Genomic DNA, 71,084 nt, shown 5'->3' with positions numbered 1-71,084 from the left:
TGGCTCCTCCACCTCCAGCCCCGCGCCTCTCCTGCCCCGCCTGCCTCCACCGCCTCCCCGCCCCTCCAACCCGCTCCCGCGGGGCCCCCGCGTTTCTGCGCCTAATTCCAGCCGGCACTCGAGCTCCCGGGATCCGGGATCCCGCGGCACTTCAGAACCTGCTGGTCTCCAGGTGAGGAGGCGGCGGCAACTTCGCGGCCTTTCCCGGGGGTGGGGCTGGCTTCCCCCGCAGCTGCCTGCGCCGCGCGCCTGCGGGCCTCCGGGGACCCCGCCGAGGGGCCGCTGCGCGCGCGGGCTGTCATGCCTGGGTGCTCAGGTTAGGGCTGCGTGGTTCAGACCCCACGGCGTTGCTTTTGCTCGTCTGTCGCGATCTTCTGAAGAAGCCGGCTTTGTCACACACAAAAATGGAATTGGTTTAGAGCCGGTTGCTTTCTTTGTGGCAGCAGGGGTCTTTCAAGTTGTACCTGTGGATGGTGAAAGGATTAGCGGTGCAGAAGGATGTGGAGCCATATTTTCCCGCTCCGCTGGGCGTTCAGCGAGGCTCTCACCGCCTGGGTGGCCAGTGCCTTCCTGGGAAGGCTGGGATGCTTTGTAGGCTTTCAAAAAGTAAAAATCAGGAGAGATGTGGAATTAGATCCGTGCGAATGGGGAAGCGTGGGGTGGATGGCCACGGGGGCCCCAAGAGGGCTTCCCAACTTGGGGACATTTGTTGCTGTTTGCCGAGGGCCCCCGGGTGAACCCGAGTGTGAAGCAGACCGTGCCCAGCCCAGCCTTACAAACGTGACGTGCCTGCAAACGGGGCTTGGCAACAACTCCTTCTCCTTAGAGGTGTTGGTGTTCAGTTCTGGACATCTGTGGGAAGAGAGTTTAAAGCAGATGGTTTGAAAAGCCTCGTGGTCCCTAGAGAGAGGTGGAGATGTATTGGTTACGGCCTGGAAGCCAGTGCTTGAATCTGCCCCATCCCTTCTCCTGGCCTTCATTAAGTCTTCACTTAAATTAATTGCCTATTTCAGAAAAAGGACATGTAGGGGATACTTCTCTTTCAGGGATTAGTTCCTGGCCAGCCCACCCTCACTCATGCTTGGGAGGCTGCTTTGGGGCACCAGGGACAGGATGGGCCACTTGGCCTCTGAAGCACAACACTCTGAGCATTTGTGAAACTGCAGGATCAGTAACTTTTTTTTTTCTATTGATTGGCCCGAATAGTAATTAGCTCAATATTCTTTCAGCATTGAAGAGTGAATTAATAAGTAATTAGCCCAAGGGCACACGGGGGCTCAGTGGGCTCCCTCTGAGTGCCCATAGATTGCTGCGGGCATCTGCTCAGTCCTCACCATACTGCTGGGTGCTGAGTTGTTGGCTGTCAGATGCCCCACTAGCTAGAGGGCCTCAGCACCCAGCCTGGCACCCTCTAAGTGATAGGTACTCAGTGTTTATCTAGGAAAGAAATAGATCCCCCTCTTCAATCTAGTCCGAGTCCATAACTTACGTTTTCCATTGTGCTTCACTGTTTTCAAAATATTATCCTTAAATTCATCAATTTTTTAAAAGTACGTAATGTCACTGGAGACAAACTTTTTTTTTTTTTTTTTTTTTAAGAGAGAGAAACTCATTTTCATGTTTATTTGGGGCAGAGAGCTCAGTTTGTGGGTCAGGCTCTGATAGCTGTGTCTCTGACCTCCGTGGGGACTCCAGAATTTCCACGAAGGAAATCAGTTGTCCTCATCCTAGAATTGGAGTGAGGAAATGCTGGGCACTCTGGGGAGCTAAGGCTGTTGGCTGAGGGAACGAGTCCTGCACAGCTTATCCTATAGGGCCCTGAGCTGTGGCTGCATCCCCCCACCTCAGGCATCCCTCATCCCTGTGTGTGATGGGATGAAGCCCTCAGGGAGACTGAGTGCCATTGGCGGAGCCCTGCCGGCTGCTTCAGGGGGCACCATCTTCGGTCTGGTGGTTGCTGTTCACTCCAGATCACTTGCCCATGGAGAGTGGGGAGTACCGCCTCTTAGACATTTCTGGCAATATGGTTTGCAGCTCTGGAGTGGGGGAGGGAGGCTGGTGTTTTATGAGGATGTTTCTGTCTGTTGGAGGTGGCTATGACCCACTGACAGACTGAGCAAAGGCCAGCTTTTCTGCCTCTGTCAAAGGCCAGCCCTGAAGAACATCCAGAGGCTGAGGGAGTGGGCATGCCTCACAGCACTTTTTTCCAGGAATCCGGGAAGGGCTGGTATTCAGAATGTCACCTGGGTGTGGGAATTCCCAGCACTGCCCACAGGTCCAGGGTTGTCATGGGCTTATCTTTCTTACACAGACTTTCTCTGTCTTCGGGTCTGGCTCTTACCCAGAATTCCTGCAGCTGGTGAAAATCTGTTTTCTAGAAGTTTAATTATTGCCTGCAGTCTGTGAGTGAGACAGAGAGGGAGAGACTGGGAGGGGTGGTGGTGCCTGCTATCTCAAGGTGGGTAGGGAAAAGGATGGGAGACTCTCCAGGGTTCTGGAAAAACAGAAGGGGTAGACTTCAGCCCCAGGATTTGCCCTGGGTCAAGGCTTTTGGTTGGTGGATGAGGACATGTGCCCACATTCTGGTCCAGGGGTTACCATGAGGAGCAGAGTCACTGAGAGGAAGAATAGCCCCATGGTAACCTGAAATATGGTTTGCTGGGCTCACTGTTCTGGTTTCTAGAAGGCCTTGAAGAACAACCGAGAGCTGGCCTTAGCAAAGTGGGAGAGTCCAGAGCTCTTTTACGTTTTTGAGGGAGGGTTGTGCTCCTTTGGAGATGGCTTGAGTGATGTTGGTCTGGGATCTGGCCCTGGGGAGTCACCTCACACCTGAGATGCTGAGGGGAGAGCACAAAGGGGAGCAGAAAAGATGAAGCAACTGGCAGAGTCTGTGCACCCCCACTAGGGGGGAAGAAGAGGCAACAGCTGCTTGTTGGTAGGATGGTGGGCCTTTGGACAGAAGCAGCCTTCCGGGGACCCTTCTTGAACCTGCTGGGCAGCCTGGCAGGTGGATTAGGGCCCTCTGAAGCCCCTCAACCTTGCAGATCCTGCAGGGCAGCCGGGAGGAGGCACCTGTGAATGAATCGCAGCGTCTGCCCTGAGTTCAAAAGGCAGGAGGGTCAGGGTTATCCAACCGAGCCACAGACTCTGGCCTGCTAGCTTCCACCTCCAGAACCAGTAGGCTGTTCTGAACGTTTGGGGCCTCTGTTGGGGAAACCCCTGGTTTTTGGAAAGGAACCGCTCAATCAGTAATGAAGAGGAGAGCAGTCCCAGGAACATGGAGGAAGATAAATGATTAAAAAGATAAAATGATTGAAAAAGGAACTTAGAGGGGCCTCGTGGAGGAGTTCCTGCACCAGGAGGCAGCCTTCACTGCGTGTTCTTGGCTGGGTCATCCAGGTACCCTCCCTCCCTTCCTTTGCCCCTCCCTCCTCTGTCCCGTCCCCAGTCCCCAGTCTGTCCTTCCGCACTACACACAGCAGTGGAGCTGCCTCATGTGCTGGTACCCTGGGGTGGACAAGAATTTGGGGAACTCAAACATCTGTAGGAACTTGAAAATTCTGTTGCTATTTGCCCAGTCACTTCCGCAACATACACATTCATGTTTCCATATTATGGGGTATCCTTTTGTCATGTGCTTACCACTGTGTGCCTCTGCGTATAACCGACTTCCTTAGAGAGAGCTGTAATCAATAGCATGGAAACCCGAGCTTTAAAAAACAAACTAAGGTGAAAATTATTGCACCTGGTTTTGACACACCCCTCCCTTTCTCTGCTCATTTGTGGTTGGAGTCATAATTTACACCAAATTTACAAATAGTTTGAATACTATCTGTCCTACCCCTCAATTAGAGGGAGACATGTGTCTTTCCAACTAACAAAACCACAGCTTATTTTCCTAGACCCACCTCATTCTTGGATGCAGTACCCAACATTAGGCCTTCAGAGATACAGCCATATCATCTTGAGCTTTGAAATTATAAAATAAAATGAAGCTCTTGCTTGCTAATTTTGTCAACTAATATAGAAGAATCTGAAGTTAGAATAAAACATTTACTGCCTTGTTAACTCTTTATGCTTCTCAAATGAAAGAAGCAAGTAGATTAAGGTGGAAGAACATTATTATAGTAGAAATGTCTGGAAGGTCAAAAATAATAATGGAGGGACACAGTTATTAAGGTTTAAACATTGTTATTAAAATGTGCAGAGATATAAACAGGAACTTCCATAGAAGTGTAGGCAGGTATAGAATTTTGGTGAGTATAGACTGGTGAGTATAGAAATTTTAATAGGTCATTTTGTTGAAATATATTAATATGATCATACATTATGCTTATGCAATACCTTACCATTATAAATGGGCAACTGAGTCCATGATCTCGTTCAATCCTTCCAGCAAGTCTGGGATCTTAGAGATGGAGACGGGACCCCTGGGGGTTTCAGAGGCTTCTAGAGCTCAGAACTCTTGAGCAGGGAAATACTGTGTAAACCTAGATATTCCTGCTACAGTTGCTTGATAACCAAATGTGGCTACATAGTTATTTGAAAATTATAGGTAGTCTTCTGCTTAGGGGTAAAAGTAGGCTTTCTTTAAAATGTTCTGCAGGTCAAACAGACAAAAACTGTATGATTAGCACCACCAGAAACCACCTGGAAGGATTTCTAAGGGTTTGTGGATTTCAGAGGTTCTCTGCTGATGACTTCCTAATACTAGAGTACCTGAGTTTGTATATTCAGCATAGTACAGTAGTGAAGAGTGTAGACTCTGAAACCAGGCTAGCTTTGAATCCTGGATCTGCCGTTACTGGTCTTGTACACTTGGGCAAGCGACTTAACCTCTCTGTGCCTCGGTTTCTTCACCTGTAAAATTGAGATGATGATGATGATAAAAATGAGATGCTATTATTGTAAGGCTGAAGTGAGATATCATGATGAGGACTTAGAACGGTGCCTAGCACATGGTATGCTTTAAAAATATTAGCTGTTGGGGTGCCTGGATGGCGCAGTCGTTAAGCGTCTGCCTTCGGTTCAGGTCATGATCCCAGGGTCCTGGGATCAAGCCCCACATCGGGCTCCCTGCTCCACGGGAAGCCTGCTTCTCCCTCTCCCACTCCCCCTGCTTGTGTTCCCTCTCTCGCTGTGTCTCTCTCTGTCAAATAAATAAATAAAATCTTTAAAAAAATAAAAATGTTAGCTGTTATTGCTATTCATTCATTCCTTAAAAATACATTTTTGGTGCCAGCCAGCTGCACGGAGTTGATAGATATAGGAGAGTGGCTAAGACACACGTAGTCTCTGTCCCTCTGGCACAGAGGACACTTATACTTAAGTTCACGGCGAAGGACACGAAGGGTAGTACAGACGTTGCCCAGGCATTCACCTGGCTCTCGGCCACCTATTGCGGTCATGAGAGCCTAGGGTGGGCCTATAAAGGGTTGACCATGGTAGGAGGGGGAGCTGGTGATCTTCAGCAGGTGCACACTGGTGTGATTTGGCCTTGCCAGCTGTTTAAGGTAGGCACTCAATTGATTGGTCTGCGTCCGACCGGTGCTGGTTGTTAATGTTTTCACTATAACTCTTGGCCTCAGGTTGTTAGTGGGAAGTGTGATAAGAGACCGTAAACTCAGTATTTACTCACCTGGTTTGCCAGCACTGCTCCTGGTCCTGGTGGACAGCATACTGCCCTGGCCACTGCTTTGGACTGGTCTTTTAGCAGCCCTAGAAGCCTGCAATACCAGGAGGGACCCAGTTCTGAGTGAGGACTGGCACAGCTGCTCCCAAGGGTGGGTAGGAGACTTGCCAGAGGCAGAAGGCCAGACTCCCGTGCTGCCCGAGTCTGCCATAGCCAGAACCTTCTGGACGTGGAAGATCTCTGGGAAACTGTGTTGATAGGCTTGGGTTAATAACTCGTTCTTGGAGAAGGGAGGTCCTCACTTGCTCTGTGTGACTTACAAAGAAACTCCCACTGGAAGCCTGCTGACTAGCCCCTGCCATCAGGGCCTGGAGAGGGGCCCTAGCTGTGGGCCGTGGACCAGGGAGCCTGGGATCACTGCCTCAGGAACATGAGCGCCTCTCTGGCTTGTGTGAGTGTGATTGGTACGCCCTTGGCTCTATGCTGGAGCACTTACGTTAATAAGTTGGCAGGCAGGCTGGAAACCTGATAGATCTCTTAATGAGGAGCCTGCTTATTTTTATTCATTTTTAAACTACTGGAATTTGAAGTAAATGAAGTTTTGTTGTATTGTTGGGTTTTTTGCCCCATGCTTGGAAGATAAAGACATGGCAAATAATGTCATTCATTTTTTTAAAAACCATTATTTGTATGTAGGCAGAACTGAGTTAAACAGAGTGCTCTAAGTTTTCTGGCCTCGGGTGCCTCTCGATTTCCCAGATGGGGTCATCTTTTGTCGACAATTTGTCTGTCTCCATCACAGTTCCTAATGGAAACACAGACCTGGAAATCAAAGCTTGGACATTTCTGGTTGAAGGTCATGGCACAGACAGTTGATTCTGTTTTGGCTCTGTCTTCAAGGTGAAAAATCACTGGGTCTTTTTTGAGAAAGAGAAGGTGTATTTCAGGAGATGACTAACATCAGCAGGCGGGAAGATGTCGGCAAGGCTGCCTCGTTCTTGGTTCCTCTCATTTACAGCATCTCTAAGTTAGTGGCATATGATACTTTTATTTTCTCCTCTTGTGCATCTTGCTTTCATGACTGCTGATTATCTTGGAACAGCTGCATTAATTGATGGTGTTTAACAACTCAGCGTACAGTAAGTAATTGCAGTTGGCTTGGCTGAGCATAGCTCATTCTTTTTACTTGCTTTTGAGCTTGAGGAGTGTTTTCTCAGTGTGCTGAATGCCAGAAAGGGAGTTGGGAACTCCTTGCCCCAGTGCCCGCCCGCCACTCCATGCTCACACTCCCTTGGGACACCGTGTACCATCATAGCATCTGTTCCTGCTGCGTGCGGGCTGTCTGCTCATGGGCCCATCTCCCCGGCTTGCCGGGGGGCTCCTGGAGGCCAGGGGGCCACATCCAGCTTGTCTCTGACTCTTCACCCCTTAGCACAAGGACTGGCAAGAAATACGCCTCAGTAAAGGCTGCATGAATGAATGCATGGGCGGTTGCAAAGCAGTCAGGTTGGCTTTTGACTGCAAGTAACAGAAAGCCCTACTTTAGGGGCTTAGGCAAATAATGGTTTATTTTTCTCCTGTAACAAGATGTCCAAAGGTAGGTGGTTGCTAGCATTAGTTTCAGCAGCTGATGTCCGTCTGGACTGAGCCTTCTCTTCTTTTCTTGGCCTGTCCTTCATGATGGCAAGATGACTGGGGCAGGAAGGAGGCACCAGCAACATCCGTACTTTTTATCAGGAAAGCAGATATTTTCTTTTCTTTTTAAAATTTTTTTAAAGACTTTATTCATTTATTTAAGAGAGTGAGAGAGAGCAGGGGCAGAGGGAGAGAGAGAAGCAGGCTTCCCACTGAGCAGGGAGCCCCATGCAGGGCTCGATCCCAGGACCCTGGGATCATGACCTCAGCCGAAGGCAGACGCTTAACCGACTGAGCCACCCAGGCGCCCCAGGAAAGCAGACATTTTCCCCAAAACACCTAGCAGACCACTCCCAGTTTAAAGGGCCATGTGAGTATCTGGCAGGGCACATTGTTGCCAAGAATAGTTAGGTGGGCTTACTGCTAAACAAACAACCCAAATAGGCTTAATGACCCAAGTATGGTAGACATTTACTTTTTGTTCACACACAGAAATCCCAAAATGGCTGTTCCTAATTCGTGGGGAGTTCTCCTTCAAGAGGTGATTAAGGGACCCAGGCTCTTAAGACTGCCATGCTTGTTTATATCAATCAGAAGAAAAAGGAGCAGGGAGGATGGTGTGTGGGAGAATTTTATGGGCCAAGCTTGGAGGTGGTGAATTAATTCTGGCGGTGGGGTGGGAGGGGAAGTTGCTCAGACACATGGCCACACCTCCTGCAAGAGAGGCTGGGGAACATGGTCCAGTGCCTAGAAGGAAGAGGAGTTGGGTTTCATGATTAGCTGGCAATCTCTACCACACTTCCCCCCCCCCCCGACCCCCCCCCCCCGCCAAAATCAGAATTCTCTTAGCAAGGAAGAAGGAATGAATATTGTGGGACAGCTGGGGGTGTCTGTCTTACAAGGAAATGCTGTGCTAAGAAGGCTCCAACCAAAAATAGTCTTTTATTTCTGGATCATCTGTCTTAAATCCCTGCTTCTGTCCCTACCTTTGGGAACTGGGCTAGCAGGACAATAGCAGGTCCTCATTATCCCTCTTTCTTGACCCAGGGCATGTTCTTAACAGCTTTATGAGAATGAATCACAATTGATCCCACTCAGCAGTTGAAGATTACCCCCAGAAGAAATGGCCCTCAGCACCCCTGGGCCAGAGGAGCTCTGAGCCTGTGAGCCTTTCAAGTGTCCCCACTCACCTAGCCTTCCAAAGTTTTTCTTCCTCTTCAGCCCCCACCCCAGCCCACATCCGGAAGGGAGAAGATGCGGGAAAGAGTGACCTCTGCTTCCCACTCCAATGATTTGAGAAATATTTTTCCCAACCACTTCCTGCTATTTTTTCTCAGTCTGATGAATGATCCATTGATCTACTGGGTGTTAGTGTTCTTGTTCAGTTTGTTGTAGATTTCTGTGACAAGTGCCTCTCCATCCGCAGCGTCTTCCTTGGTGCCCTTCTTCCTTCCCTCCCTCCCTTCCTTTCTTCCCACACACACCTACTGAGCACCTGCTGTTACTCAGCTCCGTGTCCACCTAGCCCTGGGGGTAGACAGGCAAGGAAGCTGAAGTGAGCCCGTGTGTTGATGAGTATTATGGGAAGGCTGTGGTTGCCCAGTATTGGGGGGAGGCTCACCTAGCGTTGGGATCAGGGGGAGCTTCCAGGAGGAGCCGGCTTTTGAGCTGAATTTAAGGATGAGCAGGAGATGGGGCACCTGGGTGGCTCAGTCGTTAAGCATCTGCCTTCTGCTCAGGTCATGATCCCAGGGTCCTGGGATCGAGCCCTGCATCAGGCTCCTTGCTCAACGGGGAACATGCTTCTCCCCCTGCTTGTGCTCTCTCTCTCTCTGACAGATAAATAAAATCTTTAAAAAGAAAAAGGTTGAGCAGGAGTTAAGCAGGTCAAGAAGGCACATGGGCCGAGAGAGTGAAAGGGGTGCAGCCGCTGAGTTCTGAGAAGGGGCATGTGGGGCTTCAGGGGGAACGGTGAGTAGGTCCAATGTGCCAGACTTGCGGTAGGGCAGTGTGGTCATTCGCTCATTTAATACAGCGGTGAACGAAGCAGATAAGGTCCTAGCCCCAGGGGAGCGCAGGGTCTGAGCACAGGGTCTGGGCCAGAAGAGGGAATGAGGCTGTTGGGGAGGGTGGGCAGGAATCTGAGGAAGGCTTGGCTGCTGACGGTGGAGTAGGATATGGGCCCATTACTTGCGCCGTCACTTCTCCTGCCCCACCCCTCTGTTTCTGATTCTTTTTTTTTTTTTTTAAAGATTTTATTTATTTGACAGAGAGAGACACAGCGAGAGAGGGAACACAAGCGGGGGGAGCGGGAGAGGGAGAAGCAGGCCCCCCGCGGAGCAGGGAGCCCGATGCGGGGCTCAATCCCAAGACCTGGAATTATGACCTGAGCCGAAGGCAGACACTTAAGGACTGAGCCACCCAGGCGCCCCTCTGTTTCCGATTCTTGTCTGGTCCTTTGCCCGGGCATTACTCAGGCTGTAAAAATAGAGGCTGGCACCAGGTCACCGACATGTAGTTGGTGAGGAAAGTTGAAACTGTCATTACATATCAAGATACGTGCCAGCTAGATTTTTGATGAAACACTTTCCTGGAGCCCTGAGGATGAGGTTCTGAAGTTGGTTTACAATTTTTTCCCTCTCCTTTCAACTCCTACCGATACTTCTGGCCACTTGGCTCAGAACCTGGCCTGGTTGTGCCTATTACCCATCCCGTGAGCACATTGAAATCCACCATGTGAGGTTTGGCCTTGCCCTGGGCTGGCCTGTTGGGAGAGGCCGGGTCATCTCTGTGGTCTCACCATGAGGTGCTGCCCCCCAGTCCATGAGGAGTTCCGTCCAGGCGAGGAAGATGTGAGCACTGCCCGGGAAGGGACCTGCTCTCACCAGCCCGCAGGTTTGCTCGGCTCCTGAGGAAATGAGGACTTTGCCCGGGTGTAGCAGAGCTGTCAGCTGCCTTCCGGTGATGAATGGCCCCAGGGTGGTTCCCTTCTTTCTCCGTCCCCAGCCCTGTTTGTTAAGGTGGAATTGACAGTGCTGGGGGGTGGGGTGCAGAGAGGAACCTTCCTACTCGTCTAAGCCCAGGGCTGAATGGATAGCGCTTTGTTTCCAGGTAAGGAAATTTCAATCCGTAGACGGGAACTCGGACCAGTCCCCTGGTGTTTACCGGGTGCCTTCTTAGTGCTAAGGGCTGTAGGGAATGTGCATAATAACAAAATGGGACAAGGAGGATCCTTAGAACCTCTACTGTGATTTATAATAAGAAATAGAGATGTCGGGGCGCCTGGGTGGCTCAGTCATTAAGTGTCTGCCTTCGGCTCAGGTCATGATCCCGGGGTCCTGGGATCGAGCCCCGCATCGGGCTCCCTGCTCCGCGGGAAGCCTGCTTCTACCTCTCTCACTTCTCCTGCTTGTGCTCCCAATCTCACTGTGTCTCTCTCTGTCAAATAAATAAATAAAAAATCTTTAAAAAAAAAAAAAAAAAGAAAAGAAAGAAAGAAATAGAGATGTGTTCGTCCCTGTTTCTGGCACAGACCCCCCTAAAATCTTTGGAATTTCCTGTGATGGGACCAAAGGAGATGTCTTTTGTTATGTTAATGAGGCGATGTTCTTGAAAGCCCCCAGGTAACCTGAGGAGGGGGGCTGGTTGACAGGAGAACCAGCCAGGCCTTTAGAAGGTTGGGACTCTCAGTCCCATCCCCAGACCTCCAGGGAGGGGAGAGGGGTTGGAGGTCAAATCAGTTGTCAGTGGCCAACGATTTAATCAGTCATGCGTATGTAATGAAGCCTCCATGAAAACACAAAAGGATGGGTTCGAAGAGTTTCCAGGGCGAACCAATGGTGATGTGGGAGACTGGCACCCTGGGAGAGGACGTGAAAGCTGGGTGACCTTTCCCACATGCGTGACTTGCCCTGTGCACCTCTTCCATCTGGCTATTCCTGAATTCCATCCTTTTATAATAAACCACTGATCTAGTAAGTAAAATGTTTCTCTGAGTTCTGTGGGCCACCCTCGCAACTCAGTTGAACCCAAGAAGGGGTCGTTGGAACCTCCAGTCTGCCAGTTGGTCAGAAGCACGGGCGACAAGCTGGATTTGCAATTGGCCTCTGAAGTGGTGGGGGCTGGAGGGGCAGTCTTGTGGGACCGAGCCCTTAACCTGTGGAATCTGAGGTTGTGTCCAGGTAGGTGGGGTGGGATTGAGTTGAATTGTGAGACACCCAGCCCGTGTCCGAGAACTGCTGGGTGGTGTAGGGGGAAAACCCATACACACATTGGAATTAGGTACAGGATCCTTAATACCCTAAATGCTTTCCAGGGAGTACCTAATCCCTTCCACAACCCCATGAAATGGGTAATTTTACATTCCATGAGAATATAAATTCCATGAGGGAAGAGTTTTGGACAGACTTGGTCACTACCGATCCCCAGCTTCTAGAACTGTGCCCTTGTAGCTTTAGCAATTTCTGCCTCTTCCCTGAAGCCACCCCCCCAGCCCCCCGACCAGCTAGCACTCTGGCCCCTCCCCGATCCCCTGCAGCTTCCGTCTGTCTGTACAGTGCATTTCCTAATGGTGTTCCCAGAGTCCTGGTTTTGGCGCCTGTGATGGGACTTCTGCTGAGTGGGGGACCCTACCCCTCCCAGTAAACTCTGATTTTATCTTTCTTACACATCAGGTTTCATGTTGCATTAGTTTTGAAAGGAGGTGCTGGTCTCTTTAGAACTTACCACAAGAAGTCTTGTGACTTCTTGCTTAACTGCATTGTTGGGGTTTTTTGTTATTTTAAAGATTTTATTTATTTATGAGAGAGAGAGCATGCCATGGGAGATGGAGAGCACGAAGTGGGGGAGGGGCAGAGGGAGAGGGAGAAACAGGCTCCTCACTGAGCAGGGAGCCCAACCATAGGGGCCCAGATCCCAGGACCCTGGGATCATGACCTGAGCCAATGGCAGACCCAACCAACTGAGCCACCCAGGCGCGCCATGGACTGCATTGTTTAAAAAATAATTTAAGGATGTTCTGCGACTTTCTTTTTTTCTAATTTTGAAAGTAATAAATGTTTGTTTAAGAAAGTTTGGAAAATACAGAAAACTATAAATGAGAGAAGTCTTCCAGGACCTCACCACCTACTTAAAAGAGTTGTAAACCAGTCTTTCACCCTTGCAATTTGTTTCAAAGAAAGTAGGATTACTTGTAAATCCCAGTCATAACCACTCATAACATCAAGGGTCCATTTTATTTTTTCAGCATTCCTTTAAAAATTGTCTTTTAATGATTTTAAAAAATAGCAATAGGTTCAAAATTCTAAAGAGTATAACAGTAAAAAGTACCACTCCCAGCCCTGTTTCAAACCCCTCGCTCCAGTTTTGTAATCTATCTTCTTTATAACGTAATTGAGCTCAAACTGTATATGCTGTATCATAGCTTACTTTTTTGACTTAAGAACATCACATTTTCTGCTGTCATTACTAATATTGTTATTTGTACATAATGCATTGTAAAAACAAAGCATTAAAATATATGAGTAAATTTTGAAAAGTCCACAATAGAGATGACCACTATCAATTTGGTGGTCGTCATAAGCACGCTATGAAGGCACACACATGATTGTGTCTTTCCACGATGTCAGCTTTATTCAATCATAAAGCAAAGTTAAATCACAATTCTAAAGCAGGTTCAGGATTCCAAACTCAATGGCAATTCACCGTGTGATTAAACCTGGCTTCTTACACAGCATACGGAGCAGGGCAGAAGACAAGCCACACAACAAACAAGATAACAGAGGGTGCAGGACGTTAACAAACCAAACGCGAAGTCGGTCTTGGGGCGCACAGTTGAGATAAGGCCTGGGTCTGGTCCAGGTCAGCTCGGTGCTGACTGCTTCTGATGTTCCAGCAGGGAAGGAACTCGGTTCTGTTTGGGAATCCATCGGGCAGAACCTTCGGCGACAGTTGCCTTTTTTAAGTGGTCAGACATAGAGGGGTCAGGTCTGAAGAGTCTGACAGTTTGCTGCCAAAATCCTTCCCTTTTTAAAGGGATTTCATCAGTTTTGGGTCTCTGCAAACCTCCTCTGGTTCTGCCACTTATCGGTACTGGGGTGTCAGCTGACGTTGGTCCCGGCCATATCTTCTTAACCGCTTGTGTCATTGCTTGACCCAGGCTCCCTCTTGACATGAGAGACTCCATTTTGCTCTCTACAGAGGCTGTTTCTTTCCAGACCTTATTCTGTAAGTTTACATGTTTTCTTCAAATTTCCTTGTATATGTTGAGATGTGCAAATGTTTACCTACGCGAGTTACCTACACAGTAGATACGCTCCGTATCTATGATGCTGCCCCTTGCATACCCTCTCTCATTCATTTGTAACTTGTAGAATCTGGAGGTTTGTCCACATCCACACCTAAGCCTACTCCTTCCTTCCTTCCTTTTTTTTTTTTTTTAAGATTTTATTTTTAAGCAATCTCTATACCCAATGTGGGGCTCAGACTCACAACCCTGAGATCAAAAGTCACATGCTCTACCAAGTGTCCCCCCTCTTCCTTTTTTAAGGCAGAATCATAAACAAACTAATTTTCTAACCATTGCCCTATGGGTGAACATTTAAGTTTTCAGACATTTATATTTATTCCTATTGCTGCTTTGTACACGTGAACGAGCATTTTTTGAGAATAGATACCCAGAATACAAATTCTAGGGGCAAAGGGTATGTGTGTTTACTGTTTTAATTAGACCACCAATTCTTAACAAATACTGTTCCAGTTTAACCCTCCTGGCAAGAGTGTGTGAAAGAATTTGTCCCCATTGGGACTAACATCCACTAGAGATGAGTGATCTTTTTTTTTTTATTTTATTTTTTTTTTTTGCCAATCTAAAGGGTGAGACGTGCCATGTCATTTTTAAATTTATATTTTTTTCCATCCAGCTTTTCCAAGCATATATATATACACACACACATTTAAATAAAAATTTAGAGTCGTGCAATGCATGGCTCTGTATCTTTTTTTAATTTTTCACATTAAGTCACATTAAAATGTTCACATTTTCTTTTCTGGGTCATTGCACTGTCTTCAAAAGCTCAGTTTCAGGAGTGCTATCTCACTGAACTATTGCAGATCATCTGGAATATTCTTTTTTTTTTTTTAAGATTTTATTTATTTGAGAGAGAGAGAGAGAGCACGGGTGGGGTGAGGGGCAGAGAGAGAAGCAGACTCCCCACTGAGCAGGGGAGCTGGCCACAGGATTCCATCCAGGGAATCTGGGATCACAACCTGAGCCGAAGGCAGACGCATAAACCGACTGAGCCACCCAGGCACCCCCACCTGGAATATTCTTTATCTTTGTTTATTTAAATCCTTAATCTCCAAGACCTGGGGAATGACAAGTAATAGAAAAGAAAGGAAAGCAGAATGAACACCTTCTGCAGGGCTCTGTCCAGTAAAAGAGTCAAAGTAAAATCGGAATTAGATGTTTGCCCAGGGGCTCATCCCTTAGGTATTTGGCAGGGAGGTGCCTAAAGTAAACATCGGCTTGAGCTTTTGTTCTATAGAGACGTTGAAGAGTGTATGCTAAATATGAAGAAGCTTCGCTGGGTTCCTGTGTTCCATTGTGGAAAGTGCGCAGGTTTGCTGGTTGTTTTTTGAAGGGAGGGATTATGATTCTCCCAGATCTTTTCACAGCAGTGAGAACATCCAGGAGGCGGTGTGATGTGATGGACACCGGGTGGAACTGGCAAGTCTGAAGAGTTGGCTTCAGACCCCAGCTGTTCCTCTGACTGCCGGGTAAACCTGAAGAAGACACTAAACTTCTTGGTTCCCTGGGGTCTGTGTAGTGAGAATGACCAGGGTATGAGTGGGTTTGGACAGCCTGGTCGAGGGTAGGCTAGCAGTTAGAGGCCAATTCTAGCTAAATATTGATGAGAACAGTAAAAATGAGCACCGTCTAAAAACAGGATGGTATCATAAAAATAAATATTTGGTAATTTTCCCCCAGTTTCTGGCATACAGCTCCTAAAACCCTGGGAATCTCCAGAGTGCTAAGAATGTCTTTTATATGCTAATATCTGCTGGCAAGGGGTGGGGGGTAGGTAGCTTCTGGATGGGAGCTGGTTGCCTGAAAGGCCAAAGCACCATTGGAGGGTTGGACTTTCAGCCCCACCCTCTGACCTCCAGGGAGGGGAGAGAGGCCAGAGGTTGAGATCAGTCACCAACGGCCAACAATTTAATCAATTGTGACTACATCTAGAAACCTCAAAAACAAAAGAAAACAAACAAAACCCTCTAAGCAGCAGGGGTTCAGAGAGCTTTCAGGTTGGCAGCACGTCAGGGTGCTAGGAAGGCAGCATGCCTAGAGAGAGTATGGAAACCCTGTGCCCTTGCCGCATGCCTTGCCCTATGCATTTCTTCCATTTGGCTGTTCCTGAGTTGTACCCTTTATAATAAATCTACAGTAAGAGCAAGTAAAGTGTTTCCCAGTTTTGTGAGCTGTTGGAGCAAATTATCAAACCTGAAAGGGGAAAAAGGGTTGTGCGAGACCCCCCGTCTGACTTTGTAGCCAGGTCTGACAAAAGTGGGCAATTTGGGGACCCAGTACTTGTAACTGGCAACTCAAGTGGGGCAGTCTTTGGGACTTAGCCCTTACACCCGTGGAGTCTGACACTAACTCGGGGTAGTCAGTGTCAGAATTGAATTGAATTGTAGGACCCCCAGCTGGTGTCCACAGAGTCGGAAAATTGGTTGACACGAGGACAAAACACTACACATTTGGTGTCAGAAGCCTTGTGAGGAAAAACAGCTGAGCTGTATGTTACCAGTCTCCAGAAATGTTCTGACACACAGCCAGCTCTGGGCCAGGCTTTGTCCCACACTAGAGACATGCTTGTGAACAGACCCCACTGCTGCCGTCTGGTGGCTTATAGTCAATCACAGGGGACAGCCAGCATTTCAGCGTGGCTATATTGATTATGTAATGATAGTCCTGAGATGTGTCCTGAAGGAGAAAGACAGGGTGACTTGAGAGTGTCAGACAGGATCTGATCTAGACAGGGGAGTTCAAGGGCAGCTCCCTGAGAAAATAATCTTGGAGCTGGGAGCTGAGGGCCAATCATGAGTTAGCTAGGTGGGAAAGGTGGAGGTGATGTAGGAAAGAACGTTAGGGTTCGAAGCCTTGACTGCCAAGAAAGAATTCTTGAGATGTCTTTGGTGCAAAAACGTGATTTTATTAAAGCACGGGGATAGGACCTGTGGGCAGAAAGGGCTGCAATGGGGTCATGAGGAGTGGCCCATTATATACTCTCAAGTTGGGAGGGGGTTAGAGATAGCGTAAGTCTAAAATTTTGGAAGGAGGATTTCCAGAACCTTGAGGAGGTAGGCCATATGCTTGGCAGGTGATTGCCAACATGTATCTTGGGGGGTAGATACAAAGTTTCCAAAAGAATTTTTATATGTTGAAGTAGATTTAAAGATCCTGTGGAGGGGGAGGTATTGGGCTAGGATTGCCTGTTGCCTTAGCAAAGCATTAACATGGGGGCAGTTGAGTCCGCAGAGGACTGTCACTCTGCCAGTTTCAAGCACTTGTGAGTGGGCTGTAGTGAGTAAGGGATTTTAATCATTTTCCTTCTGCCTTTGTTTCCCACATCACTGGGATAGAGGAGAGATGGCAGGGTGCCGGCGGGGAGAAGGCAGAAAGGATGGCTTGCTGGTGGCTGTGATGAACCTACCCCTGTTCATTCATGCATTCATCTGTCCACTCATTCAGTCATCCAACAAACCTTGATTGATCACCTGGTCTGGGCCAGTACTGTTCTTGGTACTGAGGACAGAAGAGTAAGGAGCAAGCCGGACAGAGTCTCTCGCTTCATCACTACCCCGCTGTGAACAAATCATCCCAGAACTTGGTGACTTAAAACCTCTGTCATTTTACTGTTATCCTCATGGTCTGGAGGTGGACTGGGCCAGCTTGTGTTTATCACTCGGGTCTCGCACAATTGTTCAGGCACCAGCCGGTCTGGAATCACCCGAACGTTCCCTTACTCACATGTCTGAAGCCTGGGCTGGGAAGCCTCAAACAGTTGGGCGTCCCTGTCTCTGGGTGACCTCTCATGTGGTATTTCCAGTATGATAGCTTCAGGGCTCCAAAGCAAGTGACCTGAGAGAGACCAAGCCAGGTAGAATCTCATGGACTCTTCCGACCTGGTGTCAGAGGTCGCACAGCATCATTTCTGTCCCATTCTATTAAGGTAGTCCTGAGGCCTGCTCAGGGGACCTAGAACCCCCTCTTGATGGGAGATGTGACAGAAAATTTGTAGATGTGCTCTAGAACCACCACATTCATGCCCTGCTCTCCCTAGCTTTTCATCCTTGGCTTTTTTTTTTTTTTTTTAAGATTTATTTATTTATTTGAGAGAGAGAGAAAGTATCCACATGAGTGGGGGGAGGGGCAGAGGGAGAGAATCTTCAAGCAGACTCCCTGCTGAATGGGGAGCCCGACACTGGGCTCGATCTCACAACCCTGAGATCATGACCTGAGCTGAGACCAAGAGTCAGACACTTAACTAACGGAGTCACCCAGGTGGCCCTCATCCTTGGCTTTAAACCTACCTGCCGGGGCGCCTGGGTAGCTCAGTTGTTAAGCGTCTGCCTTCGGCTCAGGTCATGATCCCAGGGTCCTGGGATCGAGCCCCGCTTCTGGCCCCCTGCTCTGCGGGAAGCCTGCTTCTCCCCCTCCCACTCTCCCTACTTGTGTTCCCTCTCTCACTGTGTCTCTCTCTGTCAAATAAATAAAATCTTTAAAAAAAAAAAAAAAACCTACCTGCCTGGCTCTGCTCACCAGAGTTCTCCAGAGGAGACAGTCTTATGGCCTGCGTCCTGGCTCCAGCATGCCCCTTGGGGGTCCCACCTTCTTCCCCTGCCTCAAATGGCTCCAGACAGTCATAGTTTTCTTCATCTCTGGCTCTTTCTTGCAGGGAGGGGAGATGATGCCTCTTGCAGACTGGTACTCCAAGCATCTGCCCAGCTGACTCACCTCCTAATTGGGTCATCAGAGGACATACATGATCACAGACACCAAGTCCCCAAAGAGCAAGGCTCTTTTGTGGGGCTAAGAGATTGCTAGAATGACTGGAGGGCTATAGTGTGGGGCTGAGATGAGCCTGGACTGATACTGGGGCCTTGTAGGCCATGGGCAGGGTTTGATCAGGATCCCAGGAGTATTATAGGAAACTGCTAAAAGCCCAAAGTTTTGATGACCACCTGCCAGGGATATTATAGAAGACAGTCCTATGATCTCATTTAATATTTGGAATCTGAAAAAAAAAAATAAATGAGGTCAGAGACACAGAGAACAGATTAATGGTTGCCAGGTGGGGATGGGCAAAATGGGTGAAGGGAGTCAAAAGGTACAAATTTCCGGTTATAAAATAATTAAATTATGGAGATTTAATGTATAGCATAGTGACTATGGTTAGTGATACTGTATTGTGTATTTGCAAGTTGCTAAGAGTGGATCTTAAAAGTTCTCATATAAGAAAAAAATTTTAACTGTGTGGTGATGAATGTTAACTATGGTGAGGAATGTTAACTAGACTTATTGTGGTGATCGTTTTGCAATATGTACAAATATTGAATCATTATGTCATGCATCTGAAACTAATACAGTGTTATATGTAAATTATACCTCACTGAAAAGAAGACGACAGACCTCTGGGAAGAACAAGATTTTGCATTATGTTTTTAAATTAACCTGTTAGAATGATTTCTTTTGCTTACAGAAGATGACTTTTCAGGTGTGTTCCTAATTTCAGAAGAGGAAGCATAGATCTCTATCCTGATTAAACACGTTATAATAACGTCAGTGATTCGGCAGTCGTGGTTAGTTATGACAGAGTTGGTGGGCAGAGCAATCTTCCGTAGCTGACAGGGCTCACAACACTGTTAGCTGAACATGGCCTGCAGCAAACATTCCTACCATCATGCTGTCCTGTAACACCCAACTAATAGTGCAACAGTTAACAATGAATAGTGCCCAATTAATAACCAGGAAACCTTGGAAGATGACTAAATATTACAGGATAGCTCTTTGCTCTTTTAGTAGACATACTGAGAAACTCAATTTAGAAACTCAATTTTATGATGATAATACAGAATAAGTATTTTTTCATTTAGTTTAAGTTTGTGAAACTGATGTGTAAACAAAGATCATGACCACCCCGGTGCTTGGCATCCTCAGAAGCACTTGTGTGAACAGCTTCTTCCCCATTTCTCATTAATTAAGTACCACTGACTTTTTTTTTTTTTTTTTTTTTTTTTAGAACACGTAGTGATTTACAGGTAGGCATGGCCCCCTCTGGAAGACTTGAAAGGGTCTACCATCTACCAAGTGACATCTTTGTTTCAAGGCCTCTACCTCCCTCAGCTTCAAGTTAGGTTTCAAGGTAAGTACCATATTCCAGATGACAGAATGTTTTAAAGATGTAAATGACCAAAACTCTCCTGAAAATGTTGCTTGATAATAAGTTTATGGGGCTTGCCCCAATCTGTGCATATAAATAGTCCTAGAAAACTCCCCTTGCTCCAAAGCAAAAAAATTGATTTTATTGGGGTATTGGTATATTTTCAGGTGGGTAGCAGACCAAAAATGAAAAGAAATTAACCATGACTCAGGTGTTTTATATATATTATTTTGTTTAACCTTTTTTTCTTTTTTTTTTTAAGATTTTATTTATTTATTTGACAGAGACACAGCGAGAGAGGGAACACGAGCAGGGGGAGTGGGAGAGGAAGAAGCAGGCTTCCCGCGGAGCAGGGAGCCCAATGCGGGGCTTGATCCCAGGATGCTGCGATCATGACCTGAGCCAAAGGCAGACGCTTAACGACTGAGCCACCCAGGTGCCCCTTATTTTGTTTAATCTTTATCAAAAGTCTATATATATAGACAAGTATAAGGATTTGTGTTAAGCTGCTGTAACAAATTCCTAAATTTCGGTGGCTTAACATAGATTATTTTTCCCATATAAAAGCAGTCCAGTTTGGTTCCAAGACAGTGGTATCAAGGATGGGGGTTCATGAGCTCCATACAGAGATTTGGGGACCCAGGCTAGTGGAAGCTCTGCCTTCTATAATATGCTGCTCTCAAGTGTGCTTTTTTCCTTTGGATTATTTTATTAACACTGTACATTTCTATTTATTCAACATCAAATTATATCCTATTTTCTTTCCTTTCCAGCTTTATTGAGATACAATTGACATATAACATTGTATTAAGGTGTACAACGTAAAGATTTGATATGGGTATATGTGTATGTATTGTGAAATTATCACAAGTTTGGTTAACATCCATCTCACACATTTACAATATTTTTTCTTGTGATGAAAACTTCTAAGATTTACTTTTTTTTTTTTTTAAGATTTTATTTATTTATTTGACAGAGAGAGAGAGAGAGAGTGCACAAGCAGGGGGAGTAGCAGAGGGAGAAGGAGAAGCAGACTCCCCCTGAACAGGGAGCCCAATGCGGGGCTGGATCCCAGGACACTGGGACCATGACCTGAGCTGAAGGCAGACACCTAACTGACTGAGCCACCCAGGCGCCCCTCAAGATTTACTCTTTCAGCAACTTTCAAGTATACCATAGAATATTGTTAACTGTAGCCACTGTACTATCCATTATATCCCCAGGACTTACTTATCTTATAACCAGAAGTTCGTACCTTTTGACCACCTTCACCCATTTCCCCTAACCCGCACCCCTGCCTCTGACAGCCATCAAACTCTTCTCTGTTTCTAGGAATTTGGCTTTTTTAGATGCCACATATAAGTGAGACCATACATTATTTGTTTTTCCCTAACTTATTTCACTTAGTGTAATGGACATTTCACTTAGCGTAATGCCTTCAAGGTCCATCCATGTTGTTGCAAATGATAGGATTTCCTTCTTTTTTTAATAACTGAATAATATGCCATTTTATATATATATATATATATATTCCACATTTTCTTTCTTTCTTTCTTTCTTTCTTTCTTTCTTTCTTTCTTTATTTGAGAGAGTGAGAATGAGAGACAGAGAGTACATGAGAGGGGGGAGGGTCAGAGGGAGAAGCAGGCTCCTCACTGAGCAGGGAGCCCGATGTGGGACTCGATCCCGGGACTCCAGGATCATGACCTGAGCCGAAGGCAGACGCTTAACCGACTGAGCCACCCAGGTGCCCCTATTCCACATTTTCTTTATCTGTTTATCTGTCAATGGACACTTAAGTTGTTTCCATGCCTTAGCTATTATAAATGTGGGGTACAGATATCTCTTCAAAATACTGACTTTGTTTCCTTCAGATGTATACCCAGAAGTGGGATTGTGGGATCATAGGGTAGTTCTATTTTTAATTTTTTGAGGGACCTCCGTACAGTTTTCCACAGTGACTGCCCCAGTTTGCATCCCACAAGTAGTGCACAAGGGTTCCTTTTCTCCATGTTCTCCCCAACACTTACTACCTCTTGTAATATAGCCATTGTTTTGATAATAGCCATTCTAATAGATGTGAAGTGATATCTCATTGTGGTTTTGAATTGTATTTTGTATCTCTCTGTAGATCAGGAATGTTGAGCATCTCTTTATGTACCTGTTGGCCATTTGTACATCTTCATTGGAAAAATGTTTATGCAGTTCCTCTCCACATTTTTTTAATCAAATTGGGGGGGATTGTGGTTTTGGGGGTTTTTTTGCTATCAAGTTGTATGAGTTCTTTATATATTTTGGATATTTTATTCTTTTTGATGTGATTGTAAGTGGGATTATTTCTTAATTTCTCTTTCTGAGAATTTGTTGTTAGTGTATAGAAGTGCAACTGATTTTCGTACACTGATTTTGTATCCTGCAGCTTTACTGAATTCGTTTATTAGCTCTGACAGCTTTTTGGTGGTTAGGTTGTTTATATATATATATATATCATACATATATATATCCATCCCTGCAAATAGAGGCAAATAGAGACAGTGTTACTTCTTGCATTCAGATTTGGATGTCTTTTATTTCATTATCTTACTTAATTGTTCTGGGTAAGGTTTCTAGTACTATGTTGAGTAAAAGTGAGAGTGGGCATCCTTGTCTTGTTCCTGATCTAAGAGGAAAAGCTCTCAGCTTTTCACCATTGTGTATGATGAGTACCATTGACTTTGAGGCTTATGTTTAATTACAGCTTTAATCTAAGCCAAATCAAAGTTTTAGAGCTTATAACAGTGCTAGTCCCTACTTTACTGGAAGGAAGTTTGGACTAGATAGCAATTCAGATTCCTTCCCAAGCTAAACGTCGGTGATTCTGTGTGACAATGCCCTTAGCTCTGTTTTTGTAGAGTTTGTAAGTACAAAGGCGCCCCCCCCCCAAAAAAAAAGTTTTGAGAGCTTATTTTGGGATCTGAACCAGAGAATCCTTGGATCTCAGGTACATGGAGGGCTCCTAGAGGTCACCCACGTGTCAGTCCCCCGCATCATCGCCAGCAGGTGACTACCCACACTTGACCACCTCCTTGAGCAGGAGGACTCATTCTGTACTGACACTGAGGCTGCCAACTTCCCACTGAACCATCCAGAAGTTTTCTAAAACATATTTTAAGGGCATGGAGTTCCTGCCCTGGGCACAGGCAGTGATGGTCCACAGGGGACCTGGTACTCTGTGCCTCATCATGATCGAGTCATGGAATGAGCTGGCATTGAGCACCAGGTTTAGTCAAAGCTCTGTAGGTAAGTGTGCTTCCAGCCTGAAAAAGCCCTCGTTGGTCAAAACACCTTGATCTGTAGCATGCATCAGTGCCCCCAATCATGCGTCCATCTAGAACAAAATCCCATTTCTGTGTAGTTTTGTTAACCTGAAAAACACAGCTTTCAGAAAGGGGCTGTGGCAAGCTGCACTTCCAGACGGGCCTGATTCACATTGCATTGCTGGGATTCTCAGGCCCTCTGAAGCTCTTTTTAGTTTTTGCCCGTAAAATTTGGCTTTTACCCCGCAAACCTTTGTTGTACATTTGTATTTCTCGTTTTACAACCCTGCCTATTGAATTTTTTGTGCTTTCCTTGACATCAAACAAACTTTTAGTTGACACAGTTTGCTTGCAAAATAAAAAAGAATCAGCTCTATTTTTTAAGTGGCTTTGTGGTGAGTAAATCATGCCAACTGCATGTTCTCCCATTTTTTGTTGAGGTACTTGTAGTTGCTCTTGACATTCTAAAGTCAGAATATGCCAATTTCAGATGTTGCTGCTGGTGCAACTTTAAGGAGCAAAGCGGTGACGTTGGACGGAATGCAGGCTTCTCCCATAGGATCCGAAAGAGATCTCTGAGGAGTACGTAAGATTGGAAATCCTGGCTTGACGAATTAGTTATTTCAATCTGTTCCGGTCCTGAGAAGTGATCAGACACCTTGACAGGTTTATCCTTTGTAGAGCTGGGGGGCAAAACCTCAAAGGAGAGAGGGGCAGGAAGGTGTAGTTCAGAAATGGGGGGAAAAAACCTAATATTTCAGGGATTAAAAATACTAAATCTGTAGATTATCTGCCTCACATCCTTTCTGGAAAGAAATGGTAGGTAAATAATTCATGTTGCATATTTAAACACATGTAAAATATAGAATAAACGGTCTTGTTGGTAGGACATGCTATGTGAGGGATGCTGCCCTCCCGTTTGTCACCGCGGAATTATACCTGAGCAAACCAGCACTGATGTCCCTTAAACATATAATTAGGACTGTATGTGCTTTGATTGCTAGATCTGACAAGTGCTGGTCCTGTCATTATTTTTTAGGATATTTGTGTGTGTTGTCCAATCTTCTCCAGTTATTGCAGACATCCCCTTGCTCCCTTGTTCCTAACAGAACTCTGATTCTGTGCAGGCCTCCACCCTCTCCCTTCCTCCATGGGCCTCTGCCAGGAAGGAGGTGAATCCCAGTTGGTTTCACTCAGTCGCTGTGGTCCATTCCCCATGCCAGTGATGAGTTTGCGCGTGGGCTCATGACACTGTTCTGGCAGTTGGATATTAGGGGAAGCCCGCTGGAGGGTTTCTGGGAAAGCCTTCCTTGCTTCCAGGAGAAATGTGCAGGATTGTCCCTTCTCCCTCTACAGATTGCCCAGTGTGACTGTGATGCCAGCCAGTGTGGCCACCATCTTTAAATCCTGGGGGGAAGTCATCCTAGGGAGAGGACAAAGACAGGATGGCAGAGAGACCAGAGATGGAAAGATCCTGGCTTCCCGATGACGCTTTTGGGGTGCTGAATTAACTAGCCTTGGAGCCGCCGTTCCTCACACTATGACTCATAATGTGGAGAATATGGATGAGTCCCTTTGCGTTAGTGAGGCTTTCCTGCTACCTGCATCCAAGCCATCTTTGTAGATGAATAAATAATTTAAGATAAAATAAAAAAATAAAACTCAAAAAGAACAAAGTTTATTACAACCATGACTCATGTATATCATATCTAAGAGTGACATTTTAAAATGTGTGATGAGGGGCACCTGGGTGGCTCAGTTGGTTAAGCGACTGCCTTCGGCTCAGGTCATGATTCTGGAGTCCCGGGATCGAGTCCCACATCGGGCTCCCTGCTCAGCAGGGAGTCTGCTTCTCCCTCTGACCCTCCTCCCTCTCATGCTCTCTGTCTCTCATTCTCTCTCTCGCAAATAAATAAAATCTTAAAAAAAAAAAAAATTAAAATGTGTGATGAGATTTTTCTGCCGGATGCAATTTGTCATGACTGTGTGTTTATTCATCACTGCCTACGGAGGGAGCCCCCATGAAGAGGACCAGTGTCATTTAGTGCTAGTGGCAGGTTCTAGTTAGGATATTGGTTTGACTGCTTCGACAAAAGTGAAATAACAATGATTGTAAAAGGTTGTGAGATTGTTTCTTCTCTCCCAAAACAGTTTGGGCTGGTAGACGGTCAAGGAAATGGGTAGTCTGGCCCATGAGGTCATCCCGGGTTCTTCTCTGTTATCCACTAGGATGTTGCCTCCATGGGCATCAAGAAAGCTGGCTTCCCACCATGCCAGTGTTTCAGAGCCTGGGAAATGGTGAAGAAGGAAGTTCAGAATGAGATAGGGCAGACAGCCTCCTTTTGACCCAGAATGGCATATAATACTTCCAGTCGCAACTCATTGGCCCAAACTTGATCATATGGCAACAACTAGTTGCAAGGGACTCAGGAAAATATCGTCTCTAGCTGGGTGGCCGTGTATCCAGCTAAAACCTAGAGGATTCCCTTAGGAAGGAAAAAGAGCAGACAGACACTGGGAGACAGAAGCATCTGCCACACATAGTATGTCCTCTACAGGGGGAGGCAGCACGTAACAAGGAGAGCGTGCCGGGCGCCGCTCAGATTGTGAAGGAAGGATTCGAGTTACTAGAGCCAGTCTCCCTGAGCAGCCTGGAGCTTTTGCCAGTTCTGATCTGTCCTGGCCTCTCTTCTGGTCAACCAAAGGACTTGAATCAGGTGATGTTTAAACCCCCTCCCAACTCTGACCTTCTCTGGCAGGGTCCTGCAGACCTATTTCTAGAGTGGGGGCAGAGATGAAGGGGAATCAGGGTGAGTACCTCATACGTGGGTCGTAGGTATTAAAACCGTAGGAGAAGTCACTGCTAACTTACTTGGCACTTAATTAGGAGCCAGGTACTGTGCTGGGTCCCTTACATCTGTTAACTTCACTATCCCTAACACAGTGTGTGAGGTGGAGCCTGTGGTTGTTCCCATTTCATAGGTGGGGAAACTGTGGCTCCGTAAGGGTTTAAGAAAGGCTCCAGCCCTAGCCAACTGATCCCTGAGCCCACACGCTTAACTCCGTGTTGTGGGAAGGGCTGGGACATGAGGTGGGATTTGTGGGGTGTGGCCAGATCGTAGCGAACCGTGCAAGGAGGGCTAAAGAGCTTGGGGCCTAATGCTCCCCTTTATCCAGGGCCAGTTTGGGGGTCAATCTGCAGCGTTGAAGGGCCCACTGCCCCTTTACCTCAGAGCCAGGAGATGGCTCCTGTCACTTCTGTCACATCTGTGCGTGACATAGCCGTGGGTTACGTCACCTTTCACTACTCCAGGGGAGAAGACTGGCTGTTCCTTAGGAGGAGAGTACCCTGGTGAGAGAGGAGCCCTGGGATGGTCAGCCGTGGGGCAAAGTGCAGAACGCTCAAGGGGAGAACCACCACACACCCTATAGGCATCCTTTAAGCTGTCGCCCCTCTGAGAGGAACACGGAAACCTCTGGCCTGCTCCTGTCCTGTATTCCCAAAGGAGGCTGGGGCTGGGAAGACCCTGGACCCTGGCCCCAGAAAATGAGGGTCAGTCCAGGAAGTCGGCCTGTCCTTTAAGCTGGCACTAATTGGTGGCATGGATCCTGGGATCACACTCCCCCTGCTCTGACCTGGAAGTCAGGGGCTTTGTGCCAAGAGGGGGCTCTAGGGAGGGAGTGGGCATCAGTGCATGTACTGTCTGGTGCCCTTGGTGATAGGACTCCTGGGGTCATCAGGCAGGCTGGCCTGGGCAAGGGGAGTGAGACCATTGCAGCTCACCTGGCCCTGGGTAGCCAGCTTTCCCCGAGCACAGCAGCCTCACTGCATGTGCAGCTGGTGTGGGGTGCCTTGACTAACCTACCTCCCTTCTGTGGCTGCTGACACTCACAAACAGTGCCACACCCTCCGCCCCTTTGCCCCCCAGCAGTCAATACAGTCTCACTTGGCGCTGTCTCTTTGGTTCCTTCTGTTTTCTTAAAATGCAATTATAAATGCACCAGCTCCAGTCTGCTCTTCAAGACTGAGCTCTAGCTGAGCCTCTTGCAGGAAAGCTATCCTCCCTCTCTGGGCCTAGGTGGGTCTCCTCCTCCTACTCCCGCTTCTGCCTCACGGCACTGGTTCCATATGGTGTAATGGTCTTTTTATTCATTGTTCCACTGACCAGACTGTGAGCTTCCTTTCTCTTTTTTTTAACTTTTAATTTCAAACATACACAAAAGCAGAGAGGATCATATAATACATCCTCAAGAATCCATCAACCAGTTGTTAGTTTTGCCAGGAGTTGTCAGCATTTTGCCACTCTTGATTTATTAATTCCTCTTCAACCTGCCCCCTCCCCAATATTTTTTTTTTTTTAAAGATTTTATTTATTTATTTGAGAGAGAGAGAATGAGAGACAGAGAGCACGAGAGGGAAGAGGGCAGAGGGAGAAGCAGACCCCCTGCTGAGCAGGGAGCCCGATGTGGGACTCGATCCTGGGACTCCAGGATCATGACCTGAGCCGAAGGCAGTCACTTAACCAACTGAGCCACCCAGGCACCCCCTCCTCCCCAATATTTTAAAGCAATTCCAAGATCTTGTATCATTCTGCCATATATACTTTTGTACATTTCAGCTGTGAGCTTCAAGATGGCGGAACTGTGTCCTGAATCCCGTGTTCTATGTCCACAGCACTGTGGATGATACCTGACACATATTGGATCTTGAGAAATAAGGTGGTTTTGAATCAACTGATTGACCAGATGAGCGACTTGGTTTCAACCTTTGGAACTGAGCATGCACACTAGCTGGAATTTGAGTAACTGGAATGTGAATAACTGCTAGGAATCCACAGCTTCCTTGGTGTCTGCCCTGCGGCCTGGGGGTTTCTAGGAGGTTCTGAAGTCTGTCCATCATTCCTCAGACTTTAAGGTGGGTTTATTTTTAGCCAAACATCTTTGGTTTTGCAATTAAACTCTACGTTGAGGTGACATTGGATAGAGAGGACTATTAAGATGTAGCTTTTACCTTTGCTTGGTTCATATTTAGATGGAATATCTTCACAATTATAGCCTTGGGTTTTTTTTTTTAATTATAATATCGTATTTACTTAGGCCAAAGTGATTAAGACCCAAAAAATCAAAGTATAGAATACATCTAAAGCATTTTTTTTAATAACATCTTTCTATTCCTGGTAATGGTATTGTAACTACACAAATAAGAGATAATTAAATACACATTTTTCTTTCAAGCAGTTGTGGTCATATTTAAAACCCTAAATTCTGTATACTTTGAAGGGGACCCTGAGACCAGAGTCATTAGACATGGCATTTCTCACTCTTATGAGGTAAAAATCAGACCAGGGCTTGGGCTTTGGAAATTTCTGGGGGTAGAATGGTAGTTTGTAAAAATGCCTTTGACATGTTCCTTTTTCCTCTTAATTCAGAAACAGTACTTACCATAATATAAAGGCAAGTACCTATCAACTAGTCCTTTTTTCAAAATTATATTCTAAAATATTTCCTTTCACCATTCAAATCTGCTGTAAGATTAAAGTTGTCTGGGTTTTCTGTTTGTTTTGTTTTTTGCTGTTTCATCAGGAATTCAGAGTAATAATTCTATTTCTGGATTTAAGGTATTTTTACTGTGTGGGTTTAGCACAGGCACTAAGGCAGTGCCCAGTAGACATCTGATGACTACTAGTCACTGTTACATGTTCAGCCTGGAACATAAAGCAGTTGTTTCTACAGAAGTATTTATAGGAGTTGGATTGGGTCGTGATGCCATATTGAGTGTAGAGCGTCTTTTCCTTGGAAGGTGGTGGGACTTGAGAGATGTCAGAGGACAAGGAGATGTGAGGACCGTGCTGAAGTAGGTCATAATCCCAGCATCTCACCCTGCTGCTGTAGCAGTGACTCTTCCCATGCACTTTATTTTCTGGGCTGTGAGTGAGCAGGCTCTGGGGTTTCAACTGTGGATCCAGAGGCCTGGCTGTCACTTGGCATGACTTGAACAAATGTGATGGCGTGTCCGGCGGAGACCGCAGGAGCGTATGCATAGAGCCCCCATGGAAGGAATATGCGGGAAGATGCCTGGAGGGAAGCCACGGATTGCATGACTTCTTGAGTGGCTGCACGAGCCTCCTCCCTACGGATGGAAACGAGAACGGGCTCTGTGGAGAATGGGCCAGAGCTCAGGCCACAGAGACAGAGCCCATTGGCTGGTAATCCTCGTCTTCTTAGGATCCCAAAAGAAACTGACACAGATGTTCCAGGCTGGAAAACCTGTGGTGGTGCCGGGGCATGCCACAGATGAGTCAGCCAAGGGAAGACTCGTCATGCTGGGGGAGTCGGGAATGAGGCTGCAAACGTGGCTGCCTGCCCCGACAGCTGGGGCTGGCGAGTAGAGACGTGGCCAGTGGCCAGGATTTGGAAGAGGAACCACAACAGGGGTAAGAAGCAGGAGCTCAGGGGAAAGGGCAAGTCTTTGTGTCTAGATGATGGTGCAGGGATCTGTATGATTCCTCCAGAGCTGGGCAAACACAGCATATGTTTGCTACCACTGCTGTGCACCTCCCTGCCATCCTGCTCTCTCATTCTCTTATTCCCACTCTCATTTAAAGATCGAGACCCAGGACTCAGAGAAATGAAGTTCGTTAGTTGTCAGAGGGGCACACAGAAACTAAGCAGCAGAGCAGGGAATTGGCCCAGATCTGCCGGTCTCTGGAGCCACCTGTTTGCCACCATGTCAGGGCTCCTCTCCGTCTCTCGTGCTGAGGAAGTGTCTCTGCCAAAGGCATCTTTTCTCTGACCCGTGCAACCCAGGTCCCACCATGGGACTGGCACTTGGGTGCTTACACACACACATTGGGGTCCTAGCTCCAGCTGGCAAACACAAATGTATTCAAATCCATGTGAATTTTAGCTACCATGTTTATTTAGCCATTAAAAAGAAGTTAAGAACAAAGCATGACCTTCCTTTCCAAGTTTTCTAGGAAAATAGGCTTCCAGAAGAAGGTGTGTGTTTTCCCTGGGGGTCGAGGTCGCCACCCCCTCCAGGCTGTGTGCTCACCCCCGGGGCCGTGATCACACTAGCATAAGTGGAAATAACGAGACTATGACCACATACCTGGCATTTGGTGTTTGTGGTGCCAAAGGAGGGTCAGAAGGGGGAGGGTGCAGAAATCCTGAGAGTATTAAGGGGGAAAGGATGGGTGTTCCCAGACTGAAGCCTGTGTCAAATGAAAAGCTGCAAATGTGTAGAGATGTCAGTAGCCTAAAAACTAGAAGCAGTCAGGCAGGCACACAATCCCCACCATCTGGTTAACCCAGCACATCCCCAGTATTTTAAATCTGGAACTAAATATAGCTCCTTTCCGAAAAGGCACTCAGCTTATTAAGGAATGTAGAAAAGTAGAGCTTTGCATGTGCTTTCTGTAGATGATGGTAGAGAGCTCTAGACCCTGGCTTAGGAATTCCTAGTAAAGATGCAAGCCATTTCCTCTTTGTTGTTATCAGTTAGCTTTCGTTTTGTATCAAGCTCCCTAAACTTAGTGGCTTAAAACAGCAACCATTATACTTGCTTGTGATCTGTAGATTGGCTGCGCAGTTCTTTTAAGTCTGGGCTGACTTTCCTGGTCCCCATCCGCTGGTGGCGTGGCTGGGCTGGAATGGTCTGGGATGGCCTTGCTCCCACGTGTGGTGTTGGGCAGGCTGGTTGAAGAGAGCCTCAGCTGGAGCTGCTTGCTTTGGCTCCATGTGGTCTCTTATCCTCCACCAGCTTGCCCGGGTGTCTTCCCATGGTGGTCTCAGTGTTCCGAAAGCAGCAAAGGAGGACAGGCCCCAATGCATTAAGTACCTTTCAAGCCTCTGCTTATAGCTCAGTTAATGTTGTCCCCATTGGCCAAAGTCAATACCTTGTCCAAGCTTAGAGTCCATGTGGGAGGAAACTACATAGGCCATGGGTACAGAAAGGCTACAAATCCACCATGCTGTAAGCCTAAGGTCTAACTCAGTAAGTAGTGGTTATTTCCACCTAATGCCACCAGAAGACAACTCTGAACAGTCTTGTGGTTCATCCTTGTGTAAAAAGGCAGTGTCAAGTAAAACCATAGGCAGAGTACTTAGTCATCGTTCTGGTGGCCCCACTGCCAGTAAGTGTGGTGGAAAATCCCCCAAGAGGCTGTAGGCAAGAAGTAGTTGAAGAGCCAGACCTGGCCCAGCATGGGAAGAAAGACCCTCACCTCCCACACCCAAACGCAGGCAATCAAGTGGCAGGTCTGGTCTCTGAGGTACTGGAGCAAAAGAAACCACTGGGCTTAGAAGTCAGCAGTGGGTGATTTCCCAGGGCCAGCAAGACTGTTTCCCACGCCCAGAGGGAGAGAGGCTGAAGACAGCATTTGAGCTGGAGCTACAGAGGGAGAGGTGAGCAATAACGTGTGAACCTTCAGTACTCACATACCAACAAACCAACAAACAGGTAAAGAAACTCTTCCTGTCTCCCAGGAGGAGGGAAGAAACAGCAAAGTGAACTGAGAGAAGATGAGGAGGGAATAATGCTAGTAACAACCATTGTCTTTTGAATGTCTGTCATATGCTGGGGATTGTACGTAGACTTTAATCCTCACAACGTCCTGAGGTTATTAGCCCCAATTCACAGATGAGGAAACTGAGTCTCAGAGAGGTTAAGGAACTTGGCCTGTGTCACTGAGCTCAGTGTTCTGGCCCAGGTCTGTCTGGCTCCATAGGGCTGCTCCTGTCTTTCCCCACTGCGCTGCTGATGTGGTCCACAAGAAAGAGCCTCTTCAAGCAACAAGGGCTGCAGAGCCCTCCTACCGGCAGAGTTCTCAAAGACCCCAAAGGCCATCTCCCAGGCAGGAACGCTGGAAGATGCTCATGTAAAGGAAAATATGGCGGCCTCAGAAAGTGGCATGGTGACAGAAGAGTGAGGAAGGCATCAAGAGAAACCCCAGCATATTTATGGTTGGGAGTTCAGAGATACCCCAAAGGAGGCATATCCTCTAGAACCTCCTCCCCATTCTGTGATCCAGTCTCCACCCGCACACCCCACTCACCCTCCCCAAATTAAAAGGGTCACCTTATAAGAAGGTCATTGATAAAGCAAAATAAATTCAATCAGGAATGACCAAGACAAAGAGAGGGTTCTGAAACCCTCAGGCTATTTAGCGAGGAGCTGTCAGCCGTCTTCAAGTACCTAAGAAGCTGGCACGTGTCAAGAGCTACCTGGTTCTGTGTTGACCCACAGCTTGCAGCTAGAGTCAGCGTGCACACCTGTTGGGGAGACACCACAACATGTAAAACGAACTGTAAAGGCACAGAGATCTTGTTTTGTATCTTGTCACTGAGACTTGATAACCTGTACTCTTGAGTTTGGGTTTTCTGCCTGCATATTAGAAACGCATGTGTCTGCCCTGCAGAGTATGAAAGAAGTTGTGTCAAGAGCCCCACATGGTGGCTGGTTCACATTGTGCTCTGTGAATGGAAACCCAGGGAACACCGATTTTGAGCAGTTAGAAGTTCCTGGTCCCTGGAGAAGCAGAGCAAAGGTAGAAGCCTTCTAAGGGGAGGTGCGAGGGTAGCCGAGCATTGTTATTCTGCCCAAGTGGGGTATGTTTTGAAAACACTGTGGCCAGCGTTCACAGGTGAATGTTGTCGCCTTCCATGAACATCCCCTGGGAGCTGGGCCAGGCAGTAGAGGTTGTCTAGGGTGGAGGACAGAAACTGTCCTGGGTGGCCTCAATTGGTTAAGCGTCTGCCTTCAGCTCAGGTTGTGATCCCAGGGTTCCGGGATCCAGCCCCACATTGGGCTCCTTGCTCAGCGGGGAGTCTGCTTCTCCTTCTCCTCCCCGCTCCTGTTTTCTTTCTCTCTCTCTCTCTCTCAAATAAATGAATAAAATCTTGAAAGAAAGAAAGGGAAGGGAAAGGGAAAGGGAAAAGGAAAAGGAAAAGGAAAAGGAAAAGGAAAGAAAGAAACTGTGACCCGGATTTTACTTAGGTTGTTTGGTCCCTATGGGGAGGTTTACTGTTGAACTGCTCAGATGAGCATTACCAGGGACACCCCCAAGGTCAAGGTGGCCCAGAGCCACCCAGGCTAACACTTTGTATCTGGGATTGGGTTTGTCAGCATCAAGGGTTCACCTTCGTTGTTAGCACAGAAGGGACGACCTGCAGTGCCACAGTCAGGGAGACCCACGCTCTGTCTCATACTGTGACCTCAGCCTCCTTGGGGGTTCAATGTAGAAGCCAGTGTTTCTCACCAAGCACAGATTCTGCTGAGCTGCTTGTATCTTTTTAAGAGACACTGTGTGTCTCTTTTTAACAGATCTGTGTGTGTCTTTTTAAACACTCTCAACTGGAGTTTATGAGGAATTTGAATTTTGGAAACAAAACATTTATTTGGGGTCCCAAATACATTAAGTCCTGGGTAGGATCAGCCAGGGTAGTATGCTGTCTTAGCCAGGATGCTAGAGAGCTTGCGAGGCTAGTGAGTGCCCTCCAGGTCAAGGAGGGGGTGTCCACAGGAGGAGTTCCAGGCCATCTTGGGACACTAGGCACTGGTCCTTGCTTAGGGGTGGTGACTAAAGGGACAGAAGCAGTGGTTATTTGAAGGTGTAAAATTGGGATCTGTTTGTCAACAGAGATGTTGGTTGCCAAAATACAGTCTCCATTGTGAGGTACAGGTATATTTTTGTTAGTCTTTTAGCAAATGTTCTCTTTTTATAGACAGTCTGACAAATCCCTTTAAAGGAGTGGTTCTCAAACTCCCTTGCAGGGTCCTTCCTGGGGTTAGGGTCTGGGAAACAAGGGACTCCAGGGCTCTGGATCCTGCTTCATTCCCTACAGATACACTTTTTAAAAAAAAATAGATGATATAAGATAGAATTCACAAACCATCCAATTCACCCAAAGTGCACAATTCAATAGCTTTTAAAGATTTATTTATTTATTTGAGAGAGAATGAGAGCATGCGTGCACGCATGGACGCATGCGCACACACACACACGAGGGGAGAAGGGGCAGAGGGAAAGGGAGAGAGACTCCCAAGTGGACACCACGCTGAGCTTGGAGCCTAAAGTAGAACTCGATCTCATGACCCTGAGATCATGACCTGAGGCAAAATCAGGAGTCAAGCGCTTACCCGACTGAGCCACCTAGGTGCCCCTCAATAGCTTTTGGTACATGTATTCACAAAGTTGTGCAACCCCAGCCCTCATCGTGTGAGCAAATGAGATTTTGTCTGATTGTGTCTATTGGGGCTCTGAAGGAGATTGTATTTGAAGGAGGAAAAGGTGCTGCCGCTAAAATCAGGTTTGAAATTATTTTTGTCCTCTAACAGGTTGGACCTTTTCTGAAGAGAGTGTGATTTTCAAGTTCTGTTTCAAATGCCAGAGGGAACAAGGAGAGAGACTTGACTGATGGGTTACACCCTCGAGCAGCCATTCACTTTTCTCACAGAAGGGCCTCATTCAGCATTTTTGAAAGTCGTTTTGCGCAGCTCTAACGTGATGAGGGGAAATGAGAATGGGTAGAGTGGGGCTGCAGAAGGCCGGTGGACACAGCAGAAATAGGGTCACCCATCCAGATGGGAGAAGGTCTTCAGTTAGCAGATGGGGCCACTGAGTGTAGCGACAAATCCTCTGGCATACTCCAGCCATCCCTAAAGGTGTGACTGTGGGACATGTGGCAGTGATTGGCGTTCAGGTTAATGATTACAGTTTTTTAAAAGACCAGAATCATATCAGCAAAATATTCACCAAAAAAGGTTGAAGATTTAGAAGTTGGTTGTCCGAATGGGCTGAGCACGAGCTGGTCCGTCAAGACTTCAGTGTCTGGCACACGGTAAGTGCTCGATAAAAGCTCCTTACATTTTTCTTTGGAAAGGTCCTGCTGGGAAGTGTCTCATTCTGTGTTGATGTCGGATAAACGAAGCATTCACAAACTGGTTTCCTCTTATTAATTTGAAGGGCGCATTCTCGGCTGGGCTCATTTGGGGGCAAAGACATAACCCGCTCTTGTTCTGCAACTAGGATTCACGCTTCCCTGCTGGAGGACTGGGCTAATTGGATTATTTTCAGTTGACAAACTTGGTTTTCCACCTCGGAGCACATGTTTATTGCCTCTGTTTTGTTCACAGGACGTGTTCCCGATTGGAGGTGAAGCCATGAGGAGAAAATAGAACAGACAATAATGCTTTTCCGCAGTCGCTTCTTGCTGGGGCTGGCCCTGGCGGGGCTGCTGGCCTTTGTGAGCCTCAGCCTGCAGTTCTGTGAGTATCGCCTGGTGCCGCCGGCTCGTGGGAGCGAAGGGGGCTTCATTCTGAGATAGAGGGCCCTTGTGGGGAGGAAACAAACAGGCCCCAAAGCCTTTGTTTTTCAAACGAACAATGCAGTTTAAAACAACCAAGTCTTTTTATTATCAGTACTGACGGTGGATGGTTGTGAGTCCAAATCCTAAACCGCTGAGCTTTGTCCTGAGTGTTGTTTTCGGCCATAAGGAACTAGAGTGCTCACCAGGCCTCATGAAACGTTTTTGGCTTCTGCATAGATTCCTAAGCTGCCCAGTTATTCCCGGACTCTTAGATCCCCAAGGGGGAGACACCGAGCAGCCCAGCGTGAGCCGGGGTGTTTAGCCTGCTGGTTGGTTCTTTGAGGGTTGGGCGTCTGTTTTCTGTTCAGTGGGCTGTGAGGCTGCAGTTGTTGGGGAGGGGAGGGGGATTAGGTACCAAACTCAGTTTCCTGGGCAGCAGAGACCACACACGGGGCATCTAGTGTGGTGAGGCAAGGGCAGGGCCGATGAAGCCAGTCCATGGATCTCACCGCCCAGCACTTTGTCCTTCACCGGGCGCCTGTGTTCAGGTTCGACCCCAAAGCTGCATACCCCACTGCTCCCGCCAAGAGAGGCCATCCTCAAACGCAGATCTGGCCCCAGCACCTCCTTGGTTGTAACCCTGCAGGGGTGGCCCATGCTGTCCGGGAGGCTCTCTGTACTCCAGTGGCCCCTCTCTCATGCCGAATTGCTTGGCGTTCTCTACGCATTTACCCTGTTCTCTGTGCCCAGATCCCGCCAGCCCCTCTGCCTGGAGCACCATCCTCCTCACGCCCCTCCCATCCTTTCCCCACATGGTTCACTCCGTCTTTTTCTCCACTAGGAACCTCCCAGGACTTCCCCCCACCCCCTCAGCCGGGTCTGATGCTTCTTTGGTGTGCTTCCAGGATGCCCTAAACCTGTTCCCCTCCTCACACTAGCCATGTGGTATTCTAATGTTCAGTTCTTGTGACTCTTCCTCTTACAAGACTGTTCTCTGAGAGCAGAGACCATGTCCTGTTTCCCTCTATACCCCAGGAACTGCACTGCCAACCACACAGTAGGTGTTTCATGACTGTTAAACGAATGAATGAATCTACACCTGCTCTGAAAAGCAGGCTGACCCGAATTCCCTCTCCTTCTGGTGCCGTATACTCAAAGCTGAGAATGTCTGTCCTATGCTTGGAATTGTGTTTTTGCTGTCACCTGCCTTCCCTCCATCTTACCACTGCACCCTGATGGATGGGAGATACGTGGTCGGCACCCATCACTGCCTAGGATGGCTCTGTGAGGAGGTGGCATTTCTGTCGCAGTTTGAGTGATGGGAAGAAGAGCAGGTGGCTCAGCAAGTGAGATGTTCTGAGAGCGCTGAGGAATGTGGGAAAGACTTGGCATTTGGAATAAGTGGTTTGAAGAGAGGAGGCTTTGAGCAAGTTTCCCCTGATACACCTCCAATTTGTGACATACTCCATGCACACATCTGGTGCCCACGACAGGCTGTTTCTAATACTAAAGACAATTAAAAATACTCATTTTATCCTAACAGAATGGGAAACGAGGTCAAGAGTAGGTGGGCATAGGAAGTTTAAAGATACTCCAGATGGTTAATGAACCATCAAATACAAATCCTTTCCAAAAAGTGTGTTAGGACTCTCAGTAGTTTAATTGTTCATAACTTTTCATTAAAAATTTTCCATCCTTTGGCCGGGGAGGTAGGAGGTTACAATCAACCTTGACTTTTTATTCTACGAAGCTGACAGGATCTGAGACGTGAATGTGGGTTACTTGTGTTTGCTGCGTTTCTCTTGCATGAGGTGGTTTCCACGTCACTGAATTGGCCAGTGTGTTTTGCTTATATAACTCTTCTGAAAGTACCTTCTGTTTTAGGAGAGCCAATTTTCAGTCATAGTTTTTTTTAAGGGAAATTTTGCAGGGTAAATTAGCCTGCCCGGGTTGGAGCTCTTTATTCTTGGATACGTTGGAGTTCGGAAAGATATTAAGATATGGATGTTCTTACTGCTCTTCTACTTCTAGGTAAACTGTAACTTTGAAACGTACCCATTTCTGTAGATACGGAGTTTAATTGCTTTATTTATTTAATTGTGTTGTGGCTTGCTGGTTATTACGGTATAAGGAACTGCACTACTTGGTAATACAAAAGCATACCTTTAACTAACATTTGTGTTTTCATTCTTACCCTAAAATATGTGGACTTTTTTTTCATCATTTCTTTTGACTAATTTTTGAATAAATACCAGATTAGCACATATAATTATTTTAGGTAATATATGTGAGGCGATCAAATATAACTTGGTTTTTCTCAGGCTTTAAGTGAACCAGTATAGTTTGCTTTCTGCAATGATCATGTATTTTATTTTGTCCTGTTGGCTTTTTCTGATGTTTTGAATATGAGAAAGTTACGACCCGGGTTACAACTTAAAAATCAGGTTGTTTAAATAAGCATTTCTTCCTCTTGGTACAGAAAGTAGGGTCTGTGACCCCAGATATATTTATTAAGTGCTTATGTGTGTCAGGCGTTTTTCTACAGTGTTGGGGTGGAGGTGGATGGAAAGGATATAAAAAAGGTTAAGATACAGTTCATAGTTTCTCAAAATATGTTTACTTTAAATGGTAGTAATGACTTGCTGTAGGCTAACAGCCTTTAATGAAAATCATTCATTTTGTCTTTTCAAGTCCTGGATATTTTTGAGTTTGGAAATAGGGAAACTCTGAAATTCCTGATATCCAAATTGCAGAAGGGAACAAGTAAGACATACCTATCTTTAGTTATTCTAGTTAAAATGTGTACCAGTGTAAAAATTACTTCTCAGATTAAGGGACTTCTTCATTGCAACAGGGCAAAGACCGCCAGCATGTAAAGACTTGATTAGTTGTATTTCTGCTTTTTCTGCTCTTTTCTGTAATCGTCCATTTTTCCTCCTTCAGCCCAGCCTGTACTTAATTCTTATTTTATGCTCATTTCACCGTGTTCCAACGGCCATTCCCAAAATGGCAGCACAGCAGCAACGCACAGGCTCTGGAATGACAGCCTTGGGCTTGGATGCTGCTCTGCCACGTGGCAGCCGTGCGCCCTGGGCAAGACGGACCTCTCAGAGCCTCTGTTTCTTCTTCTGTAAAATGGAATGAGTTGTGGCAGCTGCAGCATCAGTGTGAGAACAGAGACCTTGTGGGAAAGCCCTTGGCTTGTGGAAGCGTAGTCAATGTAAACCTTTTTTTTTTTTAATTTTTTATTGTTATGTTAATCCCCATACATCACATCATCAGTTTTCGATGTAGTGTTCCAGGATTCATTGTTTGTGCATAACACCCAGTGCTCCATGCAGAACGTGCCAATGTAAACCTTTTAAGCAACAGCACTGAATCCCATCGCCAGGTACCATCTTCAGAAACCAGGGCTCTCGGGGTCCCAAAGGCTGCCAAGGCTTGTGTTCCTTCAGCTGCTTGTCAGAGAGGAGGCTTCTGAAATATATCATACTTCTTTTTGTTTTTGATTAGAGTTCATTGGCATGATAGTGGCCAGTCTACACTGAGCACATGGCAGTATATCTGGGGGTGATTTTCCTGGGCAGCTCCCCAGTTGACCAGAGCAGCTTCTGAGGAAAATACCGAAGATGGACTGGAGGTTCAGATCCCCAGGCGGAAGAGGGAAGGTTACCCCACAGCAGTGAAAGCCAGGGTTGTCTTCAGTATCTCAAGAGCCCTTTCTGCAGGGGTCAGACTTGTTCTGTGTGGCCCAGGTGACCATGGGGCCACATTCCAGTGGAGCGTCCTAAAAGTCAGTGGCATGCAGAGGTAGAATGCATGGGGTGCAAACTCTGGAGCATTGCTCTGTGAAGAGGAGGATATTAGGCAGGTCATCAGGCCTGATTCCATTTAAAGTCTCTTCAAACTCTGAGGTTTTAGGAATTTTATCTTTTCTTGTTGATCCAGCGCCATGAGTGTGTACAGCTTTGTCCTTCAGCAAATGTTCCTTGAGTTTCCACCCTAGGTTAGGTCCTGGGCTGGGAGCTTAATCCCTCAAGGACCACAGCAGCTGTGTGTCCTCCTGGGGGAAAATCACGAGCAGACACTTGGAATACAGTGTGTGATGTGCTAGGACAGGTAAGAGGTGATAAATAACATGGAAGGTGATGGCGGGGGGAGGGGCGACAGTGGTGGAGCACACGGCTCTAAGAAAAAGCCAGACTGCCCAGATTGAATCCCTGTCCTGCCACTTACCAGCTAGGTGACCTCAGCCATGTTATTTACCCTCTCCCTGCCTCAATTTCCTCATCTGTAGAATGGGGATAACGATAGTCCCTATTTCACAGGGTTAGTAAAGGATTTAGTGAGCTCATATTTTAAGACATCTATAACAGTGCCTGACACACAGTGATCACTGTATGTGTGTTTGTTAAATAAAATGAATTAGAGATCATTTATGGCAGGGTGATATGGGAGGATAGAGGACAAGAAACTAATCCAGTCTGGGAATTCAGGAAGACTCCCCAGCAGAGGTGACATCTGAGCTTCATTCTTGAGGGGTAAGTAGGAGTTGGCCATGGAGGAAGGTGGGAGGGGCATTCCTGCAGATGGAGGTGGGTGTGCAAAGACAGAGTGAAAGAGAGTAGGACCCAGTTAGTCACCTATGTGTAGCTATTAAGTTGGACAAACGCTGGGGCCACCTCCATCCCTACATTATATCCTGAAGGCTGTGGGGAGCCAGCCACTGGAAGTAGGGAACACACCAGGAGATTGATGGCTTGGAAGGACCACAGTCCAGGATAGTGTTTGCCCAGGTGTGGTCTCCTGAGCACCTTGAGCAGAGTGGCTCTGGAAACTTGTAAAGAATGCATGTTCCACAACCGAAAATGAGCACATTTTGTGCCCCTCCCTACAGAATCAGAATTTTGGCAGGCGTGGGACCCAGAAATCTGCACTTTTGACAAGCTCCCTGGGTGAGTCTAATAAGCACAAATCCTGGGCACTCCCTGTTCGGGGGCTGATGGGAGGGTGAAGCCTGGTGGCAACTCAGGCGGTTTTGCCTACATGAAAGACTGAGGGGGCACCTTGAAGGTATTGGCCCTGGAAGAAGAAGCAAAGCCAAAGCGGTAGGCGAGGCTGTGGGACGTCGAGCTAATTGGGTGGTAGAGTGGGCCAGGGTGAGGGGAGAAGGGGAAGACGCCACGATGACACACAGGAGTCTGGCTCAGGTAGTTCAGTAGATGCCTCATTCAGTCAGGCATTTGTGTGTTCATTCACATGAACGTCTCATCTCCACCTGGGTTAAATATGCCGAAGTCTAAAGAAAATGCCCAGAATGTGTCCGGACTGGGAGGGAACCATGTGGGGCTGATGGCTCCCCGGGTCTAGATAAGGCCCAGGCAAGTGGACAAGCTGGGTGTGGAGCAAGACGAGGAGTTGGAGGTGTTGATGAGGTACCTGAGGGCCAACTGGGTACCATGTCTTGTTGGAAACTGGTTTCAGGATCTGAGCCTTAGAGAGACCCTGCTGGGGGACTTTGTGTTCACTGTTCCTGAAGCCCTGACCTGGGGAGACCAGGAGCATGCGGAAGCCACTCCAGACTGACAGTTTTGTTCGGCTCAACCAGTGTTTTCACATTTTTACATTTATTTACCAATGTTTTAGAACTTAGGCAATTTCACATAAACTTCTAGCCCCTCTTAAAAAAAAAAAAAAAACTGTCCAGCAAGCCGAGACCCATGGTCTCTTGCAGGGACAGTGGCTGGAGCCCACAGCTGGGTTCTGGCCACCCCCGTTGTGGGGAGTGCAAGCTCTTCCTTTCTCCATGGTCTCCACTTGCAGAACCCTGGCACCTTGGGAGTTTGCGCCCTGTGGTACAGGTAGGAGGAAGAGAGGACAGGGCAAAGATGAGATCTGGGCAGACAGAGGAAGGGAGGCCATGAAGGTGACAGAATGGCAGCCGAGAGGTGGGGCCCCAAAGCCGAGGGAAGCAGGTAGGCAGCTGAGGAGCCTCCGCTTAATCAGCTCTATGTGTGTTCAGTGGGCACCCCAGCTGAACCAGCTTAGTGTGTGTGAGTTGTATATATGTGGTGTGTGAGTAGTGTGTGTGAGTGGCAGTGTGTGTGTGTGGTGTGTTTGTGTGGTGTCTGTGAGTGGTAGCGTGTGCATGTGATGTGTGTATGTGGTTTGTGTGGTGCATGTGAATGGGGCATGTGAGTGGCATGTGTGAGTGGTATGTATGTGGTGCATGTGAGTGGTGTGTATGTGGTGTGTGAGTGTGTGTGAGCGGTGTGTGTGAACAGTATGTGTGAGTCTTCAGTGGTTTCTCTGGTACCTCTTCCCACAGAGCCATCATTTTCCCGCAGCCTCCAACCCCCACACCCCTCACCTTTCCCCAGAGGATCCATTGCCCTCTGGGAAGGAGAATAACCAAGCTTTGCTAGAGCAGTGTGTAAATTAAAAGAAAATTGCCTCTGAGAAGGAGAGTGAGGAGCCCCTGTAAGGTGCCTGGGTTTTGTCACATTCGCCTTGGTTGTTCAGACCCTGGCTTCAGCCTGCTCTTCGTAGTCGGCTGTTGGCATTCACGGCTCCCACTCTTCGCAGGCACCCTGAGCTCCATGGTAGATGGTGGCAGGGATTTTGCTGAGGCATAGATTTGAATAATAATAGCTGGGAGTGAGCTCCTGGCTGCTGAGCAGGCCTCACTCCTGCTCTTCGTCCTGTGTCTGTTTTATGGAGAAAAGCATGTGCCCCAGGGGTGTGTGTGAACTGGGGATTCATGAAGATTTTAATGTTTTCATGGCAAAGGTTTGGGGCTGCAACCCTTAGAATGCCAAGGGTCTTATGTACTATGTACTCTCTTTTATTTATTTATTTTTTTGAAAAGATTTATTTCTTTTAGAGAGAGAAACAGCGCACAAGCAGGGGAAGGGGCAGAGGGAGAGAGAATCTCAAGCAGACTCCCTGCTGAGCGCAGAGCCCAACACAATGAGGGGGGGGCCCCATCTCAGGACCCTGAGATCATGACCTGAGCCAAAATCAAGAGTCAGATGCCCAACCAACTGAGCCACCCAGACGCCCCTATGTACTCTATTTTAAAAGCCACAGTAAGATTCCTCCTGGGATTTTATTTTGGTGAATTGGAGTCAGAAAAAATGAGGAATTAAATATGAGGGCTTGCATTTTTAACCTAAGAAGTTCATCATTATCACTTAGGTTTTACATTTAGTATTTTTTTATTTCAATTCTTTTCTTGGAGGTTTATTTTCTGTTTGATTTCTGAGAGTTTTAATTTTGCTTTTTCTCTGAATGCTTCCTGTCCAACTACCCCATAGAGTTAAATAAATATCTGTGGGTGAAAAAATTCTGTAGGTGTCAAATTCTGTAGGTGTGACAAATCAGCTTTCATCATATGTCCTAAGTTTATGTTGTAGTTACATAACAGGGGGACATGCCCTTCCATGAGCTAAAAATGACACATTTATGTGTGGGGGTCATTTCTAGTATTCTTCTGGGGGTGGGGAGGACATTGTTTCTCTCCTCTCTCTCTTTCCCCTTCCTCTCTCTCTCCCTCCCTCCTTCTTTCCTTCCTTCCCAGTTTCTGATCTTAGAGAATTTCTACTAAAAATAATTAGATAAGAGAATAGAAATGTATATTTAAAGATGTTTATTGCAGCATTGCTTACAGGAGGCAAAGGCGGGGAAGGCAGCTGAAGAGTCCAACAGTAAATACTCTTGCAGCCGTTATGCTGTGATTACACAGATCCGTCTGTATTCACGTGCAAGGTTGTCCATAATATAGTAACCGAAAGTACATACGGTGTTTTATATGGGAATACGTGTGTGTGTGTCAACTCAACAGTATTGGCAAGAAGGTGATCTCCCGTTTTAGAGAAGAGACTATCAGGGCTAGTTAGTAAAACGAGAGAATGTTAGTAAAAGTAGCCAGTAAACTCAGGGAGGGTACCTCCCTATGCCAAGACTGTGTGGGGAGAGGGACAAAATAGAGAAAGCTGGGGGATGTTTGCATTGGAGTAACTGGGATGGAGGGGAGCTGAGGACACAGTGGGAAGGAGTTTGCGCCAACTGCACTGATGAACTTGGGCCCCAGTCCCTGTTGTCTTGGCATCAGGGCACCTGCTCCAAGCTGGATGACATTTAAAAAAACCAAAAAAAACCGAGAAAGTCCACCTTGACTTGAGGTCAGTGGTAATCGGCGGTGGAGCCCCGTGATCTTGATAGCAGCTCGGCCCCGAGGGAAGGGTGGCCGGGTGGTTCGGGGGAAACGACCAGGAATGAGGTCTTGAGGGCAGAATCTGAATCCGGAATATGAGGATGAAGTCAGGCTGCACCCAGAGAGAGCCGTGTGACTGTCTCGATGTCGGCACCCAGCGCCTCACACGCCCAGCAGAGCCAGGCTGCCCCCCTGGGTGCGAGGCACAGGGAGTCGACCATGATGCATGGCCCGTCTCTGACCTGTGCGGCTTGGGCTGCAGCATCACCTCATGCCCCTCCCTTGATTTCCTGTGTCATCGAAGGGGCTGGACCCCTCTGCCCGGGGCTGTGTCTCTTGGGGAACCTGGAACCCAGCCAGAGCTCTGCCTCTCCCCAGCCCCGGGTATCCGGCAGAGGGTGGGCTGGCTGGTCATTCCAGGTACCTGAGGGTGCAGGCCCCTCCCTCAGCACTGTCTCTCAGTGAGGGGGCTTCCCTGAAGCCCGCCCCCACCCCTGGCCATCTCTTCCTTGTGACCCTTTCCACAGAAGGCAGATGACCAGCTGCCTTCCTGGGCAGTTGGTTTGGTGGCCTCAGTGGGGTTTAGTGCTCTCAAAAGGTAGGCCTTTGAGACACCAAAAACTTACTTGTTAGTTAGTTAGTTAGTTGGTTGGTTAGTTAGTTAGTTAGTTGTCAGAAAGAGAGAGAGAGGGAGGGCACAAGCAGGGGGAGCGGCAGGCAGAGGAAGAAGCAGGCTTCCCGCAGAGCAGGGAGCCCGATGCGGGACTCCATCGCAGGACCCTGGGATCATGACCTGAGCCGAAGGTAGAGGCTTAAGTGACTGAGCCACCCAGGCGCCCCTTACTTGTTCCTCTTGAGGGGAGGGGAAACAATGTCCTTGGGCCTCAGTGAAACTCCTCAGAGCAGGGATGGAAGCATAGATATAACCTCTGGCAGGATATCCAGCCATACATATGCACGAAAATGTAGACTGTGGGTTGTTCTGGGTGATAAGATTATGGGTGATTTTCACTTCTTTTTATACCTTAGTGTTGAACAGCTATTTTAGGATGAACCTATGTTTATGTGAGTTGTAAAGCTCCCTTTTCATTTTGAAAAAAGAAAAATCTATCAAGGGTGTCGAAATCAGAAAACTATTTCCAGGCACATTGGGTTGTTAGCCTGAGTCCACAGATGTCAGCATCATCTCGTGTGGTTTCGGAGTTTCCTGTGAACCCTCAGAAGGCAAATTCAGAAGCTTGTGTATGTAGTCCTTTTTCAGGGTTGAGGAGCAGTAACTTTTATCAGATTCTCAAAGCGGAGGCAGGGGGATTCAGGCTATGAGATGGTTAAGAATGACTGAGGTTCTTTTCACAGTTCTTTCTGGGGGCCTGTCCTTGGATGGCTTTCTGATTTCTAGTTTCTGTCATGATTTTTTTTTTTTTTTTTTTTTTTGACAGAGAGAGAGATAGCGAGAGCAGGAACACAAGCAGGGGGAGTGGGAGAGGGAGAAGCAGGCTTCCTGCCGAGCAGGGAGCCCGATGTGGGACTCGATCCCAGGACCCTGGGATCATGACCTGAGCCGAAGGCAGACACTTAACGACTGAGCCACCCAGGCGCCCTCTGTCATGATTTGGAGTCGGTGGTGCTTCTGTCATCTAACCCAAAGGACCCTGTTTGGGCCAGGCCAGTTATCAGTTGCCCCAGAGAACAGTGAGATTTCCTGTCCCCGCTGGGAGGCCACAGCTGGGCTCAAGCTCAGGCCACCGTGGGAACCCTGTCCCTGTGCTCTGGCAGTCAGTGGACTTAGGGCTCAGTGGCTGACGTCAGAGGGAGGGTCAGGCAAGGAAGAGATAAGAGCTTGGGAACAGCCTAGGGCAAAACCTCTAGCCTGCTGAGTCCCAACCCCCAGAGCCATACCTCCTGTGGTTTGCTGGCTCCCTAAATGGGACCAGGCTTATTAATCACTGGCACCAAAAGCACTTACTAGATTCTTACCGAACAGTGGTTCACCATGAGGCAACAAGAATGAGGGATGAAGAATAGTTAAGAATAAGGAGAACAGGAAAAGTTGGTATTGTATTGTGGCCCAAAGTAGATAGGTCAGAAAGGATAGATTCAGCTGCTTGATCAATCTTGTCCACGTAGGGGCTCCCGGGTGGCTCAGTCAGTTAAGCATCTGCCTTCAGCTCAGGTCATGATCCCAGGGTCCTGGGATCGAGCCCCGCATCGGGCTCCCTGCTCCGCGGGAAGCCTGCTTCTCCCTCTCCCTCTGCCTGCTGCTCCCCCTGCTTGTGCTCACTCTCTCTCTCAGTGTGTCAAATAAATAAATAAAATCTTAAAAAAAAAAAAATCTTGTCCATGTAAAACCAAGTTTCTCAAAGTATGCAAATGTGGACTTGATTTCCGCCTTGCATCCCTAAGCATGATTTCTACTCCTGCCTGTAAAAGCAAATGGCCAAAGGCAAATAACAGAATGGGTCTCCAGTTGTGGTTCTGGCTTATATTTGAGAATTACACACAGACATTTTTATATTCAGTGCAGGGTAGAGGCACAACGGACCTTTAAGACAACTCGGTGGATTGAGGAGCACTGAGGGAATTGTGGGAACTGCCAGTAGAGCAAATCATTATTCTTTGGCAGGCCAGCGCAGGAGACGGAACTCGAGAGCCTTTGGATTATTGGGGGATACTAGAACTAGGGGTATTTTAGCTTATAAGAAGGTGACATCTTGGGGGCGTCTGGCTGGCTCAGTCAGTAGAGCAAGTGACTCTTGATCTCAGGGTCGTGAGTTCAAGCCCCACACTGGGTGTGGAGCTTACTTTAGAAAAAAAAAAAGAAGGTGCCATCTTGGATCAGCTGGATGTATTTAAAGGAGTCAGAAAAGCTGCTAAAATTGGGTGGTTGAGAGGGGAAGGGAGACTGGTTCATTGTGCTTCTGTGAAAGGTGTGGACACAGAGAGTCAGCATCCCTTCCAGATCCCCAGTTGAAGGGAGCACTTTCTAAGAGCCTGGAAGTAGCCAGAATAATCCCCTCAAGGGGACTGACGAGCAAATAGCACTTCTTTATCCCTTACCACATGGCAGGCCCCGTGCGGTGCTCCACAGGGGACGTCTCAGGCCATCCACGCCACCACTCTGGTAGGGGAAGGGAATGAGGCATAGTGAGGCAGGAGGATTTGCCCAAGGTCATGCAGCCGGGAAATAACAAGGTCAGGACTCGAACCCACGTTTGTGACTCAGTAGTCCGCAGCCCCATATCACCTCCCTGCATTCAGAACCGTGGACAGCCATGGCAGCAGGGGTGAATGAGGACAGACCTTAGCGGCCCTGGAAACGACAAGTCCCAAGAGGTGACTACCGTCCGCTGGGGAGATGAGCAGCCCAGGGCTAGGCGGGGAGGCACGCCCTCGAGCGAGGAAGGTAAAAGGCAGATGGCAGGGCCACGCCTTTGGCCCCATGAGGGTCTTTGCTGGTGTGGTCAGTGGTGTGACTCAGGCAGCTGAGCCAGTGATGGAGAGGTGAGCCAGCACTTTTGCCCCGTCGTGTTTGCCTTCACGGGGACACCCAGGCATCCCTGTTCTTATAAAATTGCTTCTTCTACATGGGGAAGCTGTTCTTTCCTGGAAAGGGCCCTTTTTGGCACAGTTGGCTAGACTCGAGTCCCTGTCCCTAGACCAGTCAGTATGGCAAGGACGGGATCCTAGAGGAGCAGCATGACAGTCCCCCACCCAGCCACGGGGTTGGCCTGGGGGGAAGTGCCACTCCAGAGAAGGTGGGGAGGGGTGGTGATCTGACCCCGGGATGGGAGCCCCCACGATGCTCAGTCAAGTCAGATTTGAGGCGTCTGTGAAGGGCTTGCATACTAGTAGGAGGTTCTTAAGGCTAGAGCTAGTGGAGGAAGGCCAGGTGTGAGGTAGATGTTTGTTCTCTGTCCTATACCAGGGCCCTGATATGGGGAGGTGAGCTTGGGCTCATGGGCATTGGCTTGGTGCCCTGGAGGAGGGGCTCTAAGCTTGTCTGTGTGTGAGTCAAAGTGACTCCCTGGTAATGAGCTGGCAACAGACACCTGGTTGTAGGATCACCTGTTGATCCTGTGGATCACTGAGTTTGTCGAGGTAACTGAGGTGGCCTAAGGCCCAAGGCCACACAGGGGCTTATGGCCTAGGGGCCTTTGCTGATAAGTAATGATCTGATCCTGACCCTGAGCCCTTGCCTGTCTTCCCTCTGTCCAGTGAAACACTTCATCGAAAGCGTGGAGCACAGCGCCACTCAGAGTAGGCTTCCAGTGCAACAGGCGGTATAGGGGGCCTGCCCTGTGCTGGTCGGACAGGGACTATAAAGATGAAAAAGACATAGCCCTGACCCTCCAGATGTTTGGGGTGGCTGGTTGACCAACTGTGGACACCCCTGTTGATGGGTACTGTGTTGTGAGCCAAGATGGCAGCAAGAACCGGGGGTGGGGGCCAATGAAAGAGGAATGTCGGGGTGGGATGAGGGTGGTTAGACACAAAAGGAGGGGTGGGGGGAGAAACACCCTGTGGCCGTGGGAGCAGCTCCAAGCAGTTCAGGACTGTGAGAACTAAGTTGGGGGCGAGGAGGTAGGAGGGTGGATCTGGGGGAGACATCTACCCCATGGCTTCTGTGCATCAGAACTTCCCCAAATGTCTAGCATCTGGAGGACCCATCGAAGGGCTCTGTGTGGGCTGGCCCTGAGTTCTGGTGACTCAGGAGGGTGCAAACAGCATGGGGTGATCTCAATAACTAGTGGGTGAGGCCGACAGGCCCAGATGCCGGGAAGCAGCAGATAAAATCTTTCTGGACTGAAGGCCTCTATCACCCAGTCTTTATCTGTGACTTTCAAACCACTGCTTCCTTGGGTTGTGAATGGGTCCTTTGGGCCCAACTATCATGATTCCTTCTTATTCCATTGGGTCGCTTAATAAAAATACCATAAAAGGGCTAGCTTATAAAACAACAGAAATTTATTTTTTTCAGTTCTGGAGACTGAAAGTCTGGGATCAAAGCACCAGCAGATTCAGTGTCTGTGAAGGCCCACTTCTGAGAAGGCATCTTTTCTCTGTAAACTCAGATAGTGGAGGGGCAGGGAGGGGGTTACTCTTTTTTTTTTTTTTCATTATGTCAATCCCCATACATTACATCATTAGTTTTTGATGTAGTGTTCCGTGATTCATTGTTTGCATATAACACCCAGTGCTCCATGCAGAACGTGCCTTCTTTAATACCCATCACCAGGCTAACCCATCCCCCCACCCCCCTCCCCTCTAGAACCCTCAGTTTGTTTCTCAGAGTCCACAGTCTCTCGTGGTTCGTCTCCCCCTCCGATTTCCCCCCCCTTCATTTTCCCCTTCCTACTTTTTTTTTTTTTTAACATATAATGTATTGTTTCAGGGGTACAGGTCTGTGATTTATCAGTCTTACACAATTCACAGTGCTCACCATAGCACATACCCTCCCCAGTGTCTATCACCCAGCCACCCCATCCCTCCCACCCCCCACTACTCCAGCAACCCTCAGTTTGTTTCCTGAGATTAAAATTGGAGGGGGTTACTCTTTGGGGTCTCATTTATAAGGAGGCTAATCCCACTTGACCTAATCATCTTCCAAAGGCCACACCTCCAAATACCATCACATTGGGGGTTAGGGTTTCAATATGTGGATTTTAAGGGGACACATTCAGTCTAGAGCAGTTCCCAAGTGGTGGTGGTTCCCATAGGCCTTACCCCATGTGCTTACAGGTAAACTAGCAAACCTATGCCCCTATGTCCCCGTGTCACTCATATGTTCATGTGTCCTTAGCTTCACAGGCATGGCCAAGGGACCAGAATCTGGCACCATTTCATAAGAGAGCAGAGTTAAGGACTCAGGGTTGCCACACAGCCAGAATTGCTGGGTCATTAAGATGCTGCCTTCAGACATACACTTTTCTCCTTCCCTTACTCTGGCACAAATCCCCCAATGGTAAATTACCTCTAGACACCTGAGCTTGTATGTTATCAGATCTGGCCGTTTCCAGCTGCTGGGAAGAAAGTGAATATAGGGCCAACCAAAGGACTAATTTTGAATTGGTGAAGGACCAATTCTATACCTCTGTGATGGTTGTTGTAATACAAGTAATACAAGTAATGAATGAAAATCTGCTAATAAAAGAAGTATGAGTAGATGTTATAGAAAGATACATATATGTTTGTACATAGAGGAAGTATGTAATACATCCTTACTGTAAATATATATGTGTGTAGACTGTAAAACAATATAGACATTTATAGAAAAACAAGTAAAAATACTTCTTCACCCCCATTCCATCCATTCCCCAGAGGAAACCACTGCTGCATTATAATGGGTGTCCTTATAGACATCTACGCATTTACATAATAAACAAATGCCTGTATATTCATACATTTATAATTTGTTTTTTCTTATCCAGTAGCTTGATTTATTCACCTCACTTCATTTATCTTTGATTCTTTTCCAGTCTTTTTAACTGTAGCAGAATATTCCCCAATATGGGTGTAACGTTCTGTTCTGTTAATGATGGATACCTAGTCGATTTCCCTTTTTTGTTATTACAAACAGCACTGCAACAAATCTCCTTGGCCATACATCTTTATGACTGGAATTGATGTCTGACGAGTAGATTCCAAGACGTAGAGTCAAGGGATCAGGGATAAGGCACATATAACATTTAGCAGATACTGCCAAATCCTTCCAAAAGGTTTCTATTTTCACTCTCACCTGCGGTGTGGAAGTGAGTTTTTACACCCTTGCCAGCACTGGTATTATTATAAAAACAGGATATTCTAGTCTGATAGGCGGGATCAGAGGCTGTTGTTTTATTTTGCATTTAAGTATGAATAACATTGAACATATGAAAAGATGCTGTTTGGTTGGTATTTATTTTTCTGTACTTGGCCTGTACATATCCCTTACTGATTTTTTAGTTGTAGGAGCTCATATGCATTTTGGATATTAATAATTTGTTACGTACGTTGCAAATATTTTCCTTTCAGTGGATTGTTTGTCTTTTACCTTTATTTATAACATCTGTTTGCCAAAGGGAAGTCTTAAGTATTTATTTAGAAAAATCTGTAGAAGGAATTAGGGAATTTAAATGGATTTAGGCTGGTGGTTGGGCCCTGTTTTAGCTATTGTTCAAATGTATGTATATATATTCTTAGGTGATTAATAAACCTTTTAGAAATTAAATGATACTTGGGCACAGCTATTTCTGTGCATTTCCTCAGTTGGTGGATGCTAAAAGTACAACTATCATTGTGTAGAGAGTTCCAGAAAATCTGTGATGCTGCAAAGAGGTCCCGCATACATGGAAAAGTTGGGGACCATTGACCCAGAAGATGGACTTACATCTGCTTATAAGTAATTCATAAAGTCTATTAGTCAGGACTCATTTGGTTGAAAGTAACTAAACCCCAACTCAAACTAGCTTAAGCAAGAAGGGTTATGTTATGATGTATATTACTGGGACATCTAAGAGAGGTTCTGGCTTCAGCCACATCTGAACCCAGAATCTCCAAGAATGATGTCCTCAGGTCTTTCTCTCTCTCTCTCTGTCTCTCTGATTAGGTCTCTGCATGTGTTGGTCTGCCTTGTCTCTATTCAGCATCATTTTCTCCCCCTGCAGACAGAGATTGTCCGAGGAGGGACAGGTAGCTGGAGCAGCCCCGGGTTTCCATTCCTAGAGATCAGCATACGAGAGACCCTTTGCTAGTGTGTGCACAGCACCTCTGTCAAGGAAAAGGAGACGAGTTGCCCCATCACTATCCTCATTGACTCAGTCACATGTCCCCCCACCCCCTAGCCTGGGGCAGGGACACTGGGAAGGAGCAGTTCACCCACAGAAAGAGGGGTGCTAGATGGACAGACAGACTGCAGGACGAATGCATGACATCCAGAAGACTGGTGGGGAGAACCTGGCCGGGAGGGAGAGGAATGAGCTTGACATGGGGCTCCATCCACCACATCCGCCTTGGGTGGCTGCCTCCGTCTCCCTCTTGGCACTAGGCTCTCTCCTCTGTAAAGTGGTCTTGGGAAGCTTAATGAGTGACGCCTGCCATTGGGCTCTTGGGGACCCCAAAGTGCAAAGCAGATGATATCAAATGAGATCTGTCAGCACATCTAGCACTTCGTAGGCACTCAAAAGGTGATGGGTTTCCTCTCTGGTATTTACCAGAATTCAAAGGGCGTTAGCAATGAAGTAACCAGGCTGCCCGCAGTTCTTCCTTTACCACCGGAGCGAGGCCCCTTTCTCCGGGGTGACCCACCTGCCTTTTGCACAACTAATTATTGGTCAGGAGAAGGTAATGGCATTGAGAAAGAGGCAGGGCACACTGAGGGCTCAAGAAAGTTTTTGTTGAGAAGCTGACCACTTGCTGGACTGAAGCCCACCCTAGTGCCGAGGGAGAGAAGAGTTACTTGGTGCAAGTCCAGCCGCGCCCTGGGCCCCTGCGGCTGGCCTGGTGCCTCCTGTGACTGCACATGTCATGGCCTGCTTTGCTTCCCTTGCAGTCCACCTGACCCCCGTGTCCACAGCTAAGAATGGAGTGAGTAGCAAGAGTCGAAAGAGAGTCATGCCTGAGCCAGTGACAGAGCCCCCCGTGACGGACCCCATTTACGAAGCTCTCTTGTACTGCAACATTCCCAGCGTGGCTGAGCGCAGCATGGAAGGTAGGCCTGCCTGCGCTGCCCAGCGTGGCACCTGGACCCGCACCCCTCTGGGGACTAGTTGTTCTTCAAGTGGCACAGCATGGTAGGAAGGAGCCAGACAGCCTGGGCTCAAATCCTGCAGCCGCCACTAGGCCGTGCCCCTGAATGAGTTCCCAAATCTTAGCTTCCTCATCGTGAAATGGGCGTAACTAGCAGTCCCTACTCACAGGGCTGCCCGGAGGCTTCCGTAACTGCTCTGGACAGCTCATGAGAAGCCCTCTGTACATATTCTCCAGCATGGTTTTCGGTGAGATACCAGAGATGGAAAGGTAGGCTTGACGGACTCTAGGGTGTCACCCCCATCTACCCCCCCCTTTCCAGTAAACTCTCTCGGGGCTTAGGACATCCACAGGATGTGGGATGCTCTGTTGGTATCTTGCGGTAAAAGTGTAGGAAAATAGGATTTCTATGTTGAGTTTTGCTTTTTTGAAAGTGTATCAATCAATGATATTGAATATTTTTATCAATTTGTGCCCTGATTTGTTTCATGGAGCTTTATTTATTTTATTTATTTTTTTAAGTAGGCTCCACACCCAAGTGGGGCTTGAACTCACAACCCTGAGATTAAGAGTAGCGTGCTCTAACGACTGAGCCAGCTGGGAGCCCCTGTTTCATGGAGCTTCAAAGCAGAAGTCATTGTTTCTAGCACTTCTGTAGGCCTCCCTCTAGGCTGTGGATGTGAGTGAGGCCACCTGAATCATCGTGCCCCCATTTCACTGGCCTCCAGCCCCCAGCCCACACCCCCAGAGCCTGTTACTTCTGGGGGGTCTGTGACATAACCAGCCCTGTCTCCGTTCCTCCACCCGCCTTGTGAGCACCACCCCCTATACCGGCACCCTCCTGCCATGCTCATCCCTCCACCTGTGCGAAGTGGACAGGATCCACACCTCCTGAGTGCTAACCAGGCGATATGCTCCTCTCCCACAGGTCACGCCCCGCATCATTTTAAGCTGGTCTCAGTGCATGTGTTCATTCGACACGGGGACAGGTACCCACTGTATGTCATTCCCAAAACGAAGCGACCAGAAATTGACTGCACTCTGGTGGCTAACAGGTAAATTGCACTTTTCCTGCTAGTCATTTTCAAGAATCTGTTCTCTGTCCCGATCAAAATGCTGGCTGGAGAATGGCAGAAAAGGGGAATAAGCTACGTTTGTTGAGCACGTCCTGTTTGCCAAGAGCCTGATCTTCAAAAACAATCCTGTGTGTTAATTGCCATTTCCCAGTGGAGAAGGAGCAGGCCCAGAGAGGCAAGGACAGCTGTGTAAGGCCACACAGCAGATGAACTGAGATTTGGGTTCAGGCCAGTGTGAGGCCCACTCTCCCCTCCCATGTTCTGCAGTTTGAAAAAGAGCTGGGACACAGTGCAGTGAGCGCAGGGCCAGATGTCCTCAGACCCTGGGGCAGCTGTGCTGTTTGAGGCAGCAGGAGAGTCCCTTAGTCTCTGAGCCTCCCCCTCCCATCTGTGCAGTGGGGATGCTGCTGCTGACCGTTGGGTCAGGAGGAAGTGACGCACGATAGAGGAGAACGTGCACCCCCAGCTGCAGAGCCATATACATGTGAGACCTGACTTCCACCTTTTCATTTTTCACAGGATTAGGGATAGCATGTTCCTGGTTGAATGCCCTTAGGATGAAAAATAATCCAACAGATTGCATACGGCTCTAAAATGAGAGGCCGGGTTAGCGCTGAAACGACGGGCCGGGCCTCAGCGCCGTGTCAGGGGGCGCATAACATCCCTCGTAGGGTTGACCGAATGAGCGGAGGAGATGGAGGGAAGTGCTCAGTGAGGAAGACGTCATGCGGATGGAATGCTTCTGGATGCCAGCCTGCCCCGGGCAGGGCTGGTCTGGGGGAACCATGGGTTGCCTCCCTGCAGCCAGGCCTGTTCCTTCTAGTGGATGGTGGTGTGAACCCCAGGGAGGGGGATTCAGGGTGACTCTTGGCGTCTCCAGGCTTCTCACCGTCCAGGATTATATGGAGAAGAGAAAGTGAACCCTTAGATATAAACACATCCTGAAATAGTGCCTGGCTGTAGGCTTTCATGCACTCTCTCCTTCCCTACTAGAGGTCACGGAGCTCGCAGCCTGGGTACTTATGTCCCTTCTATGTTAACAAGCCTGGGTGCATGTCGCAGTGTCCGTCCCATGGGTTGGAAGAGCCCCTGGGTCGAGGGCCATGCAGACACTGGCTTTCTTCCTCCGGTCTCTAGCCTGTGCCAGCCTTCCTGCTGGGACCTTCTACCCTTGCTCTGCCCCCTCTCGCCGGCCCCCTAGCCCATCAGGCCTTTGCCCCTGCTGTTTAGCTTGCTCACCCTGTCCCCGCGTGACCCACTCCTACAGCTCCTCACAGGCTCCCCTGAGATGCTGCCTCGTCTGGGCAACCCCTGCTGCTGTGTGAGCATGGCTTCTCTGCTTGTACCGAATACTGCCACTGAAAAGGGGGCTTACGGGAAGGGCCTCAGAACAGAGTAACGACCAGTCCTGAACTGGCCTTAGGATTGGGGCAGGGCTGGAGGCCACTTGCCGGGCTGGGTATTAACCGTGTGGTGTCTGGATCGGGGGATGGTCTGGAGTGTCTGGGATGGCAGGAGGACATGGAGAGGGTGCAGGCAGGGCAGCTCAGAGAAGTGGCCTTGCACCACCAGCATAGACTGTGGGTATCTGCCCTTTGAACTGCCCAGGAATGGATAGGCCAACAGGCCTCTCAGTTGGCCAGACTCGGGGCAGCCTCCAGGACTCTGTGGACAATACCATGCTTTAGCCCTGGTGACTCGTGACTTCTGCTCCCAGATGTGAGAATTTCAGTGGCTTGGCTCAGACCAGGGGTCTGTCTCCAGACCATTCGGGTCCCTGAGCACCTCGAGGCTCTGGAGGTTACCCTAGCTGCTCCTACAGAAGGTGCCCATTGGGCACAGCTGCCCGCCAGCATGCAGGGCCTCCCCTGTGCACCTTCATGCTTTGTGGCATGTCTTCCAACATGATGGTCTCTGCCCTTCCCATGCCACTGGCTGGCTCCTCAAGGGCATTGGGTCTTGCTCCTTTATCACTGGTGCCCAGCCTGAGCCTGGCATAAAATAGTTGTTGGACTAGTTGGTTGCAGAGTAAATTCAGGACCTTAGAATCATGAGTCATAATTGCCCATCCAGCGCCTCATGATAGATTACATCCTCTGCCGTGGAATCCTCTGAGGACTTTGTAACCTTTTTGATAGAGGGCAAAACCCTTCACCTTTGTGAGCCTCAGCGCTCTGTCCTGGAATGTGGGGACAGTAGTCCATCCCTGATCACAGACTTGTGAAATCTAACTAAGGGGATGGACTGAAGCACTGAGCTGGTCATACTGAGAGGTGGACCCGCGATGGTGTTTCATTTACTGCAGTGGCCTGCAGGCTTGCTGGGCCCGGCCTCCTTCCTACTCTGCGAGGTCATGGTCGTGAGGCCAGGCCAGGTCCCAGGGCCCCTCATTCCGTCACAGCCACAGCAGGATCCCCTGACAGGGCCATTTGAGAGGCGCAGTTCCTAGGGGGGAGACCAGCTGCTCTGGCTGTCTCTGCCCTCATTTTCTCTGGCCTTGATCTTTTGACCTACTTCTATTTTATTGCACATTCTGTATCTTTAGGAGCTGCTTGAAGTCCTTGGTGGAAAGAGGGAGGAGTATGCATGTTTAATTAATTACTGTCATTTAATCCATCTTTAAAAACATGGAGTTGACTTGTCATTATAAATGCACACTTAGAGTGAGCAGGACTCCCAGCGACATGGCCCCACTTTGGGCTTCTGAGTCCCCTGGGACTGTGGGGTCTGGGTCACCAGCTGTGCCTGCTGCCTTCCCAGGTACTGGCTCAGCTTCAGGAATCATTAATTTTTATGGCCCCTTAAAGGCAGTGGGTCCTAGAATGTGCCCGCTCCTCTAGTCTAGTGAGAGGGCAGATCTGGGCCAGCAGGCAGGGAATGTAGGAGCTGATGTCCGTGCATGTTGGTGGCCCCAATGTTTCCCTTCACGGGACACGGTCGTGGCTCTCCCAAGTCTTTGTAGTGGAAGCTGCCTCTTCATGAATGTCCTGTGCCTCATGACAGAGGTGCGATTTTCACTCTCCTAGGACAGTGTTCAGCCAGCAATAAGGTTATTAGCTGTAGATACGCAATGTTTATTGAATGCTTTTTTTTTTGCATTCATGAATATGAATCAGATACTCTTTTCTACATCCAAGGAAGAAAAGAATATTTGCTTCAATTAGTATTTATTCAATACATTTTATTTTTAAACACCTGTTATGTGTCAGGTATTGTGACATGTGACTGGCCCACATACCAGAAGGTGGCATGTGGGCAGGCCCCTAAATAAAATGAAGGAGTCTGCCCTGTGCAGATCTGGGGGAAAAGTGTTCCAGATAGAGGGAACAGCAAGTTCAAAGGTCCTGGGGCCGGAAGATCTGCGCAGGTATGAGAACAGTAAGATCAGTATGTAGCTGGATGGGAGGAGGAAAGGGGAGAGCCGGCTACTAAAGATTTGTAGAAGAAAGGCTGTTCCTGCCCCCAGGGGGCCCACTCCCCTCTGAGAGACAGATCTGGTGGTCAGCACTGATGGCGGCGGCAGCAGCATTAGAGAAGAAGTGGAAGAATTAGAAAAAGTAGAAGTGCAAGTAGTTTGGGAACCATATTTGGGGGCATGCACCATGAGAGGGCAGCCTGACTCAGCCTGGGGCAGAGGAAGAGGTGGGATGGCAGGGCAGGAAAGGCCACTGGGGCAGAGGGACCTAAAGGGTGTGCAGGAACATGTCAGGTGGCAGCTGATGATAAATGGCACCTGGGGTGGTGAAACCTACCTGTGGAAAGGTGGGGGGAGGTGGACAGCTCAACCACAGGCTGGAGCATGAGTGTAGAGGCAGGGAGGGACTAGGTCATCGGATGCTTCGAATGCCCAGCTAAGGAGTGTGGACGCCAGGCATGGAGGTGGCGAAGGAGCTGGGAAGTGGAGGGATGAAATTATGAAGATCTCTGGCTGCCATGATGCGGGGGGATGGATTAGAGGCTGGAGGTGATGTTTACGTTCCTGTGGGGATAGTGATCCAGAAGAAAGATTTCCTGCAGACTCCCAGCCCAAGTCCTTGACCTACAAGGCCTCCAGTGCTCTCCCTCCTCCCCATGTGCTGCCCTTGCCCTCCCCTGGGGCTCTGCTCTCCTCTCCCTCACTTACTCCGCCTCAGCCACACTGCCCTTAGCTCTCCTTCCTACTGTGTCCTCTCTGCAGACAGCTTTTCCCCAGCAGCTTTATGGCCCACGGGCTCTCCCACCTCCTTCAAGCCTTTGCTTAAATGTCACCTTCTCAGTAAGACTGCTCAGAATGCTTCACTTAAAATTACCATGCACTTCATCCACCCGAGTCTCCCAGGTCCCCCTTTCCCTGCCCTTCTTTAGAAACCAGTCCATGCTTCATGGCATGTTACCTTCTAATGTGCAAACATGCACACATACGCACATGTGCGTGCTTGCGCACGCACGCACACACACTCACACACACTTTCTAGTGTTCATTGTATGTTGTCTGTTTCCCCAGGCTAGAATGTAAGCTCCCTGAGGGCAGTGTTCATCGCTGCTGTACCCCAAGTGTCTAAGACGGTACCTGGCCCGTGGGAGCAGCACGATTAAATATTTGTTGAATGAATAAATGATAGAGCCAAAACTCAGGGAGTGGCAGTGGATTTGGAGAGAAGGCTTGGATCTGAGGTCACAAGGTTTTTAGGGTTTTTAGGACCTGCTGACAGGTAGGATGGGGGTGAGACAGAGACAGAGAGGATGATGCCCTGATTTCTGATTGGGTGTCTGGCTGGTGGTGGTTCCCCTGCCCAGAATAGAAAGCGCAGAAGAAGGGAGGAAGGGGAAAGAAGTTTTGAGGACAGGTCTCGGTGCTAAGCGTGAGCTGTCATCAGACATTCCAGTGATAATTTCTAGAAGGTAGTATAGGCGTGTAGTGTGGGGCTCTGGCACATTGTCCTGCTGGGAGTTGGAGGTTCATTTGAGAGTTCACGTGCCGATGGCAGCTGATGCCGTGGGTGTGACTGGTATCACAGAGCCTGTGGAGCGAGGGAAGGCTAAAAACAGAGTCCTGGCAAACACCAACCTAGAACGTAGCACGGAGAGAAAGGAGGATCCCAGGAGGAGACCGTGACTTTGCAAACCGGAGGCGGTGTTAGGAGAGCTAAGAAAGGAGAAAGTTTTAAGAAAGGATGAGGGGCAATTAATCACCTCAGGTAGTGCGCAGAGGTCCAGAAAGCCAAAGACCAAGAAAAGTATATTGAGCTGATCTTTTTAGAATTTTATTTCATTAATAATATAAAGTAAATTCAGTTGCATAAATTGTAAAAATCTGTGGTATGAACTCTTTCCAGTTTCCAGCCATGTAAGCTTTTTTGAATTGTGTTTTCTGATAACAATATCACTGGTATTATATCTCTTCTCTGTTTTAATGTTCTGTGCAAGACTCAGTAATTGCTCCGATTATAGCTAAAACACAATAAATTTTCTCATGGGTGTGTAGATTAGTCTCAGGGTTCTGTGTCAAGCTTTGTGGCACAGAGAGATGTAAACAATGCATACAAAAATGTAAATACGAACTCTGCAAGTGAATAGTTTGAAGCCTTAAGATAGCACCTTTAATTCTTTCGATTTTTAGTAGGAAAACAGATTTCCAATGAGGCTGCAATAACATGAGTTTTTCCTGAAGAAAAATTCATCAGGACAAATATAATCATTTCTGTGCTAGTCAGAGTAAGACTAGCCTTTTATAACAGAGACTGAAGAATACATTGCTTCAAATAACAAAGTTGATTTTTGCCTTGTGTGAAGGTCTGAGATGAGTGATCCAAGTCATATGACATGGAACCACTTGGTCATTTAGGGCCCCAGGTCCCCTTCCAGGTCATGGCTCCCATCATGCCCTAGGGATGTCTACGTGATTGAACCTGGATTGCTGCCATGTCTACCTAGTGGCCAGTGGGAAGGAAAAGAATGCGAAGGGGCACCCCATGGTCTGAAAACCTAAACCCAGTTGTGGGATACATCCTTCTATTCCATTAGTGAATACCATGTGACTCTGCCTAGCCACTGGGACCTCAGAAACTGGATCTAACCAACTTCCCAAGAGGAGGAGAATAGATTTTTTCTTTAAAGATTTTATTTTATTTATTTGAAAGAGAGAGAGAGAGAGAGCACAAGAGGGGGTAGGGTCAGAGGGAGAAGCAGATTCCCTGCTGAGCAGGGAGCCCAATGTGGGACTCAGTACCAGGACTCCGGGATCATGACCCGAGCCGAAGGCAGTCGCTTAACCAACTGAGCCACCCAGGCGCCCTAGTTGTTTTTTTTGTTTTTTTTTTTTTTAAGATTTTATTTATCTGAGAGCGAGAAAGTACACGCAAGTGGGGGGAGGGGCAGAGGGAGAGAAAGAATCTCCAGCAGATTCCCCACTGAGCATGCAACCCAACATGGGGCTCAATCTCATGACCCTGAGATCATGACCTGAGCCAAAATCAAGGGTCAGATGCTTAACCAAATAAGCCACCCAGGCGCCCCAGAGGAGAACAGATTTTAGTGTACAGCTGTTAAAAGAAAAACCAGAGCCAGACAGTAGTTAGTAGTAGTAAAAACAGATTGTATTCAGGAACTAATGCCGGAGGGGAAAAGAGATCTCAGTGTAGAACTGGGCTCAATTCCAAATACAGCAATGGGCAATGGGAATTTATAGCCAAGGAGCAGGGTGGAGGTCAGTGGATGGAAACTAAGAGGAGACCTCAGGGGTGAGGAGATTGCTGAAGGCAGGCCAGGGTGAGCAGATACCATCTGGGGGATGAGGAAGTTTTTTTTTTTTTTTAGATGAGGAATTTGATCAGATATCAAGAGCGGGAGATTTTGGCTAACTCAACTTAGCAGGAGTTTTGCTAAAACGGAGCGATACAAAGATGGATATAAGTCCAAAGAATATGGAAGTCCTAAAGTTGAGGCCTAGTTGGAAAGAGGGTTCAGAGGAGCCTAACTATAGTTTACTCAAAGAGAGTCTTTATCACAGCAGTTTCATTCATATTTCCATTGAAATCTGAATATTTTAATAAACCAGTATAGGAACTTGCCATATTCATTGCTACAGATTATGGGAGGCCTGGACTTTCCATAAAGCATCTAAGGATGGGGTACTTCCCAGTCAAATTCATTGACACATGTTTTGGAGTATCTGCCACATGCCCGGTACCCTCTTGGCTACAGGGGTGGGGCCATGGGACTCCGCAGGCAGGATCTGGTCATTTAGATCCAGGACAGGCCCAGGGACTCAGGTTACCTGGTCCTCGTCTTGTTAAAAAGATCCAGCCATTTGCTCTCTCTTCTGTAAGTGAAGTTTTTCTTCCATGAGTCACCATCTTTCCAGACCAACAACAAGTTCTCATGTATACAGTTAGATATTAGCATATCATTAAGCAGTCAGATGTCCTGAAAAGCTGGGATAGCTCAGCAAACACTTCCAGTAGTGAAATTTCATTCCTGAAATTGGCAGCAAAACCTTCTCAGATCCTCAAAAATCACCAACCCAAAATAATGGCCTGGAGCAGAACATTTGACTCCTGTTGATGGATGGCCTTTGTGTATGTGGATTCATATTGGCAGCCTCATTGTCAGTCTGGAACTCTTATTCCCCAGTTTGCAAATATTTCTGTGTTTTAGCCTCGGGAATAATAACATACCCTCTGTTTTTATGGAAAGAGTGCCCTGCAGCAATCCAGGATGATTTAGACGATACCGATACCGTGTCAGGATTAGCATTTTCTAAATTTAGAACATTTTTTTTAAAGATGGGCTCTTTTTTAGTTTTACGTTTTTGAAAGATAATAAAAGCATTTTAGCAGCCAAAGTTAACTGGGCTTTCAGACAGGAGAGGTCTGCCATTAGAACAATTAATCCTTGCTTCTTTTCATGCTGATTTAGCTTAGCTGGGAACTCGTCTTACCTGTTCACTTCCGTTCAGCTGGAGAATGTATATACATTCATAGGTCATTTCATTATTTCAAAGAAAAGGTGTGTATATTCATAGGTCATCTCATTATTCGGAGAAAATGTGTATATATTTGTAGGTCATTTCATAGTTCAGGGAAATTGTATACTAGCAACCAGAAAGATAAATTAAATCTTGATTTACCCCCATGTACTTCATGGCAGAAATATAAATAATGTCAGGTATTCTAAGAAAAGAGACGTTTTTTAGCTTTTCGTTACCACCCCACATAAAATGAGATACTTGTATGTACAAAATGCATAGTGAATTGTAGAGAGCTATAGAGATCTTGGTTATCTTAACCAGTTAGTTTTCTTCAAAGGAGATTTCCCAGAGGTCAGTTAAGGATTACTGAGGTGAAGGCTGAGGTAGGTTTGCTAGGAGGAAGGGGCGGTGCATGGAAAGTCTTGGACGCATGAAAGAACAAGGTGGTTGGGGGGACAGAAGGCACTGGGTTATGTGGGACCAGCGCCCAGCATTAGACCGGAGAGGGTGGGGAGCCCTGAGCCTCAAAGTGAGGTGGGGCCAGGACAGACTGCGAGGCCAGGGGCACGGGTCCTGGAGGAAGGTGGCAGTGTACAGGAGTGGGACAACCGGCCTTGCTTTTAAGTCGACCTCGGGCTGTTCAGAAGGCAAGCTTAGGCCGCAGGTAGGCCAAAGAGGAGCCCATGCCTTACCGACAAAAGCTGCCTGAGCCAGAACCCAGGCAGTGGCCGCAGGGATGCAGGAGAGAGGGGCAGAGAAGCCCCAGGAGGACTGGCACATCTGCAGGATTGGGTAGCAGATGGCATGCATGGGAGCAGGGGAGGGAGAAATCAGGGAGGACTCCCAGCCTGGGCCTGTCTGGTAGCAGCTGGTAGACTCCTGAGGAGGGAGACAGGAGGGGCACGGGTTGGGGATCTGGGAGGGGGAGGGCAAAGCTGACTCCCACAGTGCCCGGAATGATGGATGCTTCAGCAGAGGTTGGGGGCCCAGGATGACCTCATGGAACGTCAGGGGTCGAGCAGTAATGATACTGGAATTTCGAAGTAATTGAGCCGGGACGCCTGGGTGGCCCAGTCATTTAAGCATCTGCCTTCCACTCAGGTCATGATCTCAGGGTCCTGGGATCGAGTCCCGCACTGGGCTCCCTGCTCTGCGGTGAGCCTGCTTCTCCCTCTGCCTGCCGGTCCCCCTGCTTGTGCGCTCCCTGTCTCTCTCTCTCCCTCTCTGACAAATAAATAAAATCTTTATTTAAAAAAAAAAAAAGTGATTGACCCAAGAGCGCCTGGGTGGCTCAGTCAGTTAAGCATCCAACTCTTGATTTTGGCTCAGGTCATGACCTCAGGGTCCTGAGATCCAGCCCGGTGTTGGGCTCTGCGCTCAGCGGGGATCTGCTTCTCTCCTTCTTCTTCTCCCTCTGTCCCTCCCCTTGCTCCTGCGCACTCGCTCTCTCAAAATAAATATATAAAATCTTAAAAAAAAAAAAAAATCAAAATGATTGAGCCAGGACCTGTTGTTATGGGTGAGCAGGGCGTGACACAGCTGGGATTTTGCTGGCTGAAGTTGAAACCCTTGTGGACTGTTTTGGAGCATAGTGACCACTAATTCTCTGTGTCGTCTCTTTAGGAAACCGTATCACCCTAAACTGGAAGCTTTCGTTAGTCACATGTCGAAAGGATCCGGAGCCTCTTTCGAAAGCCCCTTACACTCCCTGCCTCTTTACCCCAATCACCCACTGTGTGAGATGGGAGAGCTCACGCAGACAGGTATGTGTGACATCCATCGGCTCACTCCTTCTCCTGCGCTCTCTTCCGTGTGGCATATGTTGGAGCAAACGCTCCTGGGCAAGGTGCTGTGGGCTCACAGGGATGACTAAGGACGGGCGCCTCGGGGAGCTCTGAGTCCACCAAGGTATCTAAATGAACATCTGATTTCTAAACAATTAAAAATAACCCTTTTTCTTAGTGCAAGAGCAGTATATGTCAATGGAAGAGAAATTAGGAAAGACAGTCAAGCAAAAGGAAGAAAAGTTTAACGTACCTATAATCCCAATCCACCGAAGAAATTAGTCATCTTAAAAAAAAAAAAAGACATTAGTCATCTTTTTTCATGTGTCAGTGTGCGTGCACACACTAGACACACTCTTTCATAACCTACTTTTTCATTTAACAGTACATTGTGATAATCTTTCCCTATCGATAAATATTCATGAACAGCATCATTTCTGGTGTCTCCATATTATCCCACTATTACTGGGCCATGATTTATGTAACCAATCCCATGTTCTTAGAAACTTCAAAGAAAATGACCTGATCAGTTCTCATGTGCGAGATCTCAGGAGCAAACACATATGGCAGATCCCCAGTGAGCACAGAGTTTGTTTGGCTGAGTGTGTCCCTCACAGAAGCCCACCTTTCCCTCTGCAGCCCTGTTTGTACCTTACACAGCCAGTTTCCGGATGTCAGGGCAGGTTGGCGAGTTAACTGGGGGGCTACCTCTGTTAGGAAGAGAAGGAACTGGGAGCCCCCCAGTAGGTTCTAGCTTCTTCCTACTTCAGTCTGGGACCTCAAAGGACCTTTGCATGGTCACCAGCCTTTTTGGAAGAATCGAGAGGACCTATCGGCCATGTTGTTTCCTCATCCCACAAGTACCGTGGGACCTCAACTCTGATGGAAGGAAGGTCTCTGTCCTGTGGTTGGCCCTGCGGAGTTTCACCATGTTTTTGAAGCCATTATTATTGGGGAGAATGACAGTGACAGAGTGGGCAAAGCTGAAGGCTCTGGAAGACTAGCCTTGAATAAGGAGTTTTGTCAAAAGGTTTTGATAATTAGTTCTGTGTGCTCAAGGTTTGCCGTGGTTTAAAACAGGAGTTCGCCTCCGACCAGACCAAGCACCCCCTTTGTGTAACAAATATTTTGTGGTGCTCCCTTCACTCTCCTGAAGTGAAATTCAAATAAAATTATAACCTTTCTAGATACAAAATTGTAAAGAAGAGCAGTTATATCAGGCACCGTAACTATAATATAAAGGAGAAACGAAAGGAAATGAATTTATTATATAATGCTGTGTGTCTCAGTATAAAAGCCTGAGCACACCCTCACTAGGAAACAGAATGACATAGTTCGTTGTTTACACTTAAATGCTTAAATGTAGATTGGCAGACCGAGGGATATTATATGGGGAACTCTAACACCACATTTTGGGACATGATTTTTTTTAACAAGTTCTGACCAAAATAAAATACAGATGTCCCTTAATTTCTGTTGCATTTCTGGAAAAATCAGTGCATGTTAATGGTATGCAAAAATGGTTTTGTATTTATGATACAAAGAAACAGGCTCTAGGCTAAAGTATTTAAATAGGTTTTTCACACATGGTAATATCTTGTGGTACATTCAAAAGTTATGTGGGTCAGAGAACAGTTCCTTGGGGAGACTGTCTGGCTCCGTGGCCCCCACCCAGTAGGTGTCCAGAATGTTCCTCCCCATATTATTGTGACAACTCAACCCCCCAAGCCCTCCCTGAGAGCAGAGCCAGGCTTGCTGAGAACCATTGGTTAGAAGACCCTCTGGTTGCAAGTAACAGAAACCAACTCCAGCAGAAGAGGGACATTTATTGTACGAATTCAGGGTGACTCCAGACTCTGAGGGCAAGAATATGACCAGGCCTCCAGAAACTGGAACCAGGAATAAGAAATCTGTCTATCCCAGCCTCTGTGGTTTTGCTCCGTGTCTGTCCACAGAGGGACAGTCCTGGCCACACCTAGAGATGAACTGCAAGTCCAAATTCTTGAGAGAGTAAGAAAGAGAAAATCTGACAGGGTCCTTCAGGGTCAGTGTCCATCAGCCGGCTCGGAGGTCAGGGCGACTGTGCACTGAGCAGTGGGGGCCTGCCCAGCCTCTGGATCCACGGGCTGTTCCCCGAGAAGAGGTTGGGGGAGCTGTCCCTCACACACTTAGAGACACTCATTCATGCCTACCTTTCTTCTCAGTTGTTCTATTATCTACATCGTTTTCTAAATCAGCATTACTCGAGAAATCATTTTCACGGTACTGTTTGCTCCTGTTCCCTAATTTTCTTTTAATGCTCACTTTTATCTTCTATTTTAAATTTCATTAAAAATGCATAGCTGTTAGAATAACCATTTATAACTGAAACACTTTTGGCACCCCACAGTAACTATATAAGACCGATCATTAGTGCCTACTCTATTCAAGATGCTTTGGCAGCTGCTGAGTGTAGGGGGGGCGGGGAGTGGCTGGATGAATAGATGCTCCGCGCCTTGTCCTAAAGGAGCATGCAGCTGCCGCGGGACGCTCCGCGATCACAGCTCAAGACCTGGAGATCCAGTGGAACGGGAACAGGAAGGAATTCTTGGTCTGCCCTGGAGGAGGAAGAAGGAAGACTACAGAGCCCGCAGTATTGGAGCCAGGCACTAGATGAGGATTTCTCTAGGCTGGGAAAGGGGAAGGGCATGACCAAGGTCATGAAGATATGGGCAGTGTTTGGAGAGGCTAAGAGGCCCTAACTGGCTAGAACTTAGTATTTCTGCCTGAAAAGACCGGGAGGAAGTGCTACGAGCAGGGACTAGGAGGGCAAGGTTGGGCCCAGATAGGGGCTGGAGTGCCAGCCACCTCTGCCACTCTTCACAGTGATTGGCTCGGGGCCTCAGTTTCCTCAGCTATGAAATAAAGAAAAGAGGGAATAATAATAACATGCCTACCTTATCAGGGTTTTGTGAGGATGAAAGGAGAAAGGTCTGGCACACGAGAAGCCCTCAACCCTAATATATGCAGCCTAGGAATATAAGGCAGGCCCAGAGGTGAACTGGGGCCAGACACAGATTCTTAATGTTTGTCATCATGGTTTGCCTCTTTTTGCAAACCATTCTGGAAATGCCTAAGACCTGTGTCAGCCCAGATCTCTGAGGGAGTTCTGTGCTCGATATTTTTCCTTCAGAAGGGGACGCAGGTGTCCTTTGTGATGTTTTCCTGAGCTGTTCCCCCTTCCTGGGCCAGTGCAGTGCCCTCTGTCTCATGCATCGCAGCCTCGAGTTGTCTCAGGTTTTCACACCGTTTGTGCATCTGAGTAAGCAACATTGGTCATAAACTGGTCGGGGGGCCTGAGTGTGGTTGACCCTCAGAGAATTCAGATCTGTTACTGAGATTCCATCCCCCTCCATCCTGTTGCCTGGAGGGTGAGCTTGCTTTCATCTTGGATTGCTTCTCCTGCTTGAAGATAAGGCTTTGCTTTTCTTTCTTTCTTTTTTTTTTTTTTAAAGATAGTTTGTTACCGTACTGTGGTAGTTCAAAACTAAAACTTTTTAAGCTTTTACTTGACAGGTAAATTTAAAATTCTTGTTCCTATCCATGTTTCTTTTGCCCCATTTCTGTGCCCCCATCTCCTCAGGTAACCATTGCTATTGGTTTCTTATGCATCTTTCCAAAGTTTCTTTATGCAAAACACAAACAACTGCAAATACACATTCTTATTTTTCCCTCATTTTTATTTAAAAGGAGTATAATAAATGTACTGTTCTGCACTTTGCTTTTTTTTTTTTCAAATATTCTATCTGGGTGTCTGAGAGATCATTCCATCTTTCTGCAGACAGAATGTCCTTGATGAGCCAGTAATGTCCAGGAGGATTAGGTGGAATGTACCTAGAAGTTTGGCAGCAAGCCTTCACTTGGGAGAGTAGGGAGAATGAGGCGAAGGAGAGAACCTCCCAACAGTGAGGGGCCTAAGCAGCCAGCAGCACCTTTTTCTCTTTACCTGACTGATTTCCATGGTCCCTCCCTGCACACTAAAGAATGCTGTGTCCCTGGGCAGGAGGGAGAAAGTTCTCCTTAAGCCCATGCCAATTACAGCCTTGACATCTGCCAGGAAGCTTGACTGCTGCCCTTCCAGACCCCCCAGTCACAATGCCCCCTCCCAGGGAAGGGAGGGATTGAGCAGATGGTCCTGGTGCTCCCCTCCTCTGCTCATCCCTTCATGGATAACCCCAAGGGGCTCCCCTCATGAGTTCCTGCAAACCCATTCTTGTAGCTTCCACACGCTGGAGAATGGTTTTGATTATATTCTCATGCACTGATGAAAGCACTGCAGAGCTGGCCACTGACTCGGCCTCCCTTTGCTCCTTCTTTTGCTGAGCTGGTAGTGAGGACGGTTTGTGTCCCTGTGTGTTTCAGGAGTCGTGCAGCATTTGCAGAATGGCCAGCTGCTGAGGGACATCTATCTAAAGAAACACAAACTCCTACCGAGTGACTGGTCCACAGACCAGCTTTACTTGGAGACCACTGGGAAAAGCCGAACCCTACAAAGTGGGCTGGCCTTGCTTTATGGCTTTCTCCCCGATTTTGACTGGAAGAAGATTCATTTTAGGCACCAGCCGAGCGCTCTGTTCTGCTCTGGAAACTGCTATTGCCCCGTGAGAAACCAGTATCTGGAAAAGGAGCAGCGTCGGCAGTACCTCTTACGTTTGAAAAACAGCCAGCTGGAGAGGACCTACGAGGACATGGCCAGGATCGTGGACATCCCCACCAAGCAGCTTCGAGCTGCCAACCCCATAGACTCCATGCTCTGCCGCTTCTGCCACAACGTCAGCTTCCCATGCACTAGGAATGGTTGTATTGACATGGAGCACTTCAAGGTGATCAAGACACATCAGATAGAAGACGAGAGAGAGAGGCGGGAGAAGAAGCTTTATCTGAGCTATGCGCTCCTGGGCGCCCACCCCATCCTCAACCAGACCATCAGCCGGATGCAGCGCGCCGCGAAGGGCAGGAGAGAGGAGGTCTTTGCCCTCTACTCTGCTCACGATGTCACTCTGTCACCAGTTCTCAGTGCCTTGGGCCTTATGGAAGCCAGATTCCCAAGGTTTGCAGCCAGGTTGATCTTGGAGCTCTGGCAAGACAGAGAAAAGCCCAGTGAGCATTCTGTCCGGATTCTTTATAATGGCGTCGATGTCACATTCCACACCTCTTTTTGCCAGGACCACCACAAGTATTCTTCCAAGCCTATGTGCCCCCTCGAAAACTTAGTCCGATTTGTCAAAAGGGACATGTTTGTGGCCCTGGGGAGTAGCAGTAGTACCAATTATTATGATGCATGTCACAGGGAAGGATTCTAAAAGGAAGGCAGTGCGGTGCCGATAGAATCTATGCGAATACAGACGGATGGGAAGGGTGCACTTCTAGTTCTATCCATTGCCAAGGGTATAAGATTTTTGATTTATAAAGGCTAGAAATCATGTTGGAGCCACATAGATGGTTGGGTTGAACAGGAAGTACACTGTTATAATCAAGTACGTGAGTTACTTGGTACATCACGGCCAGTTCACAGAGAGAGGAAGGTACTTTCATCATTAGCCCGACTTTGCTTATGATGCCAGAAGAATATTTCAATACCCAGAGTTGCCAATCCACATGTGTATTATTTCGATCTGACTATATGATGGAACCAGCAAACCTCAGCCAAAATTTTCTTCAAATGGGACCATTTTGCCTTGTCCCTGTTCAGCAAAACATTTCCTGCAGTGATTTATCTAAAATAGGGGTTGACACATTTTTTTCTGTACGGGGCCAGATAGTAAAGGTTTTAGACTCGGGGGACCCAGAGGTCACATACAGTCATGTGGCACGAAAGCAACCATAGACAGACAACATGTGAACAAATGAACGTGTGGCTGTGTTCACGGCCCGGGGTTGCTGACCCCCGATCTCAAAAACACAGGCTCTACCACATTTGCACTTTCAGCACTTTGAGAACCAGTTGAATACAAAGAATTATTCAGTGGTGCCTCCAGGAACTTCTGCGAGAAACACCGAATTTGGTCTGTCGCTGGTGTTACAACAAAACTTGAGGGGAAATAAACATCAAATCAGAATGAATCATAGAAAAATCATTAGGATAATACTTGATGTTCATGATGATTATGGTAGAAGATAGTTTTAAGTATGTTTTAAATATTTGTCTGCTGTAGTCTATTTGCTGTATAGGCTGAAATTTTTGTATTCCATTTAGTATTTTTATAGTCTAGGAAAGTATTTTCTAAGACTGGTTTTAGATGTGCTCTTATTCGTAGGTAATATTCAATTTACCGTACCTGCTTGGTGGTTAGAAGGAAGCCAGAAGCTGAATTCAGGCATTTTCTTCCAATAAAACTAATTATGGCTCATTCCCTTTGACAAGCCGTAGAATTGGATCAATTTTTAAACCGTTTTCATCAGTTTCAAATGGTAAATTCTAATTGATTTTTAAATAAGTTTTTGGAAGAACTTTGTTACTAGATAGTTGAAAAATCTTTATAAGATATTTTATATATTAGAAGCAATTGTAATTAAATCTGTGGTTTCTGAACTACAATGGTGCTAGTTCCATGTGAAGAAACGTAAAGTGCAAGTGAGAATCTCCAGTGTTGTTGGCATTCCAAACTTTTCTTTGTTTTTGTCTAATGTTGCCTTTGGATACGTCTGTTTCTATAAATAAATTTTTGAAGAATACTCATACATACAAGTCATGGTTTGTACCTACAAGTCACTCTAGTTCTTTTCAAGTAGGTTCCAATATTTTAGAAATTTATGTTTTTTGTTTTTTGGGTTTTTTTGGTGTAAGTAAAAACGTTTAAATTAGAAAACTCCCAGGTACGCGTGGAAAAGGGAGGCCAGGCAGTGCTGGGCCTGGAGGGGCCAGGGCTTGCTGCTCTGACAGCAGCATCTGGGCTCCGGGGGCTGGGAGGACGTGCACAGCCAGTGGCCTTGGACTGGTTTAAAATCTATCTTAATTGCTTCTTTGATTGCTGAAAATCACGTGTTGTCTCTTGCGTATTTAAAGCCTAATCAGTTGTTTTTTGCTCCCACTCACAGTATATCTGAATTAGAACTGCTAAACACAGCTTGAAGACTTAAAACTAAAAGTGGATCAGAAGATATTTTAAAAATCAGTTTCAGGGGCACCTGGGTGGCTCAGTCGGTTAAGCGTCTGACTCTTGATTTTGGCTCAGGTCATGAACTCAGGGTTGTGAGATCGAGCCTCGCCACGTCAGGCTCAGGCTCTGGGGTCAGCAGGGAGTCTGCTTGAGAGTCTCTCCTCCACCCTCTCCCTCTGCCCCTCCCCCGTTCTGGGGTGGGGCACTCTCTCTGGCTCTCTCTCTCAAATAAATCTTTAAAAAGAATCAGTTTGAAACATCTGTTGGTAAAGGTAAATATTTTGGATAAGAGCCAACTTTAAAAGCCTAGATAAAGCTTTTGCCTCCCAAGACATAAGGTACGCACATCATTAATATATCTTCCTCAGTATCAAGTTCTGAGACATCTCGCTCCATAAACAAACACTGAGCACTGAGCCGAGATTAATGCATTTAGTTCTTGGTTTCTGGACAATGGTCTTAATGACAGTTCATGGCAGGTGTGGGTATATACATGTGCAAATTCAGCTGTCTTGTTTTTATGATTAAAATTAATACATGCATACTGGAAAACAAACTATACTGAAAACTTCAAAAGTGAAGTTCTCCTCTAGTCCCACCTCCAGAGAGAACACTGAGCTGTTTGACAGATATTCTTCCAGAAATTTTCCATGCAGATGTAGAACTATATGTAATTTTTAAATAGCAATAAGATCACTTTTATAAAAAAAAAAAGATCACTTTTATATATATTGTTCTGTGACTTGCTTCCCTTAAAATATATTTTATTATTTTGTCTCCTTTAACAGTATGTCTTAAACATATTTCTCATTAACTTGCTTCCCCTAACAGTATGTCTTGGAGATATTTCCACATTGAGAAAGATAGGTAGGTAGGTAGATAG

General features: G+C 47.4%; 1 protein-coding gene across 1 annotated transcript; it reads left to right on the top strand.

Annotated features, from left to right (window-relative positions):
- Positions 1-35,195: 35,195 nt before the first annotated feature.
- PXYLP1 (2-phosphoxylose phosphatase 1) lies at positions 35,196-68,404 on the top strand. The gene is made up of 5 exons (XM_021678738.1): positions 35,196-35,274; positions 52,058-52,216; positions 53,183-53,309; positions 62,902-63,041; positions 67,464-68,404. Exons 1-5 carry the CDS (start codon positions 35,196-35,198, stop codon positions 68,402-68,404), a joined length of 1,446 nt encoding a protein of 481 aa, XP_021534413.1.
- The last annotated feature ends 2,680 nt before the right edge of the window (positions 68,405-71,084 follow it).

This window comes from Neomonachus schauinslandi, chromosome 1, assembly GCF_002201575.2.
Source record: "Neomonachus schauinslandi chromosome 1, ASM220157v2, whole genome shotgun sequence".
Lineage (NCBI taxonomy): Eukaryota > Metazoa > Chordata > Mammalia > Carnivora > Phocidae > Neomonachus > Neomonachus schauinslandi.
This window is presented reverse-complemented; position numbering and strand designations above follow the sequence as displayed.

What these genes read in the sequence shown, in the direction of transcription:
- PXYLP1 (XM_021678738.1), top strand. Translation starts at nt 35,196, where the DNA reads ATGCTTTTCCGCAGTCGCTTCTTGCTGGGGCTGGCCCTGGCGGGGCTG. An exon ending in GAGCCTCAGCCTGCAGTTCT is followed by an intron (nt 35,275 to 52,057) that starts GTGAGTATCGCC and finishes CTTCCCTTGCAG; the next exon opens with TCCACCTGACCCCCGTGTCC. An exon ending in TGCACTCTGGTGGCTAACAG is followed by an intron (nt 53,310 to 62,901) that starts GTAAATTGCACT and finishes TCGTCTCTTTAG; the next exon opens with GAAACCGTATCACCCTAAAC.